At 47.2% G+C, this 70819-nt stretch overlaps 3 protein-coding genes across 4 annotated transcripts in view; 2 read left to right on the forward strand and 1 right to left on the reverse strand.

Annotated features, from left to right (window-relative positions):
* Nucleotides 1-12738, forward strand: part of CASR (calcium sensing receptor) — a 160253-nt gene extending 147515 nt beyond the window's left edge. For both annotated transcript variants that reach the window (XM_075001149.1, XM_075001159.1), the window contains exons 6-7: nt 2961-3084; nt 9192-12738. In XM_075001149.1, coding sequence (XP_074857250.1) covers nt 2961-3084; nt 9192-10636 — 1569 coding nt within the window. In that variant the 3' untranslated portion in view covers nt 10637-12738. The remainder of the gene's footprint in view (nt 1-2960; nt 3085-9191) is intronic.
* A 6646-nt stretch (nt 12739-19384) lies between these two features.
* LOC142016838 (cystatin-B-like) lies at nt 19385-30935 on the forward strand. The gene is made up of 3 exons (XM_075001184.1): nt 19385-19640; nt 26974-27075; nt 28467-30935. The coding sequence occupies exons 1-3, from the start codon at nt 19575-19577 to the stop codon at nt 28593-28595; spliced, it is 297 nt and encodes a 98-aa protein (XP_074857285.1). The 5' UTR covers nt 19385-19574; the 3' UTR covers nt 28596-30935.
* A 2761-nt stretch (nt 30936-33696) lies between these two features.
* On the reverse strand, nt 33697-42973 carry LOC142016831 (cystatin-A-like). Its single transcript, XM_075001173.1, has 3 exons — nt 42848-42973; nt 35753-35854; nt 33697-33921 (listed from the first exon to the last, which is right to left on the reverse strand). The coding sequence occupies exons 1-3, from the start codon at nt 42911-42913 to the stop codon at nt 33787-33789; spliced, it is 303 nt and encodes a 100-aa protein (XP_074857274.1). The 5' UTR covers nt 42914-42973; the 3' UTR covers nt 33697-33786.
* Between the last annotated feature and the right edge of the window lie 27846 nt (nt 42974-70819).

Genomic DNA, 70819 nt, shown 5'->3' on the forward strand with positions numbered 1-70819 from the left:
CTGCTGGACTGAAGAGCCCATTATTAAATATTGGCTTCTCACATGGGCACTTATAGGTTATAATTCAGACATCCCTTAACCATCTCTTTCTGAGTTAAATAGAGAGACTCAAAGAGCTCAGTCACAGGTTTTCTAATTCTTTATTCAGTCTCATGACTGTCCTCTGACCCATGTCTAATTTATCTACATCCAGAACAGGACACAGCATTCCACCAGTGGTCTCACCAGTGCCAAAACCACAAATAATATAACCTCTGTACTTCTACTTGAGATTCCCCTGTTTATGCATCCAGGATAGTACTAGCTCTTTCAGACACAGTATCTCAAACTGGGAGCTCATGTTCGACTGGTTATCCACCGCAGCTCCCACATCTTTTGCAGTCACTGGTTCCCAGTATATAGTCCCCCATCCTCTAAGCATGACCTACATTCTTTTAGGCTTAGATGTATATGTTTACATTTAGCCTTATTAAAACACATATCGTTTACTTGTGCCCAGTATCCCAAGTGATGCTGACGACTCCGAATCTTTAATCTATTTTCTTCATTACCAGCCAGTTCAACTTCAGCTTCTTACTGTAGTTTCTGCCCATGCAGTCAGGTCAGTGGCTGATGCTCTCCCGTCAGCTCTACCTACTGATGATTGTTTGCTTTTTTTCCAAGTCATCAATAAAATTTATAAATAGTGCAGAGCCAAGGACCAAGCCCTGCAGGACCTCACTGGAAATGGATGCACTTGATGACAATTCCCCATTTCCTATTACATTTTGAGACCTATCGGTTACCAGTTATTGATCCATTTAGTGTGTGCCACGTTAACATGAGGTCATTGCACTTTTCAATTAAAATGTTTCGCGGCACTAAGTCAAATGCTTTACAGAAGTCTAACTAAATTATGTCAACACTGTTACCTTTGTCAACCAAATTTATCTAATAAAGAAAAGATATCAAGTTAATTTGATATGATTTATTTTCCATAAATCCATCTTGATTTGCATGGATTTAATTCTTTATAAATCAAATCCGTATCAGTTTGTCCCATATTTTACCTTGCATAGATGTCAGGCTGACATGCCTATAATTACCCAGTTCAATGCATTTATCCTTATTAAAAATTGGCAAAGCAGTAGCTTTCTTCCAATCTTCTAGTACTTCCCAGTACACCGAGACTTACAGAAAATCAGCATTGATGGTCCAATGTAATCATCAGCCAGCTCTTTTAAAACTCATGGATGAAAATTATCTGCACTTGCTGATGTAATAAGGTCTGTCTTTAGTATCTTCTGTTTAATAGCCTCCTTAGATGTTAGTGGAATTGTGAAAGTGCTGTCATCACTATGTGATGCGACTGCCTCATCTGTTTTTCCTCAAATTCAGAAGAGAAATATTTGCTGAATACTTTTGCATTTTCTATATTATTATTGATAATTCTACGTTTTCCACTTATTAATGGACCACTAACATTGTCAAGATGCTTTTAGTTCCTAATATGTTTTTAAAATGCTTTATTATCTTTACCCCTGTTGGCTACAGATGTCTCCATGTGTCCCATGGCTTACCTTATCAATTTTCTTCAGTTCCTAATTTCTGATTTATATTAATACTATCAGCTTCCCCTTTCTCCATTTGGTGTCTCTGTGTGTATTTTATTCTTTACAGCTACCATCACTTCCCCTCTAACGCAGATTGTTTTTTTTAACTTTCATGGTCCTTCTCAGTTGTGGCTTTGAGGGCACCTAGTAAGGTGTTCTGAAATCATTCCCAATTATAATTCATATTGTTCTGATTAAATTATTCATCCCAGCTGGCTTCACTCATAATTGTTTTCAACTTTGTGAAATTGGTCCTTAAAGCACCATTTGTTTGTGATCTAGACTTACTCCGCATGCACAATATGGATGTGATCAGGTTATGGTTAAGTTTGAAATTTTGTCAGTGATGCCATCGAAGGCACAGAATATGTGACTTTCTGGGGCCTCTGTGACTTCTGAAGTGGACGATGCGGGTGTCCTGGGGGCCGCCTGAGCATCTCGGGCAGCCCCTGGATCAGCTGCATCAGCCGTTGCTGGGGAAGTCTTGTGCCACCAGGACACAAACACAGCAGCAGCAGGAATTTGGGTGCGGGAGGGGGCTCAAGACAGGGGCACAAGAGATGGTGAGGGCTCCAGGCAGCACTTACCTTGGGAGATCCCAAAAACTATCTACATATCCCTCCCTGAGCTCCTAGGTGGAGGCGCTCCTAGGTGGCTCCATGTGACGCCTCTGCCTGCAGATGCTACCCCTGCAGCTCCCATGGGCCATGGTTCCTGGCCCATGGGAGCTGCAGAGCAGAGGCCTACGTGCCAAGGGACGTGTTTCTGCTTGCAAGGAGCTGTGCAGTGCCACGTAGGGAGCCTGCCAACCCTGCCAAACCCTCAGCACCAGCACCAACAGGAATCCTGGGTTGCTCCCTCTAGAACACAGGCAGTATCCCCCTAAGTATCCCCCAGCACCCACCACACCCCTGTAGCACCTCCGAGCCCTCCCTGTCCATCCCAGCCCACCCCCACGATTTAATCAGGGACATGTAGTTCAAGTCATAAGTCATGGGACGTGAATTTTTTTTACTGCCTGTGACCTGTCGGTGACTTCTGTAAAAATATCGGTGACTCAAATGTAGCTTTAGTTATGACCACTTGTCCCTAAGCTGCCATTATCTTTCAACGTTGTAACCAGGCCTTGTTTATCTGTTAGGACAAGGCTGCAGCACTTTTTTTGGATTAGGACAGAAGAGAATATTGAAAGAGACAGGATGGGTATCTCTTCAGAATTTTATACATACTGTGCTCATCACTTTACTATCTGACCTTAGAACATTTTGTAAGTTCTCACCCCCAGTGGGAGGGTGTATGAGTCCCTTCCTCTGCAAGTTTCTGGATCAGGCATGTGCATATGTAACCAGACTACTCTTTGTCTTGCAGGTGCCAGTGTCTAACTGCAGCATGGATTGTCTGCCTGGTACCAGGAAAGGTATCATTGAGGGAGAGCCCACCTGCTGTTTTGAATGCGTGAAATGTTCTGACGGGGAATACAGTGATGAAACAGGTAATACAGAAAAAACTTGCATGGTTTGCAAAGATTACTGTGCATGCCCCCCAGTGGCACCTATGTGTAAGTGCAATTAATTCCTAGCCATTGATCTGATGTTAGAATAATGCAGAGCTGAAGAAATAAAGAACATTTCCTTAGAAAGTTCTCAGCGAGAATATCACATGGGAAAGAGGCATGAAGAATGATTAGTTCATTTTTAAAGTGAATTTATGCTGGTGAATGCTGCCAGACTCACAGACCTGAAGAATGAACCTCTCGGTCTTCCCGAGAAAAAATGCAGCACATGCAGCCGTTTCCCTTCCAACTGCCTCAAGCACTGCTGGTGGGCTTCCCTGGGACCTTCTCCAAGGGGCAGAGGGAGGTTCAGCTTTCGCGGTCCATTTATTTCCTACCCTGCTAAAATAACTGCTCTCAACCCCCTCAGAGCCATGTCAGTCTTATCCCCTTTTGCATGGTTCCGTTTCCTAAGAAAGAGAGATGGGAAAGGACAATCATGAAGCCCTGGGCAAAAACTTTTCATCCCCCAACAAGCAGTAAGTGAAATGCTCAGTTCCAGTCTGTGTCCATCTTTTAATTTTTCTATATTCAGGATTTTATTCCCTATTTTATGAGGAAATAAAATCCATTCTCTAGCAGCAACCACTGTAATCAGACAGCCCCATGTTTGCATTGCACAGATGAACATTTCCTTTCATTGAATCAGGTACTACAGTTTTAGCAGAAAATTACTAAAGCAGCTGAATTGTGCCCACAGGTGTTATCAAACTCCAGTTGACATGGGAGTTGGATTAAACCACACAATTCCACTCTGAAGGGCAAATGTAATAACCGTTTTAGAGCAAATTCAAACTTTTTTGAATTTGCTGTGCCTCAGTCAGACAGCTGCCTCAGGGCTGGACATATCCCAGACAGTGAAACCAAATTATTGTATCAGCAGATTTCTGCAGCCAAAATCATGGTACATGCCAAACTGTGGCCATCTCCTGGCCTTCACCAGCATCATGCATCACAGGCTGGGCTGCAGCCATTACTGAAGTTTCAACAAGCTGTCAACAGTATTTAAAATGTGCTACCATGTGTATGAACATTCTCAACATATCAGAAAGTAATTACCATTCTTTAATATGGGTATGGATACCATAAGTTTCTTGATTCAACTACTGTAAAAACTTTGATTAATATGGATATAATGCCAAATTTTGAATGGTGGAAAACAGAGATCCTGAACTCTGTAAAGATCAGAAATAAAAATATTGTGGTATTTTGCTCAAGATTTAGGGAGTTATTCCTGCTACCCTAGTAAAATGCCAACTTGGATGATTTTGTTTTGCCTTTTTAAATTCCTTCTGCTATTTCAGTTGGATATGTTACTATTTTTCATTTTCTGTGCTTGACTGTTTTTTAATATTGCTAAACACACTTAAACAGCTGCCTCTCTTCACCTCAGAGATGGTGTTAGGACTGAGCAATGGGCAGCCCATCTTCTCTGTGTTAGGCTCATTGCACCATCCCTGACCATCCTGGCTAATCGCCACTGATGGCCCTATCCTGCCTGAACTTAGCTAGTTCTTTTTGGAACTCTATTAAAGTTGTGACCTTCACAACATCCTCTGACAAAGAATTCACAGGTTGTTGTGTGAAGAAATACTTCTTTTTGTTTGTTTTAAACCTGTTGCCTGTTAATTTCATTTGATGACATCCATCCTCTCGTTCTTGTGTTATGGAAAGGAGAAAATAACTTTTCCTTATTTACTTTCTCCACACCAGTTATGATTCTGTAGAACTCTATGTTATCCTCCCCCACCACTTAGTCATCTCTTTTACACGCTGACAAATCTGTCTTCTCTCTCCTCGTATGGCAGACATTCCATTCTCCTCATTTTTGTTGCTCTTTTCTGAACCTTTTCCAATTTCAATATCTCTTTTTTGAGATGAGGTCACAACATCCAGCACAGTATTTAAGAAACAGATGTACCATGGATTTATACTAATTTATATTTTCTGTCTTATTATGTATCTCTTTCTTAACAATTCCCAACATTCTGTTTGCTTTTTTGACTGTTGCTGCACACCACTAGTTACCTCTGTCCATTCTGAAAACTGATCATTTATACCTACACTTTGTTTCCTATCTTTTAACAAGTTACTAATCCATAAGAGGACCTTCCCTCTTATTCTGTGACAACTTACTTTGCTTAAATGTCTTTGGTGAAGAACCTTGTCAAAGGCACTTTGGAAATCTAAATACACTATATCCACTACATCCCCCTTGTCCACATGCCTATTGACCCTCTCAAAGAATTCTAGTAGATTGGTGAGGCATGGTTTTCCTTTACAAAAACCAAGTTTTTTCTATCCCAAAAAAACATGTTCATGTATATGTCTAACAATTCTGTTCTTTACAATATTTTCAATCAGTTTGCCCAGTACTGAAGGTAGACTTACTGGCCTGTAATTGCCAGAATCACATCTGGAGCTCTTTTTTAAAAACTGGCTTTACATTGGCTATCGTTCAGTCATTTGGTAGAGAAGCTGATTTAAATAATAGGTTGCAAACTACAGTTGGTGATTCTGCAATTTCACATCTGAATTCATCTGGTCCTAGTGGCTTATTACTGTTTAGTTTGAATAGTAACAGAGAGGTAGCCATGTTAGTCTGTACTCCAACAAAACAAAACAGCAGAAATGTAGCATTTTAAAGACTAACAAAATGATTTATTTGGTGATGAGCTTGAAGAGGGTCTGTCCCACAAAAGCCCATCACCAAATAAATCATTTTGTTAGTCTTTAAGTTGCTACATTTCCATTGCTTTGTTTTGTTTAGTTTATCAATTTGCTCTAAAGTTTCTAATGACATCTCAATCTAAGATAGTTTATCATATTTGTCACCTAAAAAGAATGGCTCAAGTCTGGGAACTCTCCCTCACATCCTCAGTGATGATGACCAATGAAGAGAATGCATGTAGTTTTTCTGTAATGGCCTTTTTGTCCTTGAGTTCTCTTTTAGCATCTTGATCATACTGTACAGTGACACCACCGGTTGCTTAGAAGGCGTCCTGTCTCTGATGTACTTAATTTTTTTATATTACTTGTTGAATTTTTGACAAACTGTTTTTCAAATTCTTTTTTGGCCTTCCTATTATATTCCTAATTATTTTTACACTTCATTTACCAGAGTTTATTCTCCTTCCTATTTTCTTCACTGGGATTTAACTCCCATTTTTTCAATGATGCGTTTTTGTCTCTCACTGCGTCCTTTATTTTATGGTTTAGCCATGGTGGCACTTTTTGGTTTGCTTACTATGTTTTTTTTATTTGAGGCATACATTTAAGTTGACCTCCTACAGTGTCTTTAAACAGTTTCCATGCAGCTTGCAGGGATTTCACATTTGGCAGTGTGCCTTTTAATTCTTTTCATTTCTGTTTAACTAACTTCCTCATTTTTGTGTAGTCCCTCTTTCAGAAATTAAGTGCTATAGTATTGGGCTGCTGCAGTATTTTCCCCACCACCGGGATATTAAATCAAATTGTATTATGGTCACTATTACCAAGTGATCCACTATATTCACCTCTTGGACCAGATCCTGTGCTCTGCTTTAGACTAAATCACGAATTGCCTCTCCTCTTCTGGGTTTGAACAAGACTAGCTGCTCCAAGAACCAGTTATTTGTGGAGTGGAAGCATTCTGCGTTCCTGCCCAAATAGCTCCCTATGCTAGGTTTCTGGTTTATATACCAGCATGAGCCAAGCAGTGGGCATCAGGGAACCAGCATTCAGGCCCTGCTGGATGGTACTTCCTGAAGTGTATAGCTTCATGGGGTTCTCTGGCAGAAACGTGTCCAAAGCTTCCAGTACTGATGCAGAAGCTTCAGTGGTCCAGAATCCAGTGGCCACAGGTTTTAATCACACAGGTTCTTACACGGCTCCCTTTCAGGGCCATGCCAGTTCAGGCTTGTCATCATGTGTCCTGTTGAGTTTCCCTATTTGGTTAGTGGTGTGGACATGGGAAGCAGGTTCCCAGGTGTGCTCCTCCAGGCAGCCACTTATCCATCAGGAACTGAGGATGGTTTGCACTTTTTACTCATCATGATGCTAAGTTTTGACTGGTGGAGCCAGTGGTGGAGTTCAGTCATGGAAAAGGTTTTCATTATAAGGCTTCAGAAGGGAAACATTAAGGTATAAACCATGAGCCTGAAGCTATGTTGTCTGGAAGTCCATGGAGACAAACCACATTGGGCAGTAGTCTCAGCAAAGGGCAGGTGGTTGCAAAGATGAAGTTGGCCATTAGAACAAATAATCACGTACAGTCCAAGATGCCTCTGAACACACAGGTATAAACTATTGAAATGTTGTGAAGGTGCTGGTTAAGCCAAATGGCATTACTGAGCATTCAAAGCACCTCTATCAGGAACAAGAAGCAGTCTTCCATTCATCACTAGGCCTTATGCATTTTAGATTGTATGGCCCCCTAAAACCTAGATGAGTCATCAGGAGGTCCAGCAATTCCAGGATGAGGGTCAGAGAATAGCAGTTACAAATAGTCACCTGATTCAAGACACAATACTCCATGCAGAGGCACAGGAACCAATTCTATTCTTGCACAAAGAGGACCTGTGTCTCTGCCGAAGAGGTGGCTTGCCCAATGACTCTGTTTGTGAGATTTCCCTGGATATGCGCACATAGGGCCGCCACTTCTGATCCAGGGAGGTTCCTGTGGGAGGGTAAAGAATCCACATTTTTCTTTGCCAAGTAGTCTTGCTGTTCCTTGGGGAGGCTGAAGTTCTTTTCCTTTCTAAGTTAGCCCCTGCCATCCCAGCTCTCACTTCAGAAGGCCTTATCTGATCCTTAGGCCCCAGTTGCAGGTCACCTGAGGAGACTGGTTGATTTGTTGGAGGCTAATTTTCTGGAGCTGTTCAGAGGAGAAGCTAACGTTCCTTCACGCCAACAAAGGAATGCCAAGAATTATGGGAAGAATGGAGAGTGGATCATATCAAAGCATGTCACTTCCTGGTCCCTTCTGCTATGACCTTTAAGGAAACAGTTTCTTGGGTACCAGTCCTGACAGCAGGAGCAACCCATCAATTGTTTCTACCAGGTTTGGTGTAGATTTTGGCCAGAGAAGGATCTGGATGATTTTGGTCATCGTGATGCCTATGAAGTTGGCAGTGACATCTGTCTTCATCAACTGTGATGGAATCTGCTGCACCTGCCCCAAGATACACAACCTCAGCAGCAAGTAGCAATGCTGGGAGACCCCATGGTCTCTGGGTCAAGGTCTACTTTAGAGGTGAGGGTGGTTCTAGAGGTGGCGATGCCTAGGCTGTGCCTCCGCCCCCTCAAACACACATGCACGGGCCTGGGCTGATCCATTTCCGAAGCTCTTTTGTGGTGGACAGGAGGTGTGGAACCTTGTGTTGTGCGTGGCTAGAACAACATAAAGAAAACATCAGCTAGTCAGGATTCCCTTTCCTTGCCATTCTCAGATAAGAGCTTTAAGATATTGGGGAATCAAGGGCACTGATGGCTTCATACAAACCGTTTAAATGCACCCAAGATTTACCTCCATAGGATGTGAAGTGGGATCACAGTGCAGCTAAAGAAGGTAGCATGTTCTTTTGTTTTTCATCATTTGTCATCAAGTCAGCCAGAATGCTTCAGATACCACTGTGATGATGGAGGAGGCAGATATGTGAGGTGAGAAGATAGAAATTCAGAGGTAGAAAGTAAAAAGAGATGTAGATAGTGAAGGCAAGAAGAAGCACAAAGCAGCATGGTGTGTATTATCTAGCAGATAACACTTAATCTGAAATTCCCCCATGGCGTTGGTCGGAAATGTCAGAGCACAGCCCCAAAACTTTATAGTGTGACTCATAACTAATCTTCATCACTAACGCAGACCCATGGCTCCTGAGAGGCTATAGATCCCATCATGCAAAGTTCCTTCTTGATCTAAGCAGCCAGACCATTATATGCTGGAACCTGTAGTTTCTTATAGGAAGCACTTTTGTATTTAGGGTGGAGGGGCTAAACCTTGGCCCGTTTTATTTTGGATGGCTCTCTAATCTAACAAACGTGTTCATTCAGTGTTATTTATTTTGCAGATGCGAGTGCTTGCACCAAGTGCCCTGAGGATTTCTGGTCCAATGAAAACCACACATCCTGCATCCCCAAGCAGATAGAGTTTCTGTCCTGGACAGAGCCCTTTGGAATAGCTCTAACTCTCTTTGCCGTGCTGGGAATTTTCCTGACCTCTTTCGTTCTGGGGGTCTTCACCAAATTCCGCAATACACCCATTGTCAAGGCCACAAACCGGGAGTTGTCCTACCTTCTGCTGTTCTCTCTGCTGTGCTGCTTCTCTAGCTCTCTGTTCTTCATTGGCAAGCCCCAGGATTGGACTTGCCGTTTGCGACAGCCAGCCTTTGGCATCAGCTTTGTCCTCTGTATCTCCTGCATCCTGGTAAAGACCAATCGTGTCCTGCTGGTTTTTGAAGCCAAGATCCCCACAAGCCTCCATCGCAAATGGTGGGGCCTCAACCTGCAGTTCCTTCTGGTCTTCTTGTGCACCTTTGTGCAAATCATCATCTGTGTGATCTGGCTCTACACAGCTCCCCCTTCCAGCTACCGCAACCATGAGCTGGAGGATGAGATCATCTTCCTCACCTGCCATGAGGGCTCCTTGATGGCGCTGGGCTTCCTGATTGGTTACACCTGCCTCCTGGCTGCCATCTGCTTCTTCTTCGCTTTCAAGTCTCGGAAGCTGCCTGAGAACTTCAATGAGGCCAAGTTCATCACCTTCAGCATGCTGATCTTCTTCATCGTCTGGATCTCCTTCATACCTGCCTACGCCAGTACCTATGGCAAGTTTGTCTCAGCCGTGGAGGTAATTGCCATACTGGCTGCCAGCTTTGGGCAGCTGGCCTGCATCTTCTTCAACAAAGTCTACATCATCCTCTTCAAGCCTTCCCGCAACACCATTGAGGAAGTGCGCTGCAGCACAGCTGCACATGCCTTCAAAGTAGCAGCCCGGGCCACACTGAGACGTAGCAACGTGTCGCGCAAGAGGTCTAATAGTCTGGGTGGCTCCACAGGCTCTACCCCATCATCTTCCATCAGCAGCAAGAGCAACCACGAAGACCCCTGTGCTCTGCATACCTCCACAGAGCGCCAGCAGCAGAAACGTGGATGCAAGCAAAAAGTCAGCTTTGGAAGTGGGACGGTCACCCTGTCACTTAGCTTTGAGGAGCACCAGAAGAACTCTGTGACTGGCAAGAATGCCAAGCGCAGGAACTCCCTAGAAGTCCAGAACAGCGATGACAGCCTGATGCGGCAGAGGGCCCTGCTGCCCCTACAGAACAGTGACTCCCTAGGTGTGGAGCCTGGATTCCAGGCACCTTCAAGCCAAGAGTCCAGCTTGCAGGAGTCAGGAGTGGCAGAAACCAAGCAAGAGGTGCAAAGCCCAGAAGAGCCTCCTCTGCCATCAGCAAATTCCCAGAATTTTATAGGCAGTGGTGGTGGCTCTGTCATAGAGAACACAATACATTTTTAACAAACAAAACTGATAACATCCCCCACCGTTCTCCAGAGGAACCAGCCCACCTGCTTTCTTCTGGGGAAAAGGCACCAAAGACACAGCTCGGATGTAGCCACCACACCTTATTGTTAGTACAGGCAAAGAAACCCTCACCTCCAAAGGACGCACAGGAGACAGGCTGTCAGAAGGCTACATCTACATAACCTTGTACTGACCTTGTGTTTGTTTAAAAAAAAATTCAGGATCAGGACAGCTTGAAAGGACAAGTGAAAATCTTCCCAAGCTGGGTTTCGCCTGCCTTGCCATCGTCAGTCCTGCCCGCCAGACTGCAGCTCAGCTGGCTGTAGGCATTTAAGCAATTTCATTTTACTCTGCTTTTACGCTGATGTATAATTCCCCTCTTCCCCACTGTGTATGATAGTCTCTCTGTAGCCTACCTGTGCGATCTCTAACCATATTGTACCAAGCAAAGGACTCGGCTTTACTAGAATAGGACTTGCAGTTTGACCTGGGGGAAGGAGTCCTTTAAAAATACAACAAAGACATAAATATTCTGAATGCTTTGTATAGCAAACAGTCTGAACATGTAAAGTATTTAATATGACAGGCGGTGCTCCCTGCTATTTATGTAAGATGTTCCGACCCCTGCTTCCTGTGGCTGCCAGTGTAAACAGCAGTGAATGCTGCACAATATTCTTTGTAGGCATCAGTACATTAGATCAAGTAACAGGTGGCATGTTGGTTTGTTCCAGATGACATGTCACCCCCAGGCTTCCTCTTTTGGTAGAGAGGGTTGACTGCTCGCCACTGGAGGGAGAATGCTGCTCAATGAAACGTGTCCGCAAGTTACTGTGTCCCTAGCAGTTATACGCATAATGAAGCGTCTCTGTTGTAAAGTCCCATACGATATGCATGGCTAAACATTCGCGTCAGTCTATGTTGTGTTTGGCCATATTAATCTCTCCCTCTCTCGCTGTCACACACATACACACACATATTAAAACTAGTCCAGAGAGGGGAAATGTCTGCAAAAAGTCAGTATGTTTGGGCGTTGCTAAAGGAAAGATAAGTGTTTGAGGGGCACACACAGACAAATGGATGGGCTGGGTATAAGGGAAATGCACATGGGCTGCTGGAAGGTTGGGGCTTTGTGTCATGCACAGAGGTAATAGTCATCTGAATGTTTTAGAGCAAATAGGCTTTTGGTGAATGTAGATGGTTGGTGAGCCAGGCCAAGCATTTCAATCCTGGTCCAGCTTGAAGGGGTGCATGGTACAGGATGTATCTCCTTTCCCTGAAGAAGTTGTTTCAGGGGCTAGGAGGGGAACAGAAGAGACTTTTGAGAAACATTCTCTTCAGTGGTCTTCTCAAGGGAGCTATACATACATAAAGCTATATCTCAGCGCCGCTAGAGGTCACCAAGTCCAGTCCCCTACCCTCATGACAGGGCCCAGCAGCACCCCACTAGATTTTTTAATCTATTTGCCCCACACCCCTAAGTGGCCTCCTCAAGGATCAAACTCACAAGTCTGGGTTTACAAGGCCATTGTTCAAACCACTGAGCTATCCCCAAATACTTCAGGCTTTTTTTTTTCTTTTATAATAAGATATGCCCATTCTGCTTTGAGGTTGTTTGAAATGAACTCACTGATGTGAAAGTTTTGCATGTGGATGGATCAGAGAAATGGTGCTTCTGTACGGCACCCTGGAGACAATAGGGTTACATCAGGGATTCATTGCTACATAGATTCCAAGGCCAGAAGGGACCACTGTGATCATCTAGTCTGCTCTCCTGCATAACACAGTTCACAAAACTTCCCCAAAATAGCTCGAGTGCATCATTAGAACATCCAGTCTTGATTTAAAGTTAATTTAGCCCCCTGTCTGTAACAGTTATCAGCCTGTCTGAATCTGGTATAATCTTCTCTCAAAATACTGTATAATGCTCTATCACTGCAGAGCGTAGGCTGGCCTTACACTTAGTTTGAGCAGAGAAAAACAAAGGTCTGTGGAAATGCCTTGGTAAACATGTCGTTATTATTTTGTTACTATTGTTATTTGGTTGTCATTGTTTTGTTTTGTTTTGTTTTGCCAGGGCAGGAAAATAAACCTTGCAGGTGATATTGCCTTGTAAAGACTTCTTTTACTCTCTGTTCTGTCAGCTGGGGCAGAATACTGGGGGGAATACAAGGGTAGTCTGAACTCACAGACACATTTTTTCAGGGTAGAGACTAAGTTGCCTTTTCTTTGCTGTGTATGTGATTGGCAGAGTGCAGATTATACGTAGAAGAACATGAGCAAATCTATTAAGCGACTACCACATTAAAATGACATTTGATAAAAACAAACAGCAGGGAGAACACTTAAAAATACACACTGTGGTACATGTGTTAAAAATAAGCTCTGCCATTGAAGCCAATATAATCACCAGGTATTCAGCGCTTCTAAAAATGAGGCTGTACAGAGGTGCTTAAATGTCGAATTGGGAGCCCAATCTCAGGCACCCAATTTGAAAATCTTGCTCTCAAGGCTTTAACTGCGTGAAAGGAGATGGCCACTAGATGGCAGGAGTAGCTAAAGAATAAGGTAAGTGGCTTCCAGCCTATCCTGGAGAATCCTTTCCAAAGACTTACGTCTTGATTCAAAAGATCATCTGTGAAATGGTAAACCTCACTGAGACTCACTGGTGGAATCACTCCTGCAGACTGCACTGAACTTTACAAATCCCCAGAGTCACCAGCCAAGGCACAGCTTCATCCAGTGAGTAAAATCAAAATATAAACAGGAAAACAATCACAAATGTACTTATCTCCGTGGCCACTGCAGAGATGAGAACTGGAAGGTAATTTATGGCTTCTGTTGACTCATTATTTATCATAGGCTGGAAGGAGTGGATTTCTCTTTCAGTGGATAATGTGCATGTTTATTTCCATGTTTTTGAGCTTTGAAAATTATTTATATCTACATAGAGTGCAGTTCTGTTCGGAAAAGTGACTTTTCTATCATGCGGTTCTGTAGCAGTTGGTTGCCCCTTTCCGTACCCGCTAAGTCAGAGGGAAGTCACGCTGCCTCACTGGGCTTGCACTTCACTGTTAGGGGAATTAGAAGAGTAGGTGCAGGGTTCCGGTTCTTTTAACAGGCTTTAATTCCCACTGCATCATTGAGTCCTGGGCCCTCCAGCCAGGTAGAGCCAGTAAGCAGACTAAGCACTCTAACCCCGAGAGAGAGAGAGTGTGGACAAATAGCTGATAGCATGACGCTCAGGCAGGGGAGTGCTGGCACCATAGTCCTACAGTGAGGAGGCTGCCGTCCCAAAAGTGAAGTGGCAGGGGAATACAGTCCCACCCGCCTCACTGCATTCAAGCCCAGGGCCCTAACAATGTTGGGTTGTCCCATCACTGGTCAGCAGATTTTCCTGCAACAGGATCAGGCTCCTTCACTTCATCTGGGTGTTTGGTGGCCAACCGTGTAGGGTCAGCAGGCCACAGCAGCACGTATCTGTCTCTTTCCTGGTTCTGCTCCCACCTGGCTAGGTATTCTGCTTTTAATTCTTCCTGCCCTGCCTCTCCACTTCCAGTGGGCAGTGTGAGCTCAGCCTGGCTCCGCCCCACCAGGCAGAGAGGGTGTGGTTCTCCCTCTGGCTCACAGATAGACCACACCGCCTCACCACAGGCCCCATATTTATTGAGTGCACAGTCACTCCAGATCAAATGTTGTCAGTTTTCAGATTAAAAAATGGGAGAAGGGGCAATTCTGTCACCACCACACATTCGTCCTGTGCCCTGAGAGTCAACCTGGGTTCTGTCCTTGTGCACCTTTGCCACCACCACTGAGCTAGTACATAGTACAGTAAGTGCCATTCTGGTGCTACTGAAGTCCTGCCATTCATGCTGTCTTTTGCTAGCCAAGACCTTGTGCTCTCCACCTGCTATCCCCAAGATGGGAGGAGGCCTTGATCGGATCTGTGTCTAAAAGCACTTGGCAGTACACACAGGAGATAAATCTAAAAACAACTTGGATGTCCAGCAGCGTCCTTCTGCCAAAAATCTGAGCCAAAGATCATAGAATCATAGAATGCTAGGGCTGGAAGGGACCTTGAGAGGCCATCGAGTCCAGGCCCCTGCCCTCATGGCAGGACCAAGTACTGTCTAAACCATCCTTGATAGACATCTACCTAACCAGTTCTTAAATATGTCCAGCGATGGAGATTCCACAGCCTCCCATGGTGGCTGGAGCTGTCCACATGAACAATTGCTCCTCCTGATGGCTCTCAGACAGCATAAGCCCAGCTACAACCCTGCCGCTATTTGTGGAGTCCACCTATGGAAACACAGAAACAGAGGAGGAGCCAGAAAACGTTAACTTCGTATTCAAATTCTATGGAAAGGAGCTAGTCTGATCCATTGTCCGCTCTCATCTTGACCACAGCAGAGCCCCTTCTGTGCACAGCCCCAGCAAAGGGGTTCCTGTGGGTTCTCAAAGAGGAGACAGAGGGTGCCACAGAAGTGAGATTCTTCCCCACAATATATATTTCAAGTAGGAGTCTCTCTCAAGTAGAGTTACTATATCCTCCACACATGCATAAGTGGAAGGGCCAGTTCATTCATAAATCCTGGTGTAAAGGTGAGTTAAAGTTAAAATTAAGGATGGGGAACTGGGAAAATTTATTTAAAGTTATAATTCTGCAGGGGGGTTAAAAAATTCGGACTGGGGAATGATGAGGCATTTTAAATGTGGGCAGGGGTCCTGGAAAGAGATACACAGACCTCTCATAGAACTGGAAGGGACCTCAGGAAGTCATCAAGTCCAGTCCCCTGCCCTCTTGGCATGACCAAGCACCATCCTTTTTTTTTTTTTCAATCTATTTGCCCCAGAGCCCTAAATGACCCCCTCAAGGATTAAACTCACAACCCAGGTTTTAGCAGGACAATGTTCAAACCACTGAGGATAAGGACTGCAATACTGGGTCGTATTCATGGCCCCTTAAGCCCAGTATCTTGTTTTCTGACAGTGGTCAGGGCCCATGCTTCAGAGAAAATGAACAGAACAGGGCAATTATTGAGTGACCTAGCACCAGTGTCCGCTCCCAGCTTCTGGCCATCAGAGACTGAATGACAGCCAAGGCATAAGGTTGAGTCCCTGACTATTTTGGCTAATAGGAATTTTCACTCCAGGAAAATATCTAAGTTTTTTTTAACCCAGTTATACATTCAGCCTTCACAACATACCCTGGCAATGAGTTCTATGTGTTGTGTGAAAATATTCTTCCTTCTGTTTGTTTAAAACCTGTTTCCTATTAAAATAAAAAAGCAGTCAAGTAGCACTTTAAAGACGAACAAAATAATGTATTAGGTGAGCTTTTGTGGGACAGACCCACTTCTTCAGACCATAGCCAGACCAGACCAGACTCAATATTTAAGGCACAGAGAACCAAAAACAGTAATTAAGGTGGACAAATCAGAAAAAAAATGATCAAGGTGAGCAAATCAGAGAGTAGAGGGGTAGAAGGGGGTGGAGGGGAAGGTCAAGAATTAGATTAAGCCAAGTATGCAAACGAGCCCCTATAGTGACTCAGAAAATTCCCATGCTGGTTCAAACCACATGTTAATGTGTTGAATTTGAATATAAAGGACAGTTCAGCAGTCTCTCTTTCAAGAGTGGTGTGAAAATTCTTCTTCAGTAATATGCATACTCTTAAGTCATTAACAGAATGGTCCACTCCATTAAAATGATTTGGTCACCTTGATCTTTTTTCTGATTTGTCCACCTTAATTACTGTTTTTGGTTCTCTGTGCCTTAAATATTGAGTCTGTTCTGGTCTGGCTATGGTCTGAAGAAGTGGGTCTGTCCCATGAAAGCTCACCTAATAAATTATTTTGCTAGTCTTTAAAGGACTACTTGACTGTTTTTTTATTTTGATAGTATATATACTAGCACGGCTCCCAGTCTGTTACTGTTTCCTATTAATTTCATCAGGGAACCCTGTGTTATGTGAAGGGATAAATAATACTTCCAGATTCATTTTTCTCCCCACTGTTCTTGATATTATACAGTTCTCTTGTATCTCCAATCAGTCATCTACTTTCTAAACTAAATAACCCACCCTTTACATCTCCTCGTGTGGAAGCTGTTCCTTCTCTGTACTTTTTCCAAGTCTAATACATCTTCTTTGAGATGGTTTTTAATATGCTGTTCTCTTTTTTGACTATCATTGCACAGTGAGCAAATATTTTCCAGGAACTATTCACAATGACACCAAGATTTTTCTCTTCAATGGTAACAGCTAATTTAGACCCACTCATTTTGTGAGTATCATCAGGACTATTTTTTCCAATTTGCATGACTTTGCATTTATCAACATTGAATTTCATCTGCAATTGTGTTGCCCAGTCATACAGATTTATGAGAATCTCTTTCAGAGAGGTAGCTGTGCTAGTCTATATCTTCGAGAATAACAAGAAGTCCTGTGGCACAGATGAAGCAGATCTTTGCCCACAAAAGCTTATGTTGCAAAATATCTGTTAAGTCTATAAAGTGCCACAGGACTTCTTGTTCATGAGAATCTCTTGTAACTCTGTTCAGTCAGCTTTGGATTTAACTATCCTGAGCAATTTTTATCATATGTAAATAATGTAATCTCTATAGCTCTTCACTGGATCATTTATGAATATGTTGAACAGCACAAGTTCAGAACAGATCCCTGATGGACCTCAATATTTATCTCTTCCCATTGTGAAAACTATTCCTGTCTTTTGTTTCTTATCTTTAACCACTTTCCAATCCATGAGAGGGCCTTTTCCTTTACCCCATGACAGCTTACTTTGCTTAAGAGCCTTTGGTGTGAAAACTTGTCAAAGGCTTTCTGGAAATCTAAGTATGTTATATCCACTGGATCCTCCTTGTCCATGTGCTTGTTGACCCCCGTCAAGGAATTCTAGTAGATTGGTGAAACATGATTACCTTTTATAAAACCCATGTTGATCCTTCACCAATATATCATGTTCATCTATGTTCTGATAATTCTGTTCTTTACTAGAATTCAGTCAAATTGTCTGGTACAAGAGCTAGGCTTACTAGCCTGAAATTGCCAAGATTGTCTGTGGAGCCTTTAAAATAAAAGGGATTACATTAGCAATCCTTCATTCAGCTGGCACAGAGGCTGGGGTAAACTACATACCAGTTTGTAAGTCTAAAATTTTGCATTTGAGTTCCTTCAGAATTCTTGAGTGAAAACCATCTATTGACAACTTATTGCTGTTCATTTTATTAATTTGTTCCAAAACCACCTCTTATTAACACCTCAGTCTGGGGCAGTTCCTTGGATATGTCAGTTCACATTTTCTGCCATGTAGACTAATGCAAGAAATTAACTTTGCTTCTTTTTAATGATCTTCTTTGAGTGCCATTTTAACACAGTGATCACCCAGTGATCCAAGAGTTTCCTGCTTCTGAAGTACTTTAAAACATTGCTATTAGTATTTGTGTCATTTTCTAGTTTTTCTTCAATTTTTTGGTCTGCCTAATTATACTTTTACACTGGACTTCCCATGATGCATGACACCTATGTGTGGTTCACTTATGCTCCTATTTTCCTCAGTGAGATCTGACTTTCAATTTTTAAAGGATGGACTGTTTGCTTCTCATTATCTCTTTAACTTTGACATATGTTTTTTTTTTTTTTTTGTCTTCTTACTGATTTTTTTATTTGGTGTGTACATTTACTTAGAACCTCCATTACAGCATTTCCAAATAGTTTACAGGCAGCTTGAAGGCACTTCCTCTTGTGACTGTCCCTCTTAAATTCTATTTATGTAGCTTCCTCATTTTTGTGTAGTTACCCTTTTTGAAGTTAAATGCTACTGTGGTGGGTTTCTTTGGCATTTTTCTCTACTACGAAAATGCTGTCTCTGATTACATTATAGTACTGTGTGGTTCAGCTTCATTGACTTCTTTGACCAGGTCCAGAATTCCACTTAAGACTAAATCAAGAAAACTCCCCTTGTGAGTTCCAGGACCAGCTACTCCCAAGCAGTCGTCAATGGGCACCTAGAAATTTTGTCTCTGTATCGTTGTCCTGAAGTGACATGTACCTAGTTAATGTGTGGACAGTTGAAATTTCCCATTATTATTGGGTTTCTATAGCACCTCTCATCTCCCTGAGCCTTCACCACCATACACTGGTGGTTGGTACCATATTCCCACTTCTATAATAGCTACCATGCCCGGACTCATTCAGTGGTCAGGAGCTGCCCTGTATTAATCCTAAAGGCTTTTTTAAGTCTCTCAGGGGTGCAGTGGAGGATTTGGCTGTGCGTCTCTGAGCCCTGCGCTCTCTGCTGCCACTAGACTTCATCTTCCCCCTGGCATTGGGCTCTTGTCCTCCACCTCCCATGGCTAGAGAACCACTCCCCAGGCCCACCCCTTCCCCAAGCCCTGTGGCATGTTAGTGTAAGGGCCAAAGGGGCAGTGGGCATGAAGGGCCCCAGGCTCCATAACTACATTGTGTTTAGACAAATCGCTTCAATGGAACAAAAGAAACGTGCCACATAATTGTTATATTAAAATTTCAGTGTCATTGTATTATGCGCCACGAGGAAGCAGGAACGGAGGTGACAGTGAAGTGATAACCCTGCACTAACAGCGTAATACACTGGTTGGGGGGGTAGCACTGAGTGGTCCCAGGGCCCCACCCGCTCTTACTCCGCCCCTGGGCGGGGCAGAGCCCGAGCCAGTAAGGGGCTGCCAGGGAGAATCCAACCTCAGCCACGCCCCGGCGCCGCGCCTGCTCAGGGTGGCGCTGCGCTCGCCGCCCGGCTCCTCCCGGCCGCAGCCGCCGCTCGGAGCGCGTGACAGAACCTTGCCGGCGGCGGCCGAACCCTGACACGTCGCTTCGCTTCCGCTTGCGGCGGGCTGGGAGCGGCGCCGCGCCGCGCCGGGAGCAGCTGCGGCCACTATGATGTGCGGGGGGCTCACGGGCGTGCAGCCGGCAACCCCGGAAACGCAGCAGATTGTCGATGAGGTGAGGGCGGGGCCCGGGGAAATGGCCGTGCGAATTTATGCCTCGCAAACAGCGGGTAGGGGGCTGGGACCCGAGCGACGAGAGGAGCTGCTGCTGCTGCTGCTCGGGGCGGGAGGGGTTTGCCTGCCGCGGAGAGGGAGGCCGTGTGATGGCGCCGTGGGGACATCTCAGGAGGTTGCGGCGTGCACGGAGACCTGGTGCTCATCTGTACGGCAGGAGCAGCCGGGGCTTAGGGGACACCTTGGGGGAGTTCGTCCTGCTTGAAGAAGGACAGGCGCAGAGAGGGAGGCGGGCTAGTCTGTACCCTCACAGACCGGACCAAACCCAACAGCCTTCCTGTAGCGCCTTCAAGACTAACAGAATAACTTACTAGGTGATGAGCTTTGGCGGCACAGAGCCACTTCTTCAGATGTGAGGCAGTGGCTCTGCCCCAGGGAGGCTCATCGCCTAGTAGATTATTTTGTTAGCCTCGAAGGTGCTGCAGGACTGCTGGTTTGCTTCGAAGAAGGGCAGTGAGACACTTGTTGCCACGCAGCAACATCCGGCTCTGCCAAAAGGGAGGGGCTGAGCTGTTTGCCCCGGAACTCGCAAACTTGAGAACTAGGACGTCATTGCGTAAGGATGAGAACAAAAGATGTCTACCAAAAAAAAAAAAACTACTCTAGCGAGTTCATAGGACTTAGCTGTGGCTCTGCTATGAAACCTGTGTAAAGTCCCTCCCATGGGCAAGCCAGAAACCAGATTGGAACTAATAACGTTTCCCCTGGGGACAGAGGGAATCTAATCTCTGCCAGCCCTGTGTCTGCAATAAATCACAATGGACTCACTTCTGTCCCATCTAATTGGATCTGATGAGATCATCAAAAATGTGCATAATCAGGAGAGGGGGCAAAGAGCTTTCTCACCATTATTTTAAGAGGTGGAGTTGTTTTTAAATTAGCTGACCCCTGCCAGAATGGCATTAAAACATACCTCCCTGAGGGGCTCATAGAATTGGAGGACTGGAAGGAACCCGAAAGGTTGTCTAGTCCCGTGTGTGGATGGCAGGACAAGGAGCAGGCCTACACCACAGGGAAAGGTAGAATTAATGTGGGTAATTCCAGTTGTATTTATTAATGTGGCTAGAGTTAGTGTACTTTAATTCTAGCTTCTGCACTGCCTCCAATGAGGGGGATCAACAGGAGCCTGCACTTCTGTCCACTTCCCTAACTCCTGATGGGAAGTAGGGGATAGGAGTGCTGAAGTCAACAGGGGTGCCCTGTAAATTGGATTTAGTGCATCCCCACTAGGCATGCTATCAAACTTGGGAAGATCAACCACAGCAAGGTCCATCTTCCCTGTAGTGAAGGTGTACCCTAAGTTAAGTATTATCATTAGCCCATTCCTGACAAGTGTTTGCATAGCTTTCTCTTTATGCAACCTCTGCTATTGGAGGTATTGTATTAACCTTAGGCCATTTATTCCAGTGCTTAACTACCCTAAGAGGAAGTCTTTCCTAATGTCCCATCTCCTTGCTGCAATTTAAATCCATTGGTTGTCCTAGTCTTGGAGGTGAAGGAGAGCAGTTTTGTGTACTTGAAAACTATTATGATTGTGTCTCCTCTCAGTTTTCTCTTCTGCATGCTAAAGAAACCCAGTTTTTTTTTAACCTTCCTTCATAGATCATATTTTTGACGTTTAGTCATGTTTCTTGCTATTCTCTGGACTGTCTCTAGTTTCCCAGCATCTTTCCTGAAATGTGGTACCGCCAAATACACAACACTCTAGCTGAGAATTAATCAGCAGAGAAAAGCGGAATTGTCACAACACTCCTGCTGATACAGCTCAGAACTGTGCAACACTGTTACACTGCTGACTCCTGTTTAGCTTGTGACTCCTGTTGAGCTTGTACCCTGCTATGACCTCCAAATCCCTTTCTGCCCTACTGTCTTTTCTAGGCGCGGAGAGGTAACCATATTAGTCTGTATCTCTGCAAAACAAAAAAGCAGTCATGTAGCACTTTAAAGACTAAAAATAGTTTATTAGGTGACGGGCTTTCTCCCAGAGCCCTCCAGACACATGCACGCGCACACAGCAGGCTGCCCCTTCGTCAGTGGGCCTGTGGGTGGTGGGGTGTCACAGTCCCTGGCGTCTAGGCCTCCTTCCCCCCTGCCCAGCCCCACCACACCCCAGTGCCTGAAGGCCCCCCTTGCCAGGGAGCCCCCTCCCACCTCCCTTTGCCAAGCCTGTGAGCTGTGCATGCCTTAGCTCCAGCAGGACAGCCCTGACAGTCGACATGCCCACTGCAAACTGCTGAGACACAGTGCGGTACCTGTCCAGGGTGGCCAGCTTCCTGATGACAATGGCCATGTGCTTGTCTGTGGTCAGGGTGGGCTGCATATGGGTGTCCTGGTGGCGAAGGGCGGGACGAGCCTGCTGCAACGCTCCAGGAATGTTTCCTACCATGTATGGAAATCCCGGAGCCGCCGCACGTCATCCCACTCGCCCAGGACCAGCTGGTCCCACCAGCTGGAGCTGGCCGAGTACCTCTGTGTGCTCCTGGTCACCTGTGGAGGGGAAGGCAGCTGGGGCCATGGTGGGTTGGGCTCCTGAGCCCAGATGCCAGATCTCTGCCACGAGAGGAGCTGGAGGGTGGCCACGGTGATGATGGCTAGCAACCCAACCAGTGACTGCATGTGGGTCCAGAGCTGCTGTGGGTCCCTGGCTCTCAGGTCTCAGCTACAGGACCGTGCAAGGGCTCTGCTGTGCTCGGGTCAGCTCGGCAGGCCTCAGAATGTGGGGGGGGGAGGGGATGCTTGTGAAGAGCCCTTTAAGGGTGCGGCTGGCCAGCCACGTGACCCTGTCTGTGACATTCCCTGGCCCTCTCTTTTGAAAGAGCAGCCAGGGCCGGGCGGCCTCGCTCATTTGAAAGAGTGGATCAGTCTCTCAGTCTGCTTATGGTGTGTGGCCACGATCTTTCGAAAGTAGATTTCCTGGAAGAGCTCTTCCGGAAGACCTCCTTTCAGAGGACTGCTACAGTGTGGATGTAGCCTAGGTGTGTGCCACTCTCCTTTTGCCGTTGCTTGGTGAAGCTGCCATACGTGTCAAAACAACTAGCCTTGTGCAGTGAGCCCCATCAGGAGGAAGCATTTCAAAAATTCTGGGAAGCTGCACGGTTCCAGTAAGGGCTGTGGTTTCTGTTTGGCAGCCGCTTTCAGTAGAAGAGCGGTGTCCGATTATTGGGGAGTTTCTGTCATCTATGTGTTTCCTTCTCAGAGTCTGAAAGGGGCAATTCCTTCCATAATAAAGTCTAGGGGTGTGGTTGTCTGTGGTAGGATGATAGGTTGACTGGCCAGGAACAGCTGTCTCTTTGCTGTGTCTGGAGTAGCAGCTAAAAGCCATGCAGTTGCAGATATTGCTCAAGGTCCATGCTGTGCGAACTCTGTGCCCAGGTTCCTTGTAGGCCTTATTCTAGTCTGAAATTGCTGTGTCATGTCGGCTTCCAGCCATTGGATTTTTTTATGTTTGTGTCTGGAGGATCGATTAACCCTATACAGCCAGAACTCTTTCCATGTGGTGACTTATGGACTGTGATCAAGAGCTCTTTTCTTCTGGAGAAGCTAAACAGCTGGAGCTTGCTTAGGCCATGCCTATGCTAAAGGGAGAGGTCCAATTAAGATATGCGACTCAAGCTGTGTTAATTATGGAGCTGGAGTCAATATACCATAATTCGAGTTTCCAAGCCATCTCCAGTGCAGGAGATTGACAGAAGAAAATGCTTCTATCAATTTCCTGTACTCCTTGCGAGGGGCAGGAGTACCCATGCTGACCAGGGCTCTGGGTGAGTTTGGTTTAGCATGTCCCTACTGGACTCACTGAATCAAACTCTGGAAGATTGACTGTGGCAGGGTCGGTCTTCCCTGTAGTGCATACATACCCTGTGTTTCTCACTGCAAAGCAGGTTTTCCAGAACCTGAATCGTTGTAGTAGCTCTTTTCTGAGCCCCTTCCGATATGTCAACCTTGGTTTTGAAGTGTAAACACCAGAACTGGGGACACAGTTCTGTAACGGGCTCACTGAATGGTGACATGATGGATATTTCTCTCTCTGTTCCTACTTCTTTCTTTGAACTGTATTTGCTCATTGCTTCGGGGTGTGCTCATTTATCATGGCTACTCTTTGGGGAGAGGAGGATAATACAACCAAGGTGCTGCTTGTGTAACTTGTGTTCTTGTGTGGCCCTCCACTTCTCCCTCCTGTCCGTTCCTTCCCCCCTCCCAGTGGAGCTAACCCACAGGACCTGCGCTCCCCGCAGCTGGGCTCTTCCCACCCCAGAATCAGATGAACAAACACACGCACAGGCCACTAGAGCACATCTGAGAGGACCAGTTAGTCAGCACTCACAAGCTGACCCCTTAGATGCCTCTGGACTCAGTGGCTGGGTGGCACAGCAGTGCCAAGCTGTGACCCTCATGTGCCCTTGGACTCAGTGGGCTGGTTTTAAACAGCACTTTAAGCTGCCAGCCCCATACACCTCCAGGGTCAGCACATCGCTATCCTCACTTCCATGCCACAACCGTCTGCCAGTAACCCACTTGACGAGCACTTACAGCACCTTAATAAAGTCCCCGTGGGGCTTCTCCCTGTGAGCGTCCCTCCCACAACTGATGATGCCCGTCGGTCACTGGCTCTTGTGAGTCAGTGTTTCGGTGGTCATAGTCAGCCCCTGAGCTGTGGTCTGCATGGGGGGTGGAAAAACAAAATACGCTGACCCAGAGTGTCTGCCCAGTCTCTAGCACTCATTCTGCAGTCGAAAATTACTGAGGCTGCTGTTACAGTATCACGGGATTTTTCTTTCTGCTTAGTGCTGCAAAATTAGCTCCTTGGCACTTCAGTTGTCTGTGCGCAGAACATTTGCTGCAGCTTGGCTTCTAAAGCTGTGACGGGTACACTCAGTACAGGTTGATCCTCTCTAGTGTGGCCCCCTCAGGAACTCGCTGGTACCAGACCGCAGGAGGTCATATTGTCTAGCAGCATTGGCAACGCGTCCATGGCTTGCTGGGCTCTTATAAGACATTTAGGGGTAAATTACAGCCAAATAACAGCACAGAGCACTGAGACCCGGGACTGGCAGCTGTGAACACAGGAAAACTTGGCCAACCTAATAAGTGGACATCCAGCGAACTAAAATCATGCTGGGCCATGGATGTTGTCAGACCAGAGCGTGCCAGACTAGAGAGGTTCAACCTCTAGTGCTCTAGCAGGTGAAATTGGGCCAAGGCTGATTGTGCCCTTTGTGGGTTGTATCTTCCCATTAGAAGGTACGAGGTTGCCGGGAGTTATTTCCTTTTTGTCTGGGGGGAGTCAGGCTCAGGGAAGAGTTAGAGCTTCATCGCTTCACTTTGGAGTTTTGTAAGAGTCCGTCTCATGGGGTGGGGTAATGCGGGTAGAGGTTGGGAGCCCTTCACCAGCAACGCTGTCCAGAGCTCCCTCTCCTACTTTGTGATAGGGCAGATGCTAGTAGGGGGAGGGGGCTTACAGCTCTGCTCAGAGTGAGTTCTTGGTCTTGTCTTCTCCTGCGTGGTGGGAGGGGGGAGGCCTGGATGCAGGAATCTTTTTATATGCATTTCCACTCTGTAGTTTCACAGGTGGAGGGATACGTAGCTATGCACCAAAAGGGGGTGAGACCAGCTATGCAGAGCTTGAAGCAGGGTCTATAAGGCTGCATTCGTGGTTAGTATTAGTTATTTGTCCTGTTCCTGAAAATAAATTTTGAAATTATCTGTCTCTTCAACCTATATGCGGTAGCTAGCTTGTTTCTGTGGTGTGAGCGCAGAGAGACAACCAGTAATGTGTGACTTCTTTCAGGTTGTACCACTGCTTTTGTGTGTGATTATTACAGGTCACTTCCTCTCTCTGTGCTGCAATTTTCCATTCTGCGAAATGGGGCTAACAATTCCTTGCTCACAAGGGGTTGTCGGCCTCAGTCAGTGATCAAAGAAGCTTTGAAATTCAAACCCCTTGTTACTTTAAAACCCTTTTTATGTTATCGTCAGTCATAAGTAGCAGGTATCGTACTCTGAAAGACCCATTAAACAGACCTTCAAAAGTCTTGCACTTAAGATGCCTTCAGTTATACTCCCATAGGAAATGAGATCCTGTTTCTAACAGGATTTAAACAAGGGCCTCCCTTCTTCCCCTTAAGCAGAGGAGGGAAGTGAACCTACGTCTGCTGCATTCCACATGAGTGCGGTGAAGAGTGCAATGAAAAGTTTGTCCCCCTCCTACCACCACTGCTCTGCCCTCACTTTGTGTGAACAAGACACACAGGTACCACACTGTTTGTCATGAGAACCTATTCAGGCACGTCAACCGCCTGACACCAATGAGTGGTCTTGTTTGGGCATCCCTAAGCAGGGAAAGGCAAATCCCTGCAGCCCTGGCTGAGGCACCAGTCTCCTTTAGAAGGCTGGAGGTTGGTATGCCTCTGTTGTTCACATCAGCTAGCCTCTGTTAGCTTGGGCCACTCGCTGCCTAGCATGTTGGCTTTTTGCGGCTCTCGGTCTAAGCTGCCTAGTTTTTACAGTTCATTGTAAAGGGAACCAGGGTGCCTAACTCAGGCTTCATGGATCACGGTGAGCTGCCATAAAAATCAGAAACACAGCAGAGGTGTGGCAACACCTGAGTCCTTCTGTGTGTCCATAACAGGTTTTAATTTTGAAAAGGAATCTGGAACGAAAGAGAACCCTCGGTGCCAAGAGGAATGGGTGCGTCTGTTTGACACAGTGTGTGTGGTTTTTTTGGTTTTTGGTTTTTTTTTTTTTTTTAATATCAGCTGTAGACTTCAAAGCACCTTCCATAGGTGGGTCAATAAGCGTTTCCCGCCACTTAGAAGGAGAGACTGAGACTCAGGCAGAAGAAATAACATTAGTACCCTGAAACAGAAACCGCATGGGCAAACACCGCACTCAAAACAGCAGGGCTTTTCTAAGCACGGTGGTGCGTTCCCAGTAAACCTCGTAGGAGCATTACTGGGGGAGTTTAAACTAAAATGCCATGGAATAAGTTACACAGTTTGTGCAATGCAACTTATGTCGAGCTAGGCTTAGCCCTAGCCTCAGGTTTTTAGGGAATAGTGCAAGAAATTGCCATCTCTGTTACATTATGCTTCCTGGAACATCTCCTATTCTAAACATTATGTTTCTGAGAAACATGACGAGCTACAGACGTAGAGATACTGTGAAAGTGTGACCTGTACCATGTCACAGAGCCACCAACAGCGGAGCTCATGGATTCCAGACTTCACATCTGCCTTGAATAAGTAGTAAAGGTTCTCTTTTGTTTCCTTCTTAAGGTGAAGCAACATGTGGAAGAAAAAGAAGGGAAGACGTTTGATGTTTTTATGGCTGTTGAGTATAAAACACAGTTGGTTGCTGGAATGAATTACTTCATCAAGGTACAGAGCAGTGGGGAACTGAATTTTATAGCCATAGTACCTTATGCTTGTTCAATCAATTAATTACAAAGGCTACGTCTATGCTAGCCCCTTGCTGACGGGAGGGGCATGGTAACGAGCGAGTTGGGAAGATGCTAATGAGGCCCTGCCATGAATGTATAGTGCCTCATTAGCATAATGGCAGCCACATGTGATTCAAAAGTGCTGCGTTCGAATCACGTGCCACCCGTGTAGAAGGGAGCCTTTCGGAAAGACCTCCTGCACTTCAAAAGCCCCTTCTTCCCAAAACTAAATAGGAATAAGGGGCTTTTGAAGTTCGGGGGTCCTTTATAGAAGGTCCCCGGCTACACCGGTGGCGCATGATTCCAAAGCGGCATCTTCAAACCATGCGCAGCTGCCCTAAGGCTAATGAGGCACTGCATATTCATGGCAGCACCTCATTAGCATCTTCCCACGGCACTCATTACCATGCCCCTTCCAAAACGAAGGTGCTGGTGTCAACATAGCCAAAGAGGTCCCTGTGATTTAGTCCTTAGAATGAGTGTCACAGAGAAACTCGCCCCTTTAAAAGGAAGATCTAAGTGCAAAACTGTGGGAAGACTGGTCACTGTCAGGCAAGGGGGCCACTGGATCAAGACAAAAGTGTTCCCATATGTTCACTTGCTGTTAGTGCCCTGAACATAGAGATGGGAAAACTCCACTGTATGTTTGTTCATTGCGGGCCCCAAACAAGCCATTCTTCCCTGCAGTGACACCATGCAATAGCCATGTGATTCTCAGGAAGGTGTTTCAGTGTTTGTAGTTCGAGGTCAGTTTAGAGCTTTTCAGTCTCATTAATAAATTACCTCTTCTACCGCCAGGCTCAATGAGTATCCTTATCCTCACTTTACACATGAGAAACAGCCTTTGTGTGTCTGAGTGACTTGCCTCAGAGCCATACAATGAATACAGTAAACCCTTGAATTACACGGGGGTTGTGTTCTTGCAACCCCCCACATAACCCAAATTTTTGCACAAGTTGGTGGGGGACAGGCAACCAGGCTTCTGCCTCGTTCCTGGCTGCCCTGGGCTTGCAGGAGCTGGGAAACAGACCAGCCCACCAGAGTGGCACTGCCACTTGGTTCCCAGGTCCCCCCTACTTGCAGGACCATGGTGGGCAGGTCAGTTTTCTGGCCGCTTCTCCCTGCCTTCCTCCAGTGAGGAGTAACGTGCATTTTGAATCCATGTATTTTGAGGGGAAGAGTCAGGAAATGAGCTCATCTGTGCCCCAGCAAGTAGACAGGCCCTCCTCTGCTCTCATTTCCTTCCCCCAAACCCACATGCGAAAATGTCCATTCCCTAGAAGGCTTTTATCCCATGGAATTTACTCTCCCTTTCTGCTTACCTTTCAGGTCCATGTTGGCAACGATGAGTTCTTTCACCTGAGGGTTTTCAAAAGCCTTCCTCATGAGAACAAACCACTGAGCCTCACCAGTTATCAGAGCAGCAAGACTCAGCACGATGAGCTGTCTTACTTTTAGGGGGGCCTCTTTGAAAGAGCTGCTTTGGTGTTTCGTGTTTTTTTTTTAAGGCTATAACATGACATTTCCTATGTTAGTGAATAGAATGAAAATGTTCTTAAAACTGTGGCTGTCACTCTAGTGTAAAACAGATGTAGCTCCATTGAAGTTAATGGAGTTAGGCTAGTGTAAAATCCAGAGTCTCTTGTAAGCTAAAGAGAAAGTAAGTGTAAACAGTACAAGTGTGATATAGAGCAGTGTAAGAACTAACACGTCTTCTAATCCTGCTAGAGTGGTTATGTGCCTTAAATTGCGTCTGTTCTTTGCATCTTGTTGTTCGGGAACTAAGGATTGAGGTTTGTGCAACTGGAGCAAACTTGACGAAGTTGACAAAGTAAAAAGAAATAGAATCTTAGTTGCTGGAAACAGAAATGCATCCTGGGTGATCAAATCCTGCACAAGAAAATATAGTTTCCAGTAGAGCTCATGTCGGATGTAAAATTGCTTCTTTACCAGATCTTAATCAAAAGCTCTTGTGAAGGGAAATTACAGAATGTATTTAGCAGGGGGTTCACTCTGTTCTCTTAGCTATTATAGCATAGCTCTAGTCAACTTTCCACAACAGTTGCGTGGGGGCACAGTGCATCGCTTATAGAATACCCCTCATAGTCCTGAAACGAATCAAGAACACAGTACCACATTTTTTTCTCTACCAGCTGCCAACAGTCTTTATTTTGCAGCAGGCCTTGGAATAGGTTAGGGCAGAGGGAAAAAGGTTTATATTAAGTTCTTCATTCTGGAAAAAGCTATTGGCTGACTTCCAGGGGAGGCCATCTGGTTGCCGGGGGTGGGGTGTGTGGAATTGTGCAGAACTTTGTATAGCTTGTTGAAGCCATCTAGGTAGGTGCAATGCCAATAGCAGCAACGACTAGTGCTGAAACTGATGAACTGTTGTTAAAGGTTGTAGTACATAAGGCAGCAGCATAGAGCCCTTTCTTGTTTGTCCTGGTCCTAGAAACCCTCACAAGAAACATACAGAAAGAAGCATCTTTGTACATGTTTGAAAATGACATTCTAGGCAGTAAGAAGAGGATCTTGATTAATGGAGAGATGTGTTGGAGAGCCATGAGCTCAAAGTAGGCAGAGGGGAACAGAGTCTATGGTGTGCAATTTCAATAATGTGAACACTGAAGAATTATCCTTGAAACTAGATTGGCAGGTGACTGAAAATGCAACATTTTTAATAAATGGGTTTGAAAATCTGGGGCGATGGATGGCAAAAGTAGAGCTAGATAATAAATCCCTGAGACAAATGGAAAGAGAGCGGTGCAGAATGTGACAGGAAGATTGAAAGGGAAAGTTCACAAAGTGGTGGTCCTTCCAGTGTCAATGTCTGGCACTCAGTATTGGACAGCAAAAAGAAGATTGGAATATTGAGATAATGAGCATCTTAGGTAAGAGCCTAAAAGTGTGTTCGAGGCGTGCTCAAAGTAACATCCTTAAATGAAAAAAGGAGGGAGTGGACGCTTAGATGGTTTGGGTGTGCACAGCACAGTCCCAATAACAGTGTGTGTGAGAGAGCCCCCGATCAAGATTGACTGGGGGAGGCTGGGAGGAGAGACAGAGGCTGACCCAACAGCAAGTGGTCAGATGTCGTCAGAAAGAAAGGCATGTTGGCGCTTAGCATTGAACAGAGTGTACCCCATTTGATGGGATTAACACAAGTATGAAAAAAGAATTTCATTTGTTGGTTCAATGAGATTTCAGGGTAAGACTGAACTCACGGCCAGCTCAGATTCTGAAGTGGGGACTAGTCTGTATTCTGTGAGGAGCCCAAGGAGGCTGGCTCACCTGCTCTGCAGGCCTTTCAAAGGAAACAGTTGTAAAAGAATGGAGGCCATATAGCATGTTGTGTTTCAATGGCTACGTGTACACGAGCCCAAAACTTTGAAACTGCCACGTACATGGCCATTTTGAAGTTTACTAATGAAGCGCCAAAATACATATTCAGCACCTCATTAGAATGCCGGCGGCTGCGGCACTTCGAAATTGACACTGCTCGCTGCCGCTGGCCTTTGAAATTACCTCACTCACCCTAATAGGGTCCACATGAAGAATACTGAAAACAAAGGGTTCTAAATAACTCTGAAAAAGCTGTACACCCAGGCCAGAATAAAGATGAACTCTGGCTTGAAGTATTTTCCCGGAGGTAAGAGCAGACATTTAGGGTAAGAAGTTGTATGTAACAAGCTTGTGGTGTGTGCTTGTTTTACCTTCATAAACTCACTTTCAGCTATCTGTTTTCACTTGCAATCACTTTAATCTTACTTTTTATGATTAATAAAAACACGTTCATCATCACGCCCAGTGTAAATAATTGGTACAAGGGGTGGGGACAGCAACCCCTGGGCATATCTCTCTTTCATTGCTAAAAGGGACTGCACTTATGAGCAAGTTGGGTTTTGGTCCCCTTGGGGAGTTGTTTTCCTGGGTGCTGAGCCCTTACAACTGAACCCTCCTTGAGCTGAACTGATTCAGTGTCCATGTTGGTCTCTCGTGGGACTGTAACCGTACCTCTGCGCCTCAGCTGGGGTAAATCAGAACTTCTCACCCAGCAAGCCAGGATGGTTGCGGAGCCTCAGAGGGCAAGAAGATGTGCATCTGTTGCTTGATCAGCACTCTGGAAGACAACCCCAAAGGTCTGTCTGTGAACCAACCCTCATGTATTATACTCTGGGTTGTGTATATTTGTGAAAAGGAGAAATTGTTAACGTAATCTGGCCGACCTGCACTGCCAAACATTCATAGCTGAGGATAAGGAAATACTTTTGCATATGCATGATGAATTCTAGAACCTGACAAGCAGCCGAATGGTCATGTGACTGTTCAACCAATAGTTGAAATGGGTGAGTATTGCTCACCAATCATATAGGTTAAAAAATGTCAGCCCTCTGGCTGCAGCTGAGATAAGAGAAAATAATTTCTGCTGAACCATTCAGCAAGAGTAGATGAATGGGCATGTGATATTCATTTGGCTGTTCTTATAGCGGCCCATGTTTTTTCTTTCCAGGATGCTTACATTCACCTCTGTCTTAGGTTTGCTTAACATGTATTGAAAAGTTGGTATGAAAGTCATCTCCCCTGCCACACACACCCCGTCCCTTTTCCTGCTGCAATAAAAATGTGACACAAATTCTGGAAGCAGATCTAGAAAGTAACATATATGGGTATTCCTATGTACCAGCCGCCATTTTAATTAAAATCTGCTCCTGGAAGAAAAATTTCTAATCACATATCAAGCTAGTGGAAAATAAGTAATTATGACTCAAATGTTGTCACACAACTTAGCTTGAGATAGACTCCACTGTGACTTCACTTCTCCCCTATTCTGGGAACTACTAGATGGCTACTTTCCAGTAAAACGGGATGATCTCATCATCAGCAGTTTTATGAAGAATTGACAACAATCTGGGTGCAGAAAAAAATTATTTCAGGATCAATGTTTCTCTGAGGTAGCATATTCCTTACTGGCCTGAGCACAGGCAAGTCTTTGTAAATAGCCAGCCTTATACTTACCTGGTTGAGGTCAAGGAAAAGTACTTTTAAAAAAAAAAACAAAAAACTATAGTGGAAAATCCATTCACTACAATGGGTTTAATTAAGGGCCAGTGAATTTCCCTGGATATAGAGTCAGCCAGCTCTGGGGAACAGCCATCAGCTGCCCTGAGCCTCCTAACCCTGACACTTGAACACCTCATACCCCCAGGGTGTTCCCCTATAGAACGTGAGCAGCACTAGGTAAGTTTTCTAGTGTGACAGTATCATTATACCAGTTTCAATTGTTTTGATAATTTATTTCAAAATACCTGTCAGAGTATGTCTGCAACACACAGACAAAACATAACATTTGGGATTGTACTTTATTTTTTACAAATAAAGCCTTTACTAAGGATATTTATACCAAATTAGAGTAATTGATATAAACTACACCAATGTGCTTCCCACCCCTCCAGCACCGTGAAGAGACTTGGGGTGAGAAGCCCAAGAGAGGGGCAAGGAGCATGGGGCTAAACCTGCTAGGCTGTTAGGTGTGGGTGGGAGAAGTTGGACTAACTCTGCTTGGGGGAGGCGGGGGAATTATTAAGAAGGTGGGGAGTCTTCCCCATGCAGACCCTGACTGCCCACCAAGCCATTCCCATTTCATCAGACACACCTGCCCCTACCCCTCTCTTCCCCGCCCCGCGGTTATTTTTAAAAGAGCTGTTTGGGAAAATATTTTAGTGTCTAAGTCTCTGTGTGAATTATGTGTGTGGGTGGGGGGGGTTAGTTCTTTCTGGTAGGTGAGGTCAGCAACTTTTCCAATGTGCTGATTGACACAGTTATCATGAGTAGGGACTACAGTATTACTCCTTTTGTCCATTGGGTTGCGCTTAAGCTGGCAGTTGGAATCCAGGGACTATATGCTGTGTAATACACTTGTAATGCAGCTGTGGCCAAACTGGCTCACAAACACTCCCCCACCCCCATCCATATGCACCTTATTCTCCACCCACCAGACCGTAGGGCAGGTGGGACCTCTGCCTTGCTGCAGGGAGAGGGGAGTCTCAGGGCTTGTGCCCAGTGGGGTTGGGGGGGAATCTTAGGGCTTCTCTCCAGGGGAGGCGGATGTCTCAGCAGGCACCTTCTGGTGGTGAAGCTGAAGCCCTGAACCCCAGCAGCACACCCTGGCTCTGGAAGGTCTGAAGACTGTTGTGCACAGTTCATAGGGTCATCAAGTAATGCATGTGTGAGGGTTTCACAGTAGATTCTTTTTTCTTGTGACTTTCCATGGTGGTTGTGTGCAGAGGTGTCTGTTGTGCACCGAGATTCACGTGAGGCAGAGCCGGCAGAACTCTTCCAGTTTGGTGCAGAAGCATTATTAGCTGAAAGCAGCAAGCTGGGAGAAAGGGGACCATCGAGTTTGTGATCTAGCTAAATAGGTTCTGGCCTGTTTGGGACAGAAGAAGGGCTGAACCACTGGTATTTGTATAGAGCCCACACGCTTCTTTGGGAGCCCCTGGTAAGTTAGCAGCAGTTGGAATGAATATACCCTTCTGAGACACACAATATGGGAGCACAAGTGTAAAATCAGATTTACTTTATCTTCATTCATGCATTGGCACAGCCAGTATGAGCTGGGACTCTGTAGAATGAGCCTATTCCAAGCATCTCATTAAAAAGTGTTCAGTGGATCGGTCTTGGTTTTTTCAATTTGATAGGCAGTAAGAGAGGGCCCCTCGTTCTTGTGAGGAAGGGCTTCGTACACCTTCAAGTGTACACATTGATCTTCAGTTTTGCTGATGCAGACCTGAAAGACACCAAGAACAGGACAGCCATGGACAAAGCGGAGTCTAATAAAAGGATGGTTTGGAGCGCTGTAGTGCTGAACCTTTGAACTGCTAGAGAATAAAAATTACATCACACCTGCTATTATTTAATATGCTTAACCAGGTCTGTGTCGTACTACGTGTGTGAGCTAAAACAGGCCTCTGTGCCCAAACTAGGGTGTTTGTGATGCACGGCAGAAATAGAAATGTTATCCTTGCGCTCACCAGGTTAAATTCAGCCCTGCCATAAGAAGCTGCCACTCCCACTTCTTGCTCTGGGAGTTGTACCTCCTTATGCCTTCAAACATTTGAGGGATAAGGGAAGGGTGACAGAGGGGGATTAAGCTGGCAGAGGTACATCCACACGGCCTCTGCAGTGCCAGCCCCCGCTTCGCCAGTGCCAGACTCTTAGGGGGCTATGGTAATGAGCTTTGGGAGGATGGAAATAGCACGCCATTTGCAATCCCATGAAGCTCATTTTGCACAGCTTGCTGGCAGCAGCGCTGGGTGGAGCGCCATGCAGGGCCAGCCTAGCGGAGCCAGGCTTCCATGATGTATAATATATTCAACCCAGCCCAAACACACACATTCCAGTAATCCCTGGAAATGTGCAATTTTGAGTTAAGCGCAATTCAAAAATCCCACTTCCTCTGGCCCCGCACAGCCCTGGTTCAAACCCCCCATGCGGCCCCGGCTCACGGTTACCGCCCCCCGGGCAGCTCTGACTTACCATCCCCGCCCAAGCCTGGCTCAACTCCAACCCCCGCACCATGCACACCACTGGCTCAACCACGCCCCCATGCAAAGCCGCACAGCCCTGGCTCAGCTCCACCCCCTCCACCCGCCATGCAGCCCTAACCCACCTGAGGAGTAACCCCCCGGCCTCCTTCTATGGCTCCAACCCACTGCCAGACTTAACCCTCCCCAACCGCCTCCCCAAGCCCTGGACTTTCAAAAGGAGCTCCAGGTGCCCCTGCTGCTTCCCCGGCTGCAGAACATGTGTTCCACCGGGGAAAAAGCTGCCCCCCACTTACGCAAAATTCAAGTTATGTGAGAGTGCCTGGGAACAGAACCCTTGTGTAACTCGAGGGACTACGGTAATGAAAGTCTTCATTTACTAGGGCTGAGGGGGCCTTGGCAAGTTACCAATTATTGGCTATTTCTGCAGGGTGGAGAATGTCCAAGTACTACGGTAAATTGGCGTGTGGGCTCTTAGTCAGGTCAATACATCTCACAGGCCTTGAGAGCGCAGTGTCCTTGCCCAGCTAGCTTGTGGTGGGAGTTTCCAGGCCAGATTGACAAAGTGACTCAGAAGCCCAAACTGTGGGGGGGGTTGAAGCCCAACATTTCAGTACAGTGTAACTTAAACCTCCCGCTGAACTGCCCCCCTCTGAGCACATAAATGGTTTGGAGTCCCCTGCTTGCCTGAAATTCTGCCAGGGGCCACGCACCCTACTTTCTGCAACAGGTATCAGGAACCCCACCCCCAACTCTCCCACCCAGGTGGGATTAGCCTAGGTGTTGCCCTGCCATCTTACTGAAGGCCCAGATCCAGTAAGAGGGCTCGGACGCCACAGAAACTTTAGAAAGAGCACAAACGTCCCTATGACCCGTAGCTCGTTGGCAAGGGCGCACACCTGGGCCAAAGGAAAAGCCATTCAGTTCCCCCTTGTGCAGGTCATATTGAACCGTTTCTTGCCCTGTTTCCTCACTATTTGCATATCTGCCTTTAAGGCACTCAAAATTTCACCTGCTTCAAGCAAAACATGTCAGCAAGAATGGAAGAAGGGAGGAATTTTGTTGAATACTGACCTTAATTAAATAGTTCATTCCACCAACAACCTGCGTCCTATATTGTAAGGCTTCAAAGACTTGGTATGTTGTATTCTCCTTCTTTTCGAGCTGTGGCTTCACCTATAAAGGGTTAAAAAAGAGTTAGACTGCAATGAGCTCAGGATACCTTTTTTCATCAGATGTTTTGAGCCTCAGTTTCCCATTTGTAGTGGCCCAAAGAAGGTGCAGAGACTGATATGTCACATATAGCATTTCCCCTCTTTGGGCATTGCTTTTTAAGTAATTCAGCTCATCTCAGCTCTTCCAGTCCTGTTTCCTGGGCTTCACAGCCCTGTCAAAACTATGCTTGCTGCCTGGACGTTCCAGAAAGCCATTTTTTACTTGCTCTCTGCAAACATCTCCTTCCAAAACCCCGCTCCATCCACCGACCTCAGAGTTTGCCTGGCCCAGCTCCCTCTGGAAGGAGGCAGCAGCACCTCCAGTTTGCCATCACATTCCTCTTAAATCAGTGTGACACTGTGGCCTATTAGCACCAACTGGCAAAGGTTTCACGGTTCTGAACAAGCATCTCCTGTCTCCACTTGGACAGGTCACTCTACCTGCCACATGACTTTCATGGTACTTCACGGCACAGGCGGGCTGTGGTAAAACCTGTAACATATCAGTCAATATTCATAGCATTGGAAGCTGTGCATATGGGTGATACAGTTCCATTATTCCTTAAGTATGTATTGAAAATTATGCCCTTATGGCCTTGGAAGGAAAAGTGAGTCACCAGGGAATAATACTGCCCAAGGATGGCTAATTCAAGCAGAGGCTCAGCCAGGTGTAGTCGGTGGAGTATTTGTTACTTTAGTCAGTTTGCCGTGGCCTCAACCCAAAAAGGAAGTTAAAAACCATCAAGATGAGCATCAAAACCACATGGGCAGGAATCCTCCTGTCTGTGACTGAAGACAGAAGACTGTTCAGTATGTGTCATTGTATGGGCTCTGAAGGACTTGTCAAGATATTGTGAATACCAACAGTGTAAACGTGCAGTGGGTTACGCTGGAGAAAATGAAATTTGTCAGGTAGGATAATCTCATTTCTGTTTTTGTACGGTAAATGATACGTATGGTATGTCTGTATTCCCCAACGTGTGCTGTGTATCTGGATGACACCCCCAAATAATTTGGCATTTAGCACGGCCTGCCCTGGTTGATGGCCCACGGGAGACATGAGCTATACAACTGACCCACTGAGCGATGCCAAGTGTTACACTCTAGGACTCAGCAAGGCACACGGGGGTATGCCTACAGAAAGAACTCTAAGGCTGCGTCTACACTTGCATTCCTCCTTCCAAAGAGGCATGCAAATGAGGGAAATCAGAAATGCAAATGAGGTGGAGATTTACATCTCTGGCACCTCATTTGCCTATTCTTTTAAAAGAGCTTCTTTGGAAAGAAGAAAAGCAGTGTAGATGCTGCTCTTTCGAAAGTAAACCCCATCTTTGAGACAATCCTTCTTCCCGTAAAAAGAGGGAAGAAGGGTTCTTTTGAAGATGGGGTGTACTTTTGAAAGAGCCACGTCTACACTGGTTTTCTTCTTTTGAAAGAATATGCAAATGAGGTGCCAGATATGTAAATCTCCATCTCGTTTGTATTTTCAATTGCCCTTATTTGCATGCCTCTTTCGAAAGAGGAATGCAAGTGTAGACGCAGCCTAAGTCTTCCAGGCCGTGTGCTGGGCAGCCTGTGTTTGGAACAGAGGAAATCAAGGCTCATGGCAAAGACGTGTAACAGTCATGTGCATCTGCTCCATTTTGTCTTCAGTTTCTCTTCCTGTTTTCTATCCCGCTTCTGACCTCTGCAGTAACCTTTCTACAAAGGAAGCTGTGACCAAAGGACTGAATGAGCCATCCAAGCTGCTGGTATGTTTCCAAACAGAAGCTCCCTTCTAGCCAGAGGGAGATGAAAAAAGTCCTCAAGACAATTTAAGCTAATTAGCTAAAAATCCTTTTTTTTTTCCTTCCTACTGGTATTGAGAGAATCCAAATTGAAGCAATAAATGCAAGTCTCTCTCCAGGTGGTGGCACCTATGCAAAGAACCTTACAATTTGCTGACGAAAGCAGCTGTGCATTCCATATTTACTCAGAACCAGTTAGTCCACAAGGTTGTAGTTTAACATTTGCTCGAAATATTTTCCTACTTTGTTGCTGAAGACAATACAATCACCTTTTGAAAAATATCTTTGCATAGATTTTTAGCTGCACAATCAAGGTGTACATCTTCCAGCCTTAAATGCTTGGATCTTCAGGCATAGTTTTTGTAAATCAATTCGTCAAAAGACCACCCTGGTCTAAATTATACATTTTAATTAGCATTATACAAAAAAACTTGCTTCCAAAGTTTTCCTCTCATTTCTGTCCACCCCGATGTAATCATTCTCCCTCCAAAGGGACAACACCCCTTTTCTTCCCAAAAGCTGGACAAATGAGTTTCTATTCTTATGGAGATCACAGAAAAGAAAGTTATGTTCCCTTTTCTAAAAGCAGTTAACCTGGTGATGAAGCCATTAAACCACTCTGACTGATTAATGTAAATTAATGTCTTTGCTCCTATGTGTTAAATATGTAATAACCTGGAATTATGATTTTTGAAAGCTTCAGTGTACAAATATAACATCATCCTAGTAATACTGACTAAGCCAACGTGAAACAGAGACCAGTTGCATGATGTATTCCGTACTATTTCCCACTCTATGCTACAGGACAGCACTGTACCCTTATTACAAAGAAGTCTCTAACACTTCAGAGACTGTACAAAACACTGTCACTGACATTTGTAGTCCCAACTGTAGGACTTTTAATGAGGGGCTTTCTGTATGTCCAGCCTTCTCAAGCTGGCACTGCAGTGGAAAACAGGCTCCGTTGCCTTTAGAAAGAAATGACAGAAGAATGGTTTTTACCAAATGTCATGTGCTACATTTGGGTTCAGGGCTTTGGCTAGAAGGGATGAGGGGAGACGGGTGGGGGTGGGGCAGGGCAGGGCAGGGCAGGGGTGGTGTATAGGTGGTGGGGGCCATGGGATATGGAGCTCCCCTCCCTGAGCAGCGGCTTCCCCATTGCCCAGCTCATGATCCAAAAGCTGCGATCTCGACATTCCTCCCAGCACCCGACCACCCCTGCACTGGAGTACTCGTTCCTCCAGTTCCCACAGCCTCTTCCCTTTCTGCTGCTCTCAGCAGCTTCCCCACACTACTCCCAGGCTTTCCGTTGCATCAGAAGTGTTGCTCTAAGTGTCTTGTCAGCCCCAGCTGTCCTTGTCTCAGACATACACGCTACCACCCTCCCCTTTCATAACCTCCCAGCGCTATTTACCCAGCCCTTATTTACTGGAAGGGCCCTTCCCGTCAAGGGAGGCCAAGCAGACAGCTGCCTCGCTCCCAGCCAGACAGCTCATTGTCCTCCGCTCCTGCCTACCCCCTGTGGGACTAGGCGCTGTAAAGCGTAATCCAGTCCTGACCAAAGGACTCTGGGTTGCTGTTTCTGGGCTTATCTAGGCTTAGGGCACCACTGGACACCACGCTCAGGGGTCAGCAGTGTTACAAGACAACCTCCCCAGAAGTGCATAGGGCTGTTGGGGACTAGCATTCAGAGGCTCATTGGTGTCTTGCTGACTGGCAGCATTCGCAGCCCTAAGCTCAGCACCCAGGCGTCTCCTGCAGTGCACGGGGAGATCTAAGTGCCGAAGCAAATGAGCCTCAGAAGCCAGCAGGCAGAGCGGAGAGCCGGCTACACTAATCAGGGTAAAATGGAGAGACCAGGGAGTGCAGCATGGGAAGGGCCACAGGCTTACTGGTGGGCTGGAGAGAAGCGCACACCTCTGCTTGAGATTCATGCTGGCAGAGGGCCAGGTGAGGAGTGGCTTGTAGCTGCTGAGGCAATCAGGGTTAAACGCCTCGTCTCTCTGGAGAGCTTTTGGCAAAATATCAGGTCCATTTGCTGTCATTGTAATTACGTCTTTTGGAGCCTCTTTTAAGAGCATTTTGGCTACTGTCAGAACATCCCATGTAGCAATAGCCTTACAGTTGGGGAAGCTGAGGCAGGGAGTGCTGAAGTGATTGCCGCACCCATTGGCGCTGTGGCTGACACAGGAATCACACCTGGCTTGTTGCTGCAAGTCCCAGTGCGCTAACCACAAATCCCTTGTGCTTCAGTCATTAAATAATGGGGCACTTTCATCATCTCTGTAAAAGGCATTTACTCAATCAAGGCAATTCATGTATTTAAGCCAATCAGCAATGGCATTTTTCTGCTGGCAGCCAGGGTCCTTTGCTATAAAGAGGGTCACAAAGGGTGAAGTAAGAGCCACTGCAAGTGTTCCTATCGGCAGGCTGCTGGTCAGGTAGTCTTGGTTGCTAATGAAATCACGGAGATCCCAGCTGACTCTCAAATACCAGATGCTATTCAAAATCTGCCTCACACAGATCACATGCAACGGCGGGGCCAGAAAGGGGAACCCAGCACTCGGGAGTGTTCCCCTGCTCCAAGCACGAGGCAGGAGTTCTATCGTTTAGATCATAAAGAACTGTGAATACTCTTGTTCGCATTTTTTCAAGCTCACCAACCAAGCGAGTGCTTTAAATCAGGGGGTTTTCAATTGCCTTCTTTCTCAGTTACCACCTCCCCACCCCCAACACACACGCACACCACAAATGCTATAACAATTCCACAGCCCACCTGTGCCCCAGCAACTGTTTTGAGTCACGTACACCAGGTTAAAAGCCAGGGCTCGTGGCAGTGAGCCGCATGCTGGGTAATTGCTTGGGGCGGCATGCCACAGTGGCCTTGCAAAGCTAAGTTGCTTAGGCTTCGGCTTCAGCCCTAGGTGCTGGCGCATGGGCTTCACCCCTTTAGCCTTCTGCCCAGGGCCCCAGCACATCTAATGCTGCCCTGTTCTCTGGTGTATTTTGGCAGCCCCCTGAAACCTGCTTTCAGCCCTCCGGGGGTATGGGCTGGGGAAGAGCGTCTCAGACCCCTGCTTGGGAGCTGCTGCTGTAAAATCATTCCAAGTGCATGACCCTTTCTTGAGAGCAGTTCAGTCTCATATATACCTTTTGGCTCCACTGCCCTTAGTTAACAGGGAGGTACATTTTAACCCCCCAGTTGACCCCTCTGCACGTGAAAGGAGAATCACCTTTTGATCATCTTTGCATACACTGAAAACTAAGGATCGTTGCCTCATTTCTGGTGCAAGGGGGGTGCAAGCTCACTCTTGGCTTCTAGAGATTTTCTTGAACAGAGCTGGTTACATTTCTACAGTGTGCGCACACCACAGCACTAGTATTTTGTCCTCCTCTGGTGCCTTTTTTTTTGGAGGACAAGACGCTCAGGCTGCATCTACACTAGCTCCCTACTTCAAAGGGCGGATGGAGAGCAGGGTGCCGGGAGTTTATTAATGAAGTGCTGTGGTGCATATGTAGCACTTCATTAAGCTAATTTTCCCCCCGCCCCCCAGGAACTTCGAAGTGTTGAAATTTGAAGTACTGGCTCGCGTGTAGCCGCAACTCACTCGCCGGTACTTCGAAGTGCCTGGGCAACGTCAAAGGCCCTTTACTTTGAAGTTGCCACGAGGGGAGAATTAGTTTAATGAAGTGCAGTATCTGCACTGCAGCACTTCATTAATAATCTCCAGACGCCCAACTTACCATCCTCCCTTCAAAGTTGGGAGCTAGTGTAGACACAGCCTCAGTGTGTCTCACGAGCATAAATTAAGCCTCACAGTCCCCCTTTGAGGAAAGGGAGTTTTATCCCACACACCGTGACCCCCTTCTACAGCCAAGGAAACTGAAGCACAAAGCGGTGCCATGCTTTGCCCTGGCTTACACAGGGAGTCCATGACAGAGCCAGGCAAACCCCGAGTATTTCCCTGTCCGAGCTCCACAAGCCCAAATACCCTTCAAGGGACCCTAAATCATTATTGGAAAGACCCAAGTTACAAACCAGAGCAGAATACTGACAAAGAAGCCCATTTGCACTTTCTTAGACCCTTAAAATCCAAGATTTTCCAGGGATCTAACAAGCCGCAGAACTCTCAGAAGGTAATTTGTTTTTTTTTAAATAGTGACATCCAGGGACACTGAAATACCCATCCCCCTCCTCTGCCCTCTGGTAATGGGGCTCTAGTAGCAGACCTGGCACTAGGAACAAAAGGCTGACTTTCTGGGTGCTCAAATGGGACCTCTAATTCACTGCCCGTGCAGCTCCACTACTCCAAGTACACCAGTTCCAGTGTAGACAGAGAACACGGCTATTTTTGCTACAAGCTGAACCGCTCTAATCCGCAGCTCTCTCGTTGGGCAACATCCATTATCTGGCGTGATCTTACGTAGCCAGACAACGACTTATCATGTGTTTCTCGAGGTTCCTTAAAGTTTGTTTACAGCCACCAGCTTCCCAGAGTTTCCAGAAGACAAAATAAGAGCATATACTCTGTTTTTATAGTCTTCTGATCTACCTTTCAAAGAGTAAAATGGGATGATTCGGGTAATCATAGACTTGCCAATCTAACTCTGATCTTGAGTAAGAAACTGGAATAGCTGATATGGGTCTTGATTAATAAAGAATTAAAGGACATTTGTATATTAATGGCAATCAGTGTGAATATATGGAAAATAGTTCCTGTCTGACTAACCTGGTATCTTTGTAGATGAGATTATAAAAGTGGTGATAAAAGGTAACACAACTGATGTGCCATCCTGCTGTATGGCATTATACTTGGTATCACATGACATTTTGATTAAAATACTAGAACAATACAAAATTAACATGGCCTCACTACATTGATTAAAAGATTGAAAAGGTCTACACTGGTGTTGTACAATCGTCAGACTACCTGGTCCCATCCAACCTTGGCATATCTAAGAATTTCCTGGGCTGTAGTCGCTTCTTAAGCAATTTTTTCCATGCCCCATTCTTGGAATCAGTCAAGAGGGTTTCATTTGCAATGCTGGATGTTAGATTTTAAAATAAAGTTTAGCTTAATTCCATCATCTCTCCAGCATTTGCCTTAAAGACACACACTTTTCTACCATTAGTGTCTGTTTTGCTTCTTTCATTGGATGCAACTCACCTGGTCAGCAATCGCTTGAACTTCTGGAGTTGCTGGCTTCACCTCTGAAAACTCTCCAAACATCATAGCGGCAAAAAGCCTCTTAGGATGTTTGGACACTGACAAGCAAAATCTAGAGCAAATGTGATCAAGAATGGCCAGGCATCTGGTGTTATATAGTCACACAGTCATGTGATTTATATAGGTGGAGTTTACCATCATTAGGTTTGTGAGGGGAAAGGAGGGAAGAAAGGAACAAACCAAAACAACACTGTCACATGGTTACTAGTAAGGTAAAGAGCACTTCAACAACCATTATGTGACATTATAGTGCTCTCAGGAGACCAGGAAAGCAAAAAGCAAATAACCCCCTAACCCCTATTAGTTACCAGAATTGGTTCAGGCTGGTTTGGCAATGTCTTGACTCATCACTTGTTTCAACACCCGTAAAGAGGGTGATGCTCTCTTTGTGCTTAGGAGCCTGCTTCCGGAACTGATTGTTTAACACTGAGCCACACCCAATTGTTTCCCCAGTACTATATTAGCATTAACATTTCAACACATCACAAAAATGTTGGCACATGCTACCACCCTAAGCTGTTCTTTGGCTTGTGTTTTAGCTTTCTACTGGGGGAAATAAGACCCACCTTCAAAAAAGACTCTGCATGTAGAGTTTTTCACCAGACTTTCTGCAAAACCTACGTGCATTTGGCAATTAATCACATTTTAATTTCACGCCAGGAACAACATTTCCTTTTTCTACATAATTTCTTGAATGCTTCTCTTGTGACAGGGTAGGGCTGGGAGGGGGTGAGTACAAGCGGAAAAAGCGGGGCTGGCAAACAAGCAAAGTGGGAGCAGCTGGGGAGGAAGCTCATCATCATCATCACCACCATCAATAACCGTGGGCTCAGCACCCGCTGGTGTCTGATGCCTCTCTCACTATTTCCTCCCATCTTTCCCTATCCAGTGCAGACTGGCTTAGTTTCTGTAGACTAGCTCCGCACCAATCTACCACATCATCTATCCATTCTCTGTGGGGTCTGCCTCTCCTATTCGAACCACCCATTATGCCGAATACTAGAGTCTTGATTTTTCGTTCATCGTTCATTCCTCAAATACGTCCAAATAGTTGTAGCTTCTCTTTTATAACCTTCTGCAGCAGGTTCTCTTTCGGCTGTATCTTCCTATATAATTCTGCATTGGTGACCTTCTCCATCCACCCTATTCTCAGAATCTTTCTATAACAACTCCTTTTGAACGCCAATATTCTTCTTTTCGAATCTTTCCTTATCATCCATGTCTCACAACTGTACAACATGCTGCCGAATACATACGTTTTCCAGACGCCCAGCTTCGTTCATAAGCTAATTGGTTTGCTTTTCCAGATCTCATCCATCGCCTTCAAACTCGCTCTTCTTTCGCTAGTCTAGTCACTATTTCCTTCTTACAGTCTAGGTCATGTATTATGTTGCTCCCCAGATATGTGAACTTCTCTACATTTTCTGGTTCAATACCATCCACACTGATCTTCCTTCCGATTTCCTTACCTCCAAATACCATTGTTTTTGTTTTCTTGATGTTCATAATCGGTCCGTATCACTTCCGTTCTTCATTTAACACCCGCACCGTTTTCACCAGCTTCTCCTCATCTTCCTCAATGATAACTATATCATCCGCGAACCTCAAGTTGTTAATTCTTTTCTCGTGCACAGATATCCCTTCTACCTCTTCCTTCATCTTGTCCATCGCCCTCTCCAGATGTGTGATGAAGATACTTGGCGATATTGGATCTCCTTGTCTCATACCAGTGAGTGCAAGAATGATGGTCGCGTGATTCGAAGCAAAACCGTTCAACATCTCAGTCATTCAGGTGTATGCACCCATGTCGGACAGTATGGAGGAAGAGACTGAGCTATTTTATAAAGACTTGACAAAGACGGTGGGGAGGAAGCTGCCCTGGGTCAACTGGGGCTAGCTGGTCCCACTGAAGCCTGCTTTTAAAAGAACCTTTTGCCCAGTAGGTGAGGAGCGTGTTAGAGGAGAGGATAGAAAGCCAGAGAAGAGGAGCAAAAGGGGTTCTTCTAGAAGTACAGCACAGCACAGAAGAGAAGTGCTCAGCCGCAAGGGGCTAAGGCCCCTGCCCAGAGGGCCCTGAGATTTAATGTATGGCTAGAACAGACTGATCATGCAGTAGGAGCCAATCCAGGAGGGAGAACGTACTGCTGCCACTAACTGGAGGAGATAGTAGGGGGGAGGAATCATCTGGGGAAGTGGCCCAGGGCGGAGAGCTGTGGTGTTCATGACGAGGGGAGCCCTTCCCCACCACTAGCAGGCACAGAGAGCCCATGGGCTGGAACCTGGAACGAGTGGGTGGGGCCCAGGTTCTCCCCAGACCACCATCTCCCCCGCACCATCTCAAGAGGGGCAACGGTATCCTGGCCATGGGGCTAATGGACTAAACAGAGGCCCAGAGCCCAGGAGTGAGGAACAAATTGCTGACATTAGACTTTTCAGTCTACTGGAGAAAAGGATAAAATGATTCAATGGCTAGAAATTAAAGCTAGATCAGCTCAGGCTGGACACCATTGCAATACGTGACCAACACTAACACTCACTAATAGGCACAGTCTATACCCCAGGAATACCAGTCCTGGAACCTTTCCCTGCAACAAAGTCCGCTGCCAGCTTTGTCCACATGTCTTCTCTGGAAATACCATCACTGGACCTAACCATGTTACTCACAGAATCACGGGCACTTTCTCATGCTCCTCTACTAACATCATATATGCCATCATGTGCCAACAATGCCCAGATGCTTTGTATATTGGACACACTTCTAACTCCCTTAGACAAAGGGTCAACGGGCACAAAACAGACATCAAAACACTCCAGATCCACAAACCAGTTAGTCAACATTTTAATGGAATGGGGCATTCTGTCAATGACCTAAAGGTGTGTGTGTTACTGAAAAGGAATTATCGCACCGTTTCCGAGGGCTCCATTCATTACACTCACGAGTACCCAATCGTTTGTCCTCTCTCCCAGCCCACTGACTCACAGCCCGGGGAAGCCAGAAGGATCCCACGGTCAGTATTGGGAGTGGGCTCACCTTCCACAGCTCTGTCTCCGCAGACTGCCGGTGAGCAACTTTGACAACAATTTCGCCAAATAGTAAATCAGGTTAAATTATGCTGGAGACATACTGTATCCATTTATACCTGTAGGTGTTAAACTGTGATCTTTTCCGTTGTTTCAGGAGATGTGCTAAAATCTTAATATTTCCAGATAATACCCAATACATTTTACGGTCAAGTGTTGCCGAGCTGAGAATCTGCATTTTAGTACACCCAATGGCTATTGCAGTTTTATTCCCTAATTCCACCTCTTTTTTATAAGGCAACCAGTTGGTAGTGTTCAGCCACTGCCACATGTTTCATCTAGCTTTTAAGTTTCCTGAACCTAGTTGGACCAAATCAATACTGGTGGGCACCTGCTTTTGAATAAGACTATCTTGTAGCTGTGATAAGGTGCTTAACTTGTTTTTGATCACCTCTACATTCAGTGTTCATAATCCCTGTCCCAAAAGCAACTCCTCCCAAAATGGTATCTGCCACATCTTGTTTTGCTCCAGCACAGGAGGGCTGATGTGTCTTTACCCAGGCCGCCAGGATAGGGAGGGAGTAAGGTAAACATTTCGGTTTTCTTCTAGACACATTTAATTGAGTTCAGTTCATGATAATTTTTACCTCTACTAGTAATGGGTTGAACAAAACTTTTACTGGGTTGATTTGAGTTTTAAACAATTTAGGCTTTTTGATTTTTACTGGGGTTCCCCTTATAACTGTATAGTTAGTGTCCCAAGTTTTGGTACAAGTGTTTGGAAACCATAAGTTTGATTTTTGCCCACTAGGTATTGGGCAATATCCTACAATCACAGTGACCACGGTCCCTGATTTCATAAGCCCATTCCACTCATATGGGAGTAGTGGGTAACTTGTAACCCACATTGTATCCCCCAAAAGACCTTCCATTTTTACTTCTATGGCCCAGTGTTTTTCTTTACCCTGGCAGTGTCTGTGAGGTGAACTTCCCCTACCCAGGCGTACACCTGGGTATCCCCTAGAAGTCTTAGAATTTGGCTAGTATTTTTTTTACGCCGTTCTATGAGGGTCAGTGGGTCACTGGTAGGGATCCATGACTGGTGCTCAGGGAATGAGTTGTTTCTTAGGTGTTGATTTATAAGGAGGACAGCATTTTTTTCCAAGACTGCTTTAACTAGCTTCGTGCTGAGAATCCCCACAAGCAGACAAAGCCATCCCTTATTTTGTGGGCTCATCTTTTTCTGGGATGGACTTTTGTGAATTGGCGTTCCCACACTTTTAAGCTTTGGTTTTGGGACTCTTTCTCCCTCTATCGCATGCGCAATTAGAAAGAGAAGAAGGAGAAGGAAAAAGAAAAGAAAAAAGAAACAAAACTGTTAATTGGTTAACAATCTAGTGGGAGGTGATCTGCTGCCTGCAGGATTCCAGGTGAGGGCATTACCTAAAAGGGATCTGGAGAAAGTTTCCCTGCAAAGGGGGTCCAAGCATGTTTGTCATCACTTGGAGGTCAGCAGCTGATACAGGGACAGTTGTAGTAGCTGTACTTGTCCCTTCAGCTGTGTTTGCTGTGGATACTGTGGTTCTCGTGACAGCAGCGACCATACCCTGGGGCTTGGAATGGTTACCCCCCCTGGTTTTTTTTCCACACTTTATTAGACTCCCACGGGGCATCCTCCCAATTTGGGGTATCACTACAGGGATCAGAATCCCATTTGCCTGCTGTTACTGCGACTGTCTGGCGGTTTGCAAATTCCAGCTTTTGTTTCAGGTGCTTGCTAAGTGATTCACAGCGGCTGTGATTAGCAGGGAGTGTTTGGCTTTGCTTTAGGGTTAGCTTTTTTGCCCAGCCCTGCAAGATTTTATTCTCTTTCTCTAGTAGGCATCCTTCAGTCTGCATAGAATATGGATCGCGCCCTTTAAAGTTTCAATTGAGGACTTCATTTACAGCATCTATTGTGACTGTAAAGACCCACACAAGAGTGACAGTCCTTGCTGCATCTCTTGCAGATGTAGTGGGTGTCTGGCAAGTCCTTATTGTGCTTTCTGTGTGCTCGCTTCTCCTCTGCTCGCTCTCTGATCTTCAACTCGCCCTTCTGAAGGCCCTTGTGTAACCCCTGCCTCCATCTGCTGCGGTTGTCTGCTAGTTCTTCCCAGTTGTCCAGCTCGATGTCTACCTGTCTGAGGTCTCTCTTGCAGACATCTTTGTGACGCAACTGGGGGCGTCCGGGAGGTCTTTTGCCAGAGGCTAGCTCACCATACAGGATGTCTTTTGGAATCCTTCCATCGTTCATCCTGTGGACGTGGCCAAGCCAGCAGAGTCGACGCTGCCTGAGGAGGGTGTGCATGGTTGGGATTCCAGCTTGCTCGAGGACGGCGGTGTTGGTAACTCTATCCTTCCATGGTATTCCAAGGATGTGCCTGAGGCAGCGCAAGTGGAAGACATTCAGCCTTATTTCCTGGCAGGCACACAGGGTCCAAGTCTCGCTGCCATAAAGGAGGGTGCTGAGGATGCAGGCTCTGTAGACTTGCATTTTGGTGTGAGTGTACAGCTTGTTGTTATTCCACACTCTCTTGCTGAGTCTGGATAGAGTTGTGGCCGCTTTTCCGATCCTCCTATTTAGCTCAGTGTCCAACAACAGGGTGTCAGTGATGGTGGACCCGAGGTAAATGAACTCGTGGACAACCTCTAACGTATAGTTGTCAATGCTGATTGATGCGGATTCAGCAACATCCTGACCGAGTACGTTCATCTTCTTTAGGCTGATGGTAAGCCCAAAGTCCTTGCACGCTTTGGAGAACCGATCCAGCAGTTTTTGAAGCTGGTCTTCTGTGTGAGACACTACAGCAGCATCGTCTGCAAACAGCATGTCTCTGATGAGGACTTCTCGCACCTTAGACTTAGCTTTCAGCCTTGCAAGGTTCCACAGGATATGCATGACGCTAACATTGTAACGTTGTGTGAGAACAAAGGAGACAGAAGCGACTGCAACAACTACCGTGGAATCTCCCTCCTAAGCGTCAATGGTAAACTGTTCGCTCGCGTCATCCTTGGCAGACTCCAGAAGATTGCTGAGAGAGTGTACCCAAATCGCAGTGCGGATTCCGCGCAGAGAGGTCTACCGTTGACATGGTCTTCTCTCTAAGGCAGCTGCAGGAGAAGTGCAGGGAGCAGAGAAAGCCACTCTACATAGCCTTCATTGACTTGACCAAGGCTTTTGACTTGGTCAGCAGGGATGGTCTGTTCAAACTGCTCCACAAGATAGGCTGTCCTCCACGGTTACTCAAGATGATCCAGTCGTTCCACGAAACCATGAGAGGAACCATCCAATCTGACGGCGTGTTATCGGATGCTTTCAGAATCAGGAGCGACGTCAAACAAGGATGCGTGCTTGCTCCGACATTGTTTGGGATCTTCTTCGCACTCCTCCTGAAGCACGCCTTTGGATCTTCAACAGAGGGCATCTTGCTGCACACAAGATCTGATGGGAAACTGTCTCTTTCTCTAGTTTTTTCTTTTCTCCAACTTCTCCCTCGAATCTTTTTTGTTTTGTTTTGCTTCTCTGATTGCCTCCCTGAGGGGGTCTAGCTGACTTTGTGCTCCTGTCGCTATCACTTTCCACCTTTGTGCCTCCTTTTCCATATGAACTAGCTTTTCGTGCGGGGAGGCATTGTCCTCCCGACAACCAGCTGAACGGGAGTGTGAATCCCTGCACGCCTCCCACAAAAGCCAGACTGCTGCTGAATCTCTCTTGGTCAGGGTGGGTTTGTTCAGGACTGTGTACTGTGCCAGTCTGTCTCCTAAATCTGGAACACTGCAAACATCTGCCAGCCCCCTTCAGCCCAGGGACTGTGCCTGACCCTTTGTAAAACTCGTGTGAAGGGAGTGGGCTCTTGTATGAAAGGCAGGGTCTCCTGCTTTCCTCGTCTGATCTTTTTAGACTGTGCTTTCCTCAACATTTTTCCCAACTGCTGTGAGCAAAAACCACCCACTGCACAAAAACCAGTATATACAATAGCAATTTCACTATACAACTCCTGAAAGAGGAACTTTACACCTACTGAAAGAGCAATTTTACAACACAGCTCCTGGAAGAGCAACTTTACAATGCCTGAAAGAGAAACTTTACAACTCCTGAAAGAGCAACTTTACAACACAACTCCTGGAAGAGCAACTTTACAACACCTGGAAGAGCAACTTTACAACAGAATTCCTGGAAGAGCAACTTTACCACAGAATTCCTGGAAGAGCAACTTTACAACGCCTGAAAGAGCAATTTTACAACTCCTGGAAGTTCAACTTTACAACGCCTGAAAGAGCAATTTTACACATCTAATACAATTCTACAATTTACACCCTAGTTACTTAACTAGGCAAGGGTTCAACCCCAAGAGAGCTTACAGAATGCAGTATGGAGTCTGGTACAATATGGAGTCTGGATTTGTTTAAATGATTTTACAGTTATAACAGAACTAGATATAAATTTGTACAAATATAAACGGATATAAATGAATAATCAAATATGACTAATTAACTTTCTCTAATTAACTCTACATAATGTGTGACTTCTTTCAGGTTCTACCACTGCTTTTGTGCGTGATATTAGAGGTCACTTCCTCTCTCTGTACTGCAATTTTCCATTCTGAAAAATGGGACTAACAATTCCTTGCTCACAAGGGGTTGTCGGCCTCAGTCAGTGATCAAAGAAGCTTTGAAATTCAAACCCCTTGTTACTTTATAACCCTTTTTATACATTATCGTCAGTCATAAGTAGCAGGTATCGTACTCTGAAAGACCCATTAAACAGACCTTCAAAAGTCTTACACTTAAGATGCCTTCACTTATACTCCCATAGGAAATGAGATCCTGGTTCTAACAGGATTTAAACAAGGGCCTCCATTCTTCCCGTTAAGCAGAGGAGGCAAGTGAGCCTACATCTGCTGCATCCCACATGAGCGCGGTGAAGAGTGCACTGAAAAGTTTGGCCCCCTCCTACCACCACTGATCTGCCCTCGTTTTGTGTGAACAAGACACACGAGTACCAAACTGATTGTCATGAGAACCTATTCAGGCACCTGACACCAATGCATGGTCTTGTTTGGGCATCCCTAAGCAGGGAAAGACAAATCCCTGCAGCCCAGGCTGAGGCCCCTATCTCCTTGACAAGGGTGGAGGTTGGTATACCTCTGTTGTTCACATCAGCCAGCCTCGGTTAGCTTGGGCCACTCGCTGCCTAGCGTGCTGGCTTTTTGCGGCTCTCGGTCTAAGCTGCCTAGTTCTTGCAGTTCATTGTAAAGGGAACCAGGGTGCCTAACTCAGGCTTCATGGATCACGGTGAGCTGCCATAAAAATCAGAAACACAGCAGAGGTGTGGTAACACCTGAGTCCCTCCGTGTGTCCATAACAGGTTTTAATTTTGAAAAGAAATCTGGAACCAAAGAGAACCCTCGGTGCCAAGAGGAATGGGTGCGTCTGTTTGACACAGTGTTTGTGGTTTTTTGGTTTTTGGTTTTTTTTAATATCAGCTGTAGACTTCAAAGCACCTTGCATAGGTGGGTCAACAAGCATTTCCCGCCACTCAGAAGGAGAGACTGAGACTCAGGCAGAAGAAATAACATTAGTACCCTGAAACAGAAACCGCATGGGCAAACACCGCACTCAAAACAGCAGGGCTTTTCCAAGCACGGTGGTGCGTTCCCAGTAAACCTCGTATGAGCATTACTGGGGGAGTTCAAACTAAAATGCCATGGAATAAGTTACACAGTTTGTGCAATGCACCTTATGTCGAGCTAGGCGTAGCCCTAGCCTCAGGTTTTTAGGGAATAGTGCAAGAAATTGCCATCTCTGTTACATTATGCTTCCTGGAACATCTCCTCTTCTAACCATTATGCTTCCTGGAACATCTCTTATTCTAACCATTATGTTTTTGAGAAACATGACGAGCTACAGACCTATAGATACTGTGAAAGTGTGACCTGTACCATGTCGTAGAGCCACCAACAGTGGAGCTCATGGATTCCAGACTTCACATCTGCCTTGAATAAGTAGTAAAGGTTCTCTTTTGTTTCCTTCTTAAGGTGAAGCAACATGTGGAAGAAAAAGAAGGGAAGATGTTTGATGTTTTTACGGCTGTTGAGTATAAAACACAGTTGGTTGCTGGAATGAATTACTTCATCAAGGTACAGAGCAGTGGGGAACTGAATCTTATAGCCATAGTACCTTATGCTTGTTCAATCAATTCATTACAAAGGCTACGTCTACGCTAGCCCCTTGCTGACGGGAGGGGCGTAGTAACGAGCGAGTTGGGAAGATGCTAATGAGGCCCCGCCATGAATGTATAGCGCCTCATTAGCATAATGGCAGCCACATGTGATTCAAAAGTGCTGCTTTTGAATCACGTGCCACCCGTGTAGAAGGGAGCCTTTCGGAAAGACCTCCTGCACTTCAAAAGCCCCTTCTTCCCAAAACTAAATAGCTATAAGGGGCTTTCAAAGTCTGGGGGGTCCTTTCAGAAGGGCCCCGGCTACACAGGTGACGCATGATCCAAAGCGGTACCTTCAAACCATGCGCAGCTGCCCTAACGCTAATGAGGCACTGCATATTCATGGCAGCACCTCATTAGCATCTTCCCACCTCGCTCATTACCATGCCCCTTCCAAAAGGAAGGTGCTGGTGTCAACGTAGCCAAAGAGGTCCCTGTGATTTAGTCCTTAGAGTGAGTGTCACAGAGAAACTCGCCCCTTTAAGAAGAAGATCTAAGTGCAAAACTGTGGGAAGACTGGTCACTGTCAGGGGGCCACTGGATCAAGACAAAAGTGTTCCCGTAGGTTGACTTGCTGTTAGTGCCCTGAAGGGGGAGATGGGAAAACTCCACTGTATGTTTGTTCACTGCGGGCCCCAAACAAGCCATTCTCCCCTGCAGTGACACCATGCAATAGCCATGTGATTCTCAGGAAGGTGTTTCAGTGTTTGTAGTCTGAGGTCCGTTTAGAGTTTTTCAGTCTCAGTTTTTCAGTCTCATTGCCTCAGAGCCATACAATGAATACAGTAAACCCTTGAATTACACGGGGGTTGTGTTCTTGCAACCCCCCACATAACCCAAATTTTCGCACAAGTTGGTGGGGGACAGGCAACCAGGCTTCTGCCTGGTTCCTGGCCGCCCTGGGCTTGCAGGAGCTGGGAAACAGACCAGCCAACCAGAGTGCCACTTGGTTTCCAGGTTCGCCCTGCTTGCAGGACCGTGGTGGGCTTGCAGAAGCTGGGAAACAGACCAGCCAACCAGAGTGGCACTGCCACTTGGTTTCCAGGTTCGCCCTGCTTGCAGGACTGTGGTAGGCAGGTCAGTTTTCTGGCCGCTTCTCCCTGCCTTCCTCCAGTGAGGAGTTACGTGCATTTTGAGGAGTTAGGTGTATTTGGAGGGAAAGAGTCAGGAAGTGAGCTCATCTGTGCCCCAGCAAGTAGACAGGCCCTCCTCTGCTCTCATTTCCTTCCCCCAAACCCACATGCGAAAATGTCCATTCCCTAGAAGGCTTTTATCCCATGGAATTTACTCTCCCTTTCTGCTTACCTTTCAGGTCTATGTTGGCAACGATGAGTTCTTTCACCTGCGGGTTTTCAAAAGCCTTCCTCATGAGAACAAACCACTGAGCCTCACCAGTTATCAGAGCAGCAAAACTCAGCACGATGAGCTGTCTTACTTTTCGGGGGCCTCTTTGAAAGAGCTGCTTTTGTGTTTCGTGTTTTTTTAGGCTATAACATGACATTTCCTATGTTACTGAATAGAATAAAAATGTTCTTAAAACTGTGGCTGTCACTCTAGTGTAAAAGAGATGTAGATCCATTGAAATTAATGGAGTTAGGCTAGTGTAAAATCCAGACTCTCTTGAAAGCTAAAGAGAAAGGAAGTGTGATATAGAGCAGTGTAAGAACTTACCACTCTAGCAGGATTAGAAGATGTGTTATGTGCTGTAAATTGCGTTTGTTCTTTGCATCTTGTTGTTCGGGAACTAAGGATGGAGGTTTACGCAAATTGACAAAGTAAAAAGAAATAGAATCTTAGTTGCTGGAAACAGAAATGCATCCTGGGTGATCAAATCCTGCACAAGAAAATGTAGTTTCCAGTAGAGCTCATGTCAGATGTAAAATTGCTTCTTTACCAGATCTTAATCAAAAGCCCTTGTAAAGGGAAATTACAGAATGTATTTAGCAGGGGGTTCACTCTGTTCTCTTAGCTATTATACCACAGCTCTAGTCAACTTTCTACAACAGTTGTGTGGGGGCACAGTGCATCACTTGTACAATACCCCTCATAGTCCTGAAACGAATCAAGAACACAGTACCACATTTTTTTAATACCGGCTGCCAACCGTCTTTATTTTGCAGCAGGCCCTGGAATTGGTTAGGGCAGGGGGAAAAATGTTTATATTAAGTTCTTCATTCTGGAAAAAGCCATTGGCTGAGTTCCAGGGGAGGCCATTTGACTCGAGGGGCGCGGGGGCAGGAATTGTGCAGAACTTTGTATGGCTTGTTGAAGCCATGTAGGAAGGTGCAATGCCAATAGCCACAACTTCTAGTGCTGAAACTGATGAACTGTTCTTAAAGGTTGTAGTACATAAGGCAGCAGCATAGAGCCCTTTCTCATTTGTCCTGGTCTTAGAAACCCTCACAAGAAAAGTACAGAAAGAAGAATCTTTGTACATGTTTGAAAATGACATTCTAGGCAGTAAGAAGAGGATCTTGATTAATGGAGAGATGTGTTGGAGAGCCATGAGCTCAAAGTAGGCAGAGGGGAACAGAGTCTATGGTGTGCAATTTCAGTAACGTGAACACTGAAGAATTATCCTTGAAACTAGATTGGCAGGTAACTGAAAATGCAACATTTTTAATAAATGGGTTTGAAAATCTGGGGCGATGGAAGGCAAAAGTAGAGCTAGATAATAAATCCCTGAGACAAATGGAAAGAGAGCGGTGCAGAATGTGACAGGAAGATTAAAAGGGAAAGTTCACAAAGTGGTGGTCCTTCCAGTGTTAATGTCTGGCACTCAGTTTTGGACAGCAAAAAGAAGATTGGAATATTGAGATAATGAGCATCTTAGGTAAGAGCCTAAAAGTGTGTTCGAGGCGTGCTCAAAGTAACATCCTTAAATGAAAAAACAAGGGAGTGGACACTTAGATGGTTTGGGTGTGTACAGCACAGTCCCAATAACAGTGTGTGTGAGAGAGCCCCTGATCAAGATTGATTGCGGGGGGCTGGGAGTAGAGGCAGAGTCTGACCCAACAACAAGTGGTCAGATGTCGTCAGAAAGAAAGGCATGTTGGCGCTTAGCGTTGAACAGAGTGTACCCCATTTGATGGGATTAACACAAGTATGAAAAAGAATTTCATTTGTTGGTCTAATGAGATTTCAGGGTAAGACTGAACTCATGGCCAGCTCAGATTCTGAAGTGGGGACTAGTCTGTATTCTGTGAGGAGCCCAAGGAGGCTGGGTCACCTGCTCTGCAGGCCTTTTAAAGGAAATAATAGTAAAAGAATGGAGGCCATATAGCATGTTGTGTTTCAATGGCTACGTGTACATGAGCCCAAAACTTCGAAATTGCCATGCAAATGGCCATATTGAAGTTTACTAATGAAGCGCTGAAATACATATTCAGCGCCTCATTAGCATGTAGGCGGCCGCGGCACTTCGAAATTGACACTGCTCGCAGCTGCGCGGCTCGTCCAGATGGGGGTCCTTTTCGGAAGCACCCCGGCTACTTCGACATACCCGTATTCCTCTCTGCTGTTAGAAATAAGGCAACTTACAAGTAGCTGGGTTCCATTTGAAAGCGGGGGACAGAACAAAGAGTTCCCATTTGAGAGAAAGTCTGTTTAAGGAATGGAAAGCAGTTGGGGCTTTGTCTTTAGCTGGCCTTTGAAATTGCCTCACTCACCCCAATAGGGTCCACATGAAGAATGCTGAAAACAAAGGGTTCTAACTAACTCTGAAAAAAGCTGTAGCCCCAGGCCAGAATAAAGGTGATCTCTGGCTTGAAGCATTTTGCTGGAGGTAAGAGCAGACATTTAGGGTAAGAAGTTGCGTGTAACAAGCTTGTGGTGTGTGTTTGTTTTACCTTCATAAACTCACTTTGAGCTGTCTGTTTTCACTTGCAATCACTTTAATCTAACTTTTTATGATTAATAAAAACACACGTTTATCATCAAGCCCAGTGTAAATAATTGGTACAACGGGTGGGGGCAGCAACCCCTGGGCATATCTCTTTTTCATTGCTAAAAGGGACTGCACTTATGAGCAAGTAAGGGGTATGTTGGGTTTTGGTCCCATTGGGGAGTTGGTTTCCTAGGTGCTGAGCCCTTACAACTGAGCCCTCCTTGATCTGAACTGATTCAGTGTCCATGTTGGTCTCCTGTGGGACTGTAACCGTACCTCTGCACCTTAGCTGGGGTAAATCAGAACTTCTCACCCAGCAAGACAGGATGGTTGGGGAGTCTCAGAGGGCAAGAAGATGTGCATCTGTCGCTTGATGAGCACTCTGGAAGAAAACCCCAAAGGTCTGTCTGTGATCCAACCCTCATATATTAAACCCTGGGTTGTGTATGTTTGTGAAAAGGAGAAATTGTTAACGTAATCTGGCCAACCTGCACTGCCAAACACTCATAGCTGAGGATAAGGAAATACTTTTGCATATGCATGATGCATTCTAGAACCTGACAACCAGCCGAACAGTCATGTGACTGTTCAACCAATAGTTGAAATGGGTGAGTATTGCTCACCAATCATATAGGAAAATAAATGTCAGCCCTCTGGCTGCAGCTGAGATCAGAGAAAATAATTTCTGCTGAACCATTCAGCAAGAGTAGATGAATGGGCATGTGATATTCATTTGGCTGTTCTTAGAGTGGCCCATCTTTTTTTTTTTTTTTTATTTTCCAGGATGCTTACCTTCACCTCTGTCTTAGGTTTGTTTAACATGTATTGAAAAGTTGGTACGAAAGTCATCTCCCCTGCCACACGCACCAGCATCCATTCACCCACTCAAATCTCTGTCTCTCACAGTCTGTAAGTACCTACGTGAGGAACAAATAGCTGACAATGGACTTTTCAGTCTACCCGAGAAAAGGATAAAATGATTCAATGGCTAGACATTAAAGCTAGATCAGCTCAGGCTGGAGATCATTGCAATACTTCACCAATGATTGTGATGGATTCTCCATCCCTTGCCATTTTTAAATCAAGATTGGAGATTTTCCTAAGAGAGCTGCTCTAGGAATGATTTTGAGGGTTTCTGATATGTGTTACACCAGATTATCATACTGGCTCTTTCCTACCTTGGAATTCCTCCATTTAAAGGTTACCTAACAGTGTAGATTTGGTTAATGTACCCATTGTAGCTGAACTGTGGCTCATGTATTTATGTAGATGCCTTAAGACCTCAGTGTCCAATACGGTTGCCACTCGTGACACGTGGCGAACGGGACACCACAGTGTGGTGATCCCAGCTCTGGAGCTGCAATGCAGTTCTCAGAGCCTTTACGTGTGGCTCCTTGTAGAGCCGCACTTGAGTGCTGCCTGCCCACACACGCGTCCCACCCCTGATGTGAGAAGCGCATGGAAGCTCCACCAGCTCTGGCCATGGCGGCCCGAGCCGCTTCTCCAGCCCCAGCGCTGACTCCGGCCCCGGCGGCTCCAGATGCTTTTCTGGAGGGGTGCCTGGCTCTGGGACACGCCATTTATTTAGAGGAATGCTGGGGGAGCCTAGCTGGAGAGGGGGCTGTAGCAAATACAGAAAGATGACAGCCAGAAGCGTGGCAATCTCTCATTTCTTATTGGACACCCTGCCTTAAGAATTCCCAGTTGTCACTTTGAGGATACACAGAGCCTTGTCTCAAGGTCAGGCCTAGTACCATTAAAGTTACCATGTAGCTGGGAACCCCAGTGTGCACGGTTACAACACCCCTCCACTTACAGACAGGTTAGTAATACATATAGCAAAGTCACTATCACTCAACCCAGCAACGCAGACCAAGAGACTATAGCAGATGCATTTGAACATCCAGCTATGTGCTCTATCCCTTGCAGGACAACCTGAAATGTGACCCACGATCTTCCTTCTCCTCATCACTGGAGCTATCATTCTGGTACCTCCCCAGAGCTTCATCTCTCTCTCTCCTCCTGCCCACAAGCTCAGATGCAACTTTTAGAATATACTAGCAAATTGACCCCCACATTGCTCAGGTGTTTAAGTGAAATAGTTTTTTTTTTCTGATTTGAAAAGAAAAGGAAAAAGAATATGGTTTATGCAAATTATTGGGACAGTGGGAGGTAGCAGAGCTCCCCCTGTGTGCCACTATGCCCAAGTGGCGGAGGACTTACCTCTCTCGGCAGGATGGAGAGTCCTGTCTCCACATGGCCGCTGTTTTCCTTCTGCGGCTGCCCTATGCCAGTGGTCACTCTGTCATATTGCTGTTCCCTGTACTCGCGGCCCCCAGTGGTGAGTCTAATGTTTACCGTCCCTCCTGTCAGTGCCTCTCCCTTTCCACGGTCCAGAAATTCTGGGATTTGTGGCATATCCCACATTCTATGCACAACCAAATCCTGATCCTGGTTTAAGTTAGGGTAAGAGGAAGCTGAATACCAAATTTTGTGCTCATAGCTCTTATGGTTTAAGAGGAGTTCTCGAACAAACATAGCGCTGACAAGCAGCAGGAACACTAAAATATAGAATAGATCACACTGACACCATTATGTCTGTGTATTCTGGAGGGGTTTCTCCCCTTTTTCTTATTTGTATTTCCTCACCCTACTAATGTTGAGGTGTCTTTCTTCTAGAGGAGTCTAGATTAATATGTGTAGCTACCATTTTACCTCTTGATCATCCTCATCACCCCTCGCTTAAGTGGATTTGTGCTTATCACTTCCACGGTCCTTAAGGCAGCACGTACCGGAACATTCCAACTCCAACTGTTGACCAGCTCTTTATAGGCCCCAAACTCAGAAGGCTGGTATTCACCTATGCCAACAGCTATGGCCTACGTAACCACACTTATGCTTCAGCTAATGTCTTACAGAATACAGGCCTGTAGGTTTCTTGCTTTACAACTCAATGGAATTAAAGCCGCTAAATATCATGACGGCAAAGTGTTTTGCAGAAAATACAGACAGGATCTTTTTTAGGGGACAAGGCAGTATGCTACGTTTATTATAGGAGTACTTAATACCTATTTACATACCCTTTATACACACACACAACCCAAATGTTCTGCAGCTGCTGCATAATTACCAGTCCTGAACTGGCAGCTTGGGTTCATAGCTTGTGGTGCCTAACCGGCCAGGAAAGCCGAGCACAAGGAAGAGCCGGGTCTCTGTCGGGCGCGTACCGATGCTCTTTGATGTTGCAGGCAGAACGTTGCCCAGAGGTTCTTCCTTCTCACCCCTTCTTTTATAGGATACAGGCTAGATGTTAGCCTATGGGTCCGGCTGTGTCATGCTGTCTCAGAGTCATGTCCAGACATGACTTTCCTGCTTGTCCTTAGTGGGACCTTGTTCTTTTGTCTTTGGGGTAGATCTTTCCTCACCTTCAGGGCCTTGTCTGCACTTCTTTAGCTTCTTTAGCCACTGGTGTTTGATCTTCAGGACAGGCTGGCATGGAGGATCAATTATACATACCCCATTCACACATTTAATACAATTCTACAACTTACACCAAAGTTACTTAACTCGGCAAGGGTTTAGCCCCAAGAGAGCTTACACAGTGCAGTATGGAGTTTGGTACAATATGGAGTTTGGATTTGTTTCAATGATTTTACAGTTAGAACAGAATGAGAAATGAATTTGTACAAATATAAACTGATACAAATGAATAATTAAATATGACTGATTAACTTTCTCTCATTAACCCTACATTGTCCCCCTTTTGACCCTTCACTCACGACAGTGGTGAGAAGGTCACACTTTATGTAACTGATTTAGGGCTATATATTGGACCATAATGTGAGCCTGTGGTTTTAATTTGGAGTACAGTCTTTTTATCCAGCAACACATGGCGCACATACCTAACAAGCAAATACAGCAAAATAGTAGTAGGATTAGCAAGGGATGGAACATAACTGATAGGATGCCCTTGGATGTGGGGGACCAGCCTGTGAAGATCTCATACTAACGATATGCAGTGATTTCCTTTTTAGACTTAGCAATTCTTAACGTCTCCGTTCGCATGCTGTATCTGAATGATACGTTTCCCTATATCCTTCTGTGTCTGTTGTAAAAACTGAGTCACCTCTGTTGCTTTGAGCAAGCAATCACTTGAATTATGCCAGTCCAAGCCCAGGTTTACAGAAAAGTTAACCACATTGGTAGTTAGAGTTGTTTGTCTTTTTTTTAATATTGGTAGCTAGTAGGTGTGGTTGCTGGTGTGCAGCACACTAGCATTGCATCTGCATTCATGCACTGGTGGCTGGCTGGTGCTCCCATCTTCCCAAACCACACTCTCCCAGGAGGTGACACATGCGCACTGCCCATTGAACAATGCCCGTGTTATGTTTTCTAATTTGTCCCATATGCATGTTCCCAAGGAGGTATCTGTACTGCATGGCTCTGTGGTGACAGGCAAGGAGAAGCAGACCCATTTCCGAGGGCTCCACTCATTACACCCTTGAGTATCCAATAGTTCGTCCTCTCTCCCAGCCCACTGACTCACAGCCCGGGGAAGCCAGACGGCTCCCACAGTCAATATTGGGAGTGGGCTCACCTTCCACAGCTCTGTCTCCACAGACTGCCGGTGAGCAACTTTGACAACAATTTCGCCAAACAGTAAATCAGGTTTAATTATGCTGGAGACATACTGTATCCATTTATACCCGTACAGCCGTGTCTACACTTGCACGCGACTTCGAAGTAGGGGCGCCAACTTCGAAATAGCGCCCGTGACGTCTACACGCGTCGGGCGCTATTTCGAAATTAACATCGACGTTAGGCGGCGAGACGTCGAAGTCGCTAACCCCATGAGGGGATGGGAATAGCGCCCTACTTCGACGTTCAGCATCGAAGTAGGGAACGTGTAGTCGTTGCGCGTCCCGCAACATCGACATTGCGGGGTCCTCCATGGCGGCCATCAGCTGAGGGGTTGAGGGACGCTCTCTGCAGCCCCTGAGCTCAATGGTGGCCACTTGGGGCGGCCCCTTAAAGCTCCCCGCCCCCTCCCTTCCTGTGCAGGAAGCTGAGAGAGCGAGCAGGCAGCAGCAGTAACACGCGGCCAGCCTGCACGCTCCTCTGCAGCCAGAAATAACCCCCAGCACTGCGATGGCCGCCCCCCAGCACTCCAGGGGACCCCCCGCAAGGGGAGCCAGGGCTCACAGCCCAGCAGCCAGGCGGGGAAGCGGCAGCGGGGCCCCTCCTGGACAGAGGCCGAGATGCGGGACCTGCTGGGGCTCTGGAGCGAGGAGGAGGTGCTCCAGGTAATGGGGAGCAAGAGGCGGAACGCGGATGTGTTCGCTTGGCTGGCCGAGGGCCTGGCCGCCCAGGGTCACCCTGCCCGCACTCCGGATCATGTACGCAGTAAAGTGAAGGAGCTGCGGCAGGGTTACGCCCGGGCCCGGGACGCGGCCGGCCGATCTGGGGCCATCCCCATCACTTGCCCCTTTTACAGGGAGCTCAGGGCCATCCTGGGGCCCCGGCACAGCTCCTCCCCTCCGGCCACTCTTGATACCTCGGCCGAGGAGCCCCAGCAGGCCTCAGAGGCGGAGTCTGCCCTTTAGGCAAGCCCCGTACCCCGGGGGCCCCCCCAGGAGCCCACCCCCGGGGCACCGGAGGAGGAGGAGGAGGAGAGGGACTCCTCCTCCAGCGACACCGGCCTCCAGATAATGCTGCCGTCCTGGAGCTCCAGCTGGGCGTCTGCCCCCCAGCTGTCCCCCAACCGTGGGAGTGGACCGTCAGGTATGTTCTCCCCCCCCCCAGTGCACACCCCCGGGGTTGAGGGGTGGGGGTAAGAGATATGACCAGGGCCCTCCACATGCCCAGATGGCCATGGCCCCAAGGACAGCAGTGGCATGTCCCTCAGAAGAGTGCATCAGCCCCTGCCCCACCCCCCCCAGCACGACAGTGCCATGCCCCATCCCCGGGGCTGGGGGGAGCGGAACCTCTAGGACCCGCCGGGGGGAGGGGGGTGGGACACCCAGCAGCAGCAGCAGCAGCAGCAGCAGCAGCATGTGATGGAGTGAGGGGGGTGCAAATGTGAGACTCAGGCTAGATATGAGAAACAAGCTGAATAGCTCCCAGGGGCTAAGGATGATCCTGGGGCTACAACTGGCAGGTAACACCTCTGCCCTTAACCAAGAGGAGGGAGGAGCCGAGCTGGGTTTGAATCGGGGGCGGCAGTTAGAGGCTAGGGGAAGGGAGAGCTGGAAGGCAGCCAGCGGGAGGAGGGGGAAAGCTACACCCCAGAGGGGCACCCCTCAGGGTCTTCTCCCCAGGACGGGTTGGAAGGACTGTCTCTGACTGCTGTGCTGTTGCTTCTGTGAGAAACTGGGCATCTGTTGCCTAATAAACCTCCTGTCGTACCTGCTGAGTGAGTGAGAGTCACTCCTGCCAGCGGATGGGGTGCAGTGCAGGGGGGACCCCTGAACCCCATCACAGCAGCATCTCCCGGGGACGGGGATGGGGAACCTGCAGCACAGGGGTGGGGGGACAAGGGCCACAGCTCGGGGCCCACACTAACGCCTGTCTCCACTCTTCTTCCCCCCCTCCTGTGTTCCACAGCTGCACCATCGGAAGGACTGGAGAGCGCCGGCGAGGCGTCAGTGGTCCCAGAAAGCCCTCCAGGGCCATCACTCCAGGCCAGCCCCTCAGCAGAGGACCAACTGGCCCCACGGTGGGGAAGACAGCGGACCCAGCACCAGCAGCCGACGGCGACGGACCCCCAGCTGCTGGCCCTCCACCGTCGGCAGCTGGAGGTCGCTGAGCAGCGGCTGCGGGCGGAGGAACGCCGCCTCCAGCTGCAGGAGCGGGCGCTGGCCTGGCGCCAGGAGGCATGGGGGGCCTACATGCGGCCCCTCAACCGCATCGTGGACTCCCTGGCCCCCAAGGCTGCGCCGGCCGCCACAGCGCCCGCCCTGCCTGCTCCACCTGCTGCTCCAGCCGCTGCGCCGTCTGCCGTCACACCGCCACCCGCCACCAAGGGCCCTTCCGCCGAGGGGGACCTGGAGCCAGCTGACACTCGCCGGCCGTATCTCCCAGTCTGCCCGGCCCCCAACCAGCCCTGGCCAGGGCTGCGGCGGAGGCGGGGATCCCGGCCGCCCACCCCCCGCGCTGGACTGTAGGGGCATGGGGCACAGGACGTGGCCCTCCCCTCCCCCTTTGTATATATTACCCCCAGTTTATTGTTATTTTGTTGTAAATAGTTTGTATATTTGACCCGTTACTATGCTGATCCTTACCCCCCCCATGTAAATAGTTCTCCCCTTCCTTGTCTTCCCCTTTCATGTTATCCCTATTTTTATAATGTATATATATTTATCAGTTAGATTTCCCCTGTACATAGTTAGTTTGTGTTGTTCATAATATTATTAATAATAATAATAATAATAATAATAATAATAATAATAAAAAGAATTCTAGTAAAGATGTTTGAGTTGACAAACAACTGTCTGCTTTTATTTTTACAAGAAAAGTTGGGGGGGTGTGCTCTTGGGTGCTCTGTGGTGTGGACATAGGGGCAGGGAGTGTTGTGGAGGATGGGTGGGTGCAGTGGGGGGCCTGCCAGCATTCACCCCACGGCCTCATCCAACTGGGCCCGCAGGGCCTCCCGGACCTGGGTCCCTTCGGGGTCCACCTGGCGACTGGGGGCAGCAGGTGGCTGCACATCGGCCCTGCTGGCCTCCACAGCCCAGCCGTGAAAGAAGGCCTCCCCCTTGCTCTCCACCAGGTTGTGTAGGGCGCTGCACGCACCCACAATCTGGGGGATGTTGGTGGCGCCCGCATCCAGGCGGGTCAGGAGACATCTCCAGCGCCCTTTGAGGTGGCCAAATGTGTGCTCCACCACCTGGTGTGCGTGGTTCAGGTGCTGGATGAAGCACTCCTGGCTGGCAGAGAGATGGTCCGTGTACGGGTGCATGAGCCAGGGCCGGAGGGGGTATGCCGCATCTGCGATGACACAGAGGGGCATGGTGGTGTCCCCACAGGGATCTCCCACTGGGGGATGTAGGTCCCCACCTCCAGCCGCTGGCACAGGCCCAAGTTCCGGAATACCCGGGCGTCGTGGGTGCTGCCAGGCCAGCCCACATAAATGTCCAGGAAACGGCCCCGGCTGTCCACCAAGGCCTGGAGGACCACTGAGTGGTAGCCCTTCCTGTTTATGTGGCATCCTCCACTGTGCTCTGGGGCGTGGATGGGGATGTGAGTCCCATCCAGAGCCCCGAAGCAACTGGGGAAGCCCAGGGTGGCAAAGCCCGCGATGGCGGCATCTGGGTCCCCAAGCCTCACGAGCCTGTGGAGGAGCAGGGCGTTGATGGCGCGGACGACCTGCAGGGGAAGCACATGGGAGAGCACCAATGAGGGGTGTGCAGGGTGTGTGTGGCCCTCCCCTGCCTGGGCCCCCCTCCCCTCACCTCCCCTTCCAGGGCTGCCTCCCCCTCCTCCCCCCGTGGGTCCTCTTACCTCCATGAGGACAGCCCCGATGGTGGCCTTGCTGACGCCAAACTGCTGTCCCACGGATCGGTGGCTGTCTGGAGTGGCCAGCTTCCAGACAGCGATGCCGACCCGTTTCTCGACTCTGAGGGCACGCCGCATGGCGGTGTCCTGGTGCCTGAGTGCGGGGGTGAGCCACTGGCACAGCTCCAGAAATGTCTGCCGCCTCATACGAAAGTTCTGGAGCCAGCGGTCGTCGTCCCACTCTCCGAGCACCAGCCGCTCCCACCAGTCGGTGCTGGTGGGGTAGCTCCACAGCTGGCGGCGTGTGAGGCGGGGGGGGGCGGCGGGGTGCTGTAGGGTTGGGGGTTGAGTCCTCCTCCCCTGCGGGCAGCTCCTCCTCTGTGGCAAGGAGGTGCTCAGCTGCCTCCTGCATGGCATCGAGCAGGGTGAGCACTGCTCCTGCAGGGGCGGCTGGGTGGACCTCTGGCTGCTGCTGCTGCTGCTGCTGCTGCTGCTGCTGGGGGTCCATGACTGCGTCGCTCGAGGTGTGCGTGCCTATGGCTCTGCAGACTGCGTGCTGTGCAGGCTGCGTGTGTCTGGGAGGGGCCCTTTAAGGGAGCAGCTAGCTGTTGCCCCGGAAGTGCTAGTCCGCCCTGTGACCCTGTCTGCAGCTGTTCCTGGCACCCTTATTTCGATGTGTGCTACTTTGGCGTGTAGACGTTCCCTCGCTGCGCCTATTTCGGTGTGGTGCTGCGCAACATCGACGTTGAACATCGACGTTGCCAGCCCTGGAGGACGTGTAGACGTTATTCATCGAAATAGCCTATTTCGATGTCACTACATCGAAATAAGCTACTTCGATGTAGCGTTCACATGTTGACGTAGCTTAGGTGTTAAACAGTGATCTTTTCCGTTGTTTCAGGAGATGTGCTAAAACCTTAATATGTCCAGATAATACCCAATACATTTTACGGTCAAGTGTTGCCGAGCTGAGAATCTGCATTTTAGTACACCCAATGGCTATTGCAGTTTTATTCCCTAATTCCATAGCAACCAGGTGGTAGTGTTCAGCCACTGCCACATGTTTCATCTAGCTTTTAAGTTTCCCGAACCGAGTTGGACTAAATCCATATTGGTGGGCACCTGCTTTTCAATAAGACTATGTTGTAGCTGAGATAAGGTGCTTAACTTGTTTTTGATCACCTCTAGATTCACTGTGTTCATAATCCCTGTTCCAAAACCAACTCCTCCCAAAATGGTATCTGCCACATCTCGTTTTGCTCCAACACGGGAGGGTTGATGCCTCTTTACCCAGGCCGCCAGGATAGGGAGGGAGTAAGGTAAACATTTCGGTTTTCTTCTAGACACATTTAATTGAGTTCAGTTCATGCTAATTTTTACCTCTACTAGTCATGGGTTTAACAAAACTTTTCCTGGGTTGATTTGAGTTTTAAACCATTTAGGCTTTTTGATTTTTACTGGGGTTACCCTTGTAACTGTATAGTTAGTGTCCCAAGTTTTGGTACAAGTGTTTGGAAACCATAAGTTTGATTTTTCCCCACTAGGTATTGGGCAATATCCTACAATCACAGTGACCACGGTCCCTGATTTCATAAGCCCATCCCACTCATATGGGAGTAGTGGGTAACTTGTAACCCACATTGTATCCCCCAAAAGACCTTCCATTTTTACTTCTATGGCCCAGTGATTGTTTTACCCTGGCAGTGGCTGTGAGGTGAACTTCCCCTTCCCAGGCGTACACCTGGGTATCCCCTAGAGGTCTTAGAATTTGGCTAGTATTTTTATTACACCGTTCTATGAGGGTCACTGGGTCACTGGTAGGGATCCATGACTGGTGCTCAGGGAATGAGTTGTTTCTTAGGTGTTGATTCATAAGGAGGACAGCATTTTTTTCCAAGACTGCTTTAACTAGCTTAGCAACGAAGGGTCCTGTGGCACCTTATAGACTAACAGAAAAGTTTAGAGCATGAGCTTTCGTGAGTTAACTCACTTCTTCAGATGCTGACCAGCATCTGAAGAAGTGAGTTAACTCACGAAAGCTCATGCTCTAAACTTTTCTGTTTGTCTATAAGGTGCCACAGGACCCTTCGTTGCTCTACAGATCCAGACTAACACGGCTACCCCTCTGATACTTAACTAGCTTAGTGCTGAGAATCCCCACAAGCAGACAAAGCCATCCCTTATTTTGTGGGCTCATCTTTTTCTGGGATGGACTTTTGTGAATTGGAGTTTCCACACTTTTAAGCTTTGGTTTTGGGACTCTTTCTGCCTGTAACGCATGCGCAATTAGAAAAAGAAGAAGGAAAAGGAAAAAGAAAGGAAAGAAGAAACAGAACTGTTAATTGGTTAACAATCTAGTGGGAGGTGATCTGCTGCCTGCAGGATTCCAGGTGAGGGCATTACCTAAAAGGGATGAGATATTATTAAAACAGTTTCATTTGGGATACATGTACCCATTTAAGTTTACCATATTTTTTAGTGCACTATACCAAGGGGCTGAGGCGGTCAACTATGGAATATGGACCCACCCATTTGGATTCTAGGGTGTGATCCTTCTTCCCTAACTTTAAGTAGATAACCTGGTCTCCAATCTCCCACAAAGCAGGCTTATTAGCTTTTTGGTTTTGCATCTTTTTATTCATATGTTTAATGGCTTGATTGCGTCTATACTGCAGCGTGGTTTTAGCCTCCTGTAACTTTTTAACCACTGAAAATAGTCATTCTGGGTTGCTGTGGGATGATCCTCAGGGTGTACATTGAAGTGTTCAGGATCAATTATTAACTTCATTGGTTGTCCAAAGAGGACCCGATATGGCTGGATCTTAGTTCTCAGCCTATCACTACTGCAAATGGCAGCTAAAATTAGAGGTAATTTCTCAGGCCAATCCTTACCAGTATGGTTTACCAATTTCCGCAATGCTTCTTTAACAGTGCGGTTCATTCTCTCTACTTGTCCAGAAGATTGGGGGCTGTATGGAATGTGGAACTTCTGGGTAATTTCTGGACCTCGTAACATCCTAGTGAAGACTTTTGCCACAAATGCACCTCCCTTATCTGAATCTATGATCTTAGGAGTTCCATTCCTGCACACCACTTTAGCAAAAAGCTTTTTAGCAGCAGTCCTAGCACTGTTCTCCCCAGTGGGGAATGCTTCCAGCCATCCTGAAAAGGAATCTAGGATTACCAGCAAATACTGAAATCCTTTCTTGCTCCTTGGCAACCTTTCCATGAAATCCATCTGTACCCTATGCCATGGGCCCAGCCTTCTTTGGTGCATTACTGGTTGCCAGTGTGGGGAACGAGCGTTGTCCCTCGCACAGCGGACACAGTTTTGCACCCATGTTTCTACATCACTTCTCCATCCCTTCCCACTCTGCTACCTGCCTTAGCCTTCCTAGGGTCCCCTCTGCTCCCTCATGCACGAACTGGTGCGCCACCCTCATGAGTTCCTGCCTTTCTGGTTTCCCGGGAGTCCGGCTGTAACTATTATTTCTGTCACTAGGTGGCAGGGCTGCATCCGACACGTGCTTACTGGCGCGTCCCTGGCCGCGTGGAACCGCTGCTGCGCCGGGCTGCCGGGCGAGCGCCCTCGCTCGGCTGTTCCACAAAACCGCAGCGCTTGGCTCTTTGCTGTGGGCTTTGACGTGCCGAATTTTCAGCTGATTGGGGTTCCCCGTTACCCAAGAACGGAGCCATTTCCGTTCTTCTAAGTCCGCTCGTTCTTTCCCATCTGCTCCCGTCCGGCCGGTTCTCTGCCAGCCCAGCGCCCAGTGCTGTACGCCCTTTCCGCAGCCATCGCTGTCTGCATAGACACAGACCGGCCTGGGGGCGCTCTCGCAGAGCTTTGACACTTGGTCTGTAGATAGCGTGGCGCTCCGCATGCTGTGCCGAGGCGTGGTCCAAGCACCCTTGGGTCACTTCCTCTTCCGAGTTAACGGCGGCGTGTTCAATACAGCTTTTCCCCTCCGTTACTGCAGAGCTGCCGCCAGTGAACCAGCTCTGCCTCTCCTGTCCTACTGCGTCCAGCTCCCCGAGAGGAGGGGCTGCAACCAAGGCAATCCTCTGGTCTAAGGTCACCTCGGGGCACTCATGCCTGGTCCCTTTCTCAATTAGTGCATGGGTGAGGGTCAGGCTTGGATACCGTTTCAGCAGTGACCCCCCCCCCCCCATTGACTAGGAGGAGGGTCCACGGAGCCATACGTGTATTGGAGGCAACACCCCCATCATATCAGTTTCCCGGCTAAGATATACTTGAGGGGGCTGTGGGGACTTTGAATTGTGATGGGCGCTGTGCCTGTTAATGGCTCAAAGGGCTGGATTGCCCAGACCGCTGCCAAACATTCACGTTCACAAGGGTCAAAATTGAACTCAGCACCTTGGAGTTGTTTAGACTCATAGGCCACCGGCACTAATCTGCCCTCCTCATCCTTCTGCAGGAGAGTCGCTGCTAAGGCTGCCTCGTTTGCAGCCAGCCTGATAACAAAGGGTTTGGAGTCGTCTGGGAAGCGTAAGGTTGGAGCCGTGGCAGCTTTGTGTTTTAAAGTGCTTAACGCTGACTCCTGGTCTGGTCCCCATTCCCACAGGGCCTTTTTCTTTCGGAGCTGCCATGAGGGAAGTGGGATCTTTGCATACCTAGAGATGTGAGGTCTCAAGAAATTGACCCCACCCAGGAGAACTCGTGAGGAATGCACATCACTTGGGGCTGGCGCCTCTAGTAATGCCTTTACTTTACGCTGATCCACTTGTCTCCCCTCTCTCCCGCTCACTATTCCCAAGTAGGTTACCTGTGGCTGCACTAACTGGGCTTCCTCCACGTTCACCTTGAACCCTGGTTCCTGGATGAGTGACAGAACATTCTGAGTGAGCTTCTGTGCTTGTTCCTTAGTTTCCCCAAAAATTAGAATATCGTCTACATAGGAGAAAACAAACAGTCTTTCCTGCGGACTCAGCCGGTCCAGCGTAGCCGCTACGCGTTGCTGTGCGATAGCGGGGGACTTTCAGAACCCTTGTGGCAATCGACAGAAGGCAAATTGCTGATTTGTTATGGTAAATGCAAACCGGTCCTGTGATTCTGGGTGCAGGGGTCTGGCAAAGAAGCAGTTTGCCAGATCAGTCACTGAGAAGTTCTTTGGGGTGGCTTGCACCTTTTGTACAACCTGTGTCACATCTGATACAATTGGAGCCATGCGGATAGATCCCTTATTGACCCTCCTGTAGTCTGCAGTTAGTCTCCAGGACTTCCCGTCTGCTTTTAAGAGTGGCCACAGGGGGGAGTTAAAAGGAGAGTTGGTTTTTCTAATACCTTCCTGTTGTTCCACGTTTTGCACGATTTGCATCAGTTGGGCTTTTGCTCCCTTTGGGCAGGGTACTGTCTTTGGGGGGGGCACCAATTCACCTACAGTTTTGACACAGGCTTTAATCTTTCCGCAGTCTGTTTTTCTCTGCGTCCAGACTGTGGGAAATTTTGAGCGCCACTCCTCGGCTCGCTCGGGGGAGAGGGCAGCGGTAACTTTTCCTCCCCCTTTTGTCACAATGATTTCCCTCTTTTTTTTTTTAGGGCAACTCGAGGGTACTTTTGATTTCCATAATACACCTGCCTGCAGGTAGGTCAATTACGATGTTATGGTGATACAGCCAATCTACCCCTACCATTATTTAATTAGTCATGTCAGGGATCTGAATTAGGTTCCCTCTTGTTTCAAAACCTTGTACTGCAAATGGGACACGTGCCCATTCCCAGCCTGTACTTGGCTTCCCTTGGAAAGCTCTTAAAGTGACCTGCCTCACCCTTTTTCCTGCCTTTGGAGCTGCTTTGATTAGAGAGACAGCGGCTCCAGTATCTATTGGAGCTAAAATAGGAGCTCAGTTCTTCCGCTGGACATACATGTGGGGTCGCCCCCCGGGATCCCACAAAACTTTACCTGTGATCCCCCGCTGCCGGGCTTCAAAGTTATGTGGGGGACTCCTGCCCAGCAGGCACCCCTAGTTCTGATCACTCGGGGGGGGGGGGAGCTTGCTGCTACACTAGCTGCAAACCCCCCATTTTCTTTAACTTTCAGGGCTTTTGGAACTAAGCCTCGGGTTGGGGCTCCACCCCAGCATTTCCGATTGCCTCCTTGGTGCCCGCCAAGCCAAACGGCGGAGCTGGGCATCAGCTGAACCTCGTTTCTCTTCGTTATGTCACCGGGAATCATTGCAATTACTCCAGGAGGACCGAGGGTTTGAGCTTGGATGGTGCGGGTACGGCGCG

This window comes from Carettochelys insculpta, chromosome 1, assembly GCF_033958435.1.
Source record: "Carettochelys insculpta isolate YL-2023 chromosome 1, ASM3395843v1, whole genome shotgun sequence".
Taxonomy (NCBI): domain Eukaryota; kingdom Metazoa; phylum Chordata; order Testudines; family Carettochelyidae; genus Carettochelys; species Carettochelys insculpta.

Coding starts and splice junctions, on each gene's coding strand:
- LOC142016838 (XM_075001184.1), top strand. CDS start 19,575: ATGATGTGCGGGGGGCTCACGGGCGTGCAGCCGGCAACCCCGGAAACG. Junction 19,641..26,973: donor CGCAGCAGATTGTCGATGAG/GTGAGGGCGGGG, acceptor TTCCTTCTTAAG/GTGAAGCAACATGTGGAAGA. Junction 27,076..28,466: donor GAATGAATTACTTCATCAAG/GTACAGAGCAGT, acceptor CTTACCTTTCAG/GTCCATGTTGGCAACGATGA.
- LOC142016831 (XM_075001173.1), bottom strand. CDS start 42,913: ATGATGTTTGGAGAGTTTTCAGAGGTGAAGCCAGCAACTCCAGAAGTT. Junction 35,855..42,847: donor TTCAAGCGATTGCTGACCAG/GTGAGTTGCATC, acceptor AACCCTTTATAG/GTGAAGCCACAGCTCGAAAA. Junction 33,922..35,752: donor GAATGAACTATTTAATTAAG/GTCAGTATTCAA, acceptor GGTGTCTTTCAG/GTCTGCATCAGCAAAACTGA.